At 41.6% G+C, this 72,089-nt stretch overlaps 1 protein-coding gene across 1 annotated transcript; it reads right to left on the bottom strand.

Annotated features, from left to right (window-relative positions):
* Positions 1-1,607: 1,607 nt before the first annotated feature.
* On the bottom strand, positions 1,608-52,014 carry MMP2 (matrix metallopeptidase 2). Its single transcript, XM_073307587.2, has 13 exons — positions 51,691-52,014; positions 47,089-47,315; positions 45,001-45,149; positions 42,732-42,860; positions 40,311-40,484; positions 26,690-26,863; positions 21,824-21,997; positions 20,257-20,412; positions 16,874-17,003; positions 10,689-10,825; positions 8,238-8,397; positions 4,219-4,328; positions 1,608-2,323 (listed from the first exon to the last, which is right to left on the bottom strand). The coding sequence occupies exons 1-13, from the start codon at positions 51,841-51,843 to the stop codon at positions 2,220-2,222; spliced, it is 1,977 nt and encodes a 658-aa protein (XP_073163688.1). The 5' UTR covers positions 51,844-52,014; the 3' UTR covers positions 1,608-2,219.
* Between the last annotated feature and the right edge of the window lie 20,075 nt (positions 52,015-72,089).

Raw genomic sequence — 72,089 nt, forward strand, 5'->3', positions numbered from 1 at the left:
GGATCAGCAAGGCCATCTATTGTAGAAGCAATGTGTTTTGTCTCTTGCTCAGATGCCATACCCAATCTTATTCAATCATGTCCTGACAGATGCCAGAATTACATCATCAGCCATAGGCTGCTTACACCTTTAACCAGAGAAGTAAGTTGTAGACCAATGGCAATAAGAGACAAGGTGATAGGAGGCTATTGAGGGAATAAGGGCATGGCTAATGGACAAATGGCACTGTCTGGAAAGGCTACTGCAGTGGAAAAACATGGAAGCTAAATGCTGAAGTACAATGCTCTCTTCTGCAGCTGTGGGCCAAATGTAAGGTGCTACACTTAAGGAAGAAAAACCAAATGCACAAATACAGAATAGGGGGAAACTGGCTTGGCAGCAGCATTACTGAGAAGAATCTGGGAGGAGTTGTGAATCACAACCTCAACAGGAGTCAGCAATGAGGTGCTGTTTCAGAAAAAGCAGATGCAATTTTAGGTTGCATTAACAGAGGCATAGCATGCAAGTCATAGGAGGTGATAGAACCGCTCTACTTGGCACTGGTTAGGCCTCAGCTGGAGTACTATGTCCAGTTTTGGTCACCAATGTATAGAAAGGATGTAGAGAAACTGGAAAGGATCCAGAGGCAAGAGACAAAGATGATCAAGAGGATGGAATGCAAACCATATGAGCAAAGGCTTAAAGAACTGGATATCTTTAGTTTGGAAAAGAGGAGATTAAGGGGGGATATGAGAGAGGACTTCAGATACTTGAAAGGCTGCCATAAAAAAGATAGAAATAAGTTGTTCTCTTTTGCCACAGAGGGCAGGACAAGAGGCAATGGGTTCAAACTACAGCATAGCGGATTTAGATCAAATCTCAGGAAACACTTCCTAATTGTTAAAACAGTAGGAAAATGGAACAGACTGCCTAGGGAGGTTGTAGAAGCTTCTTCACTGGAGGTTATTAAAAAGAGGCTGGATAGCCGTTTATCTTGGATGGTTTAGACACAACAAATCCCGCATCTTGGCAGGGGGTTAGACTAAATGACCCTTGCGGTCCCTTCTGACCATACGATTCTATGAAATATTTGGATTGGTGTAAATTGGTGCAGCTCTATTGAAGTCACCAACTGAGCATTTGAACCTGAGTTCCTAAACGCTTCCGATATGCATTTCTGTTGTGGGTTAATATTGTCTTTCCTTTGACAGACACTCAATTTAACATGCTACCAAAATGCTTTGTAAATTCAAACAATTCAAGGAAGCATGTCTATGAGAATCACTGACAGCGTCATTTGGTTTTATTTGTATCATTGGCATTTTGTGTGTGGGATTTTCTTTTTTTTTTATGAATAAAAACATTCCATCAGGCAGTAGATTGAAAATTTTCCATCGCCCAATGTATAAGCAAGCAGGTAAACAAATAAACAAACAAAGCCCGCAATGTTATAGAGAACAAACAAAACAAAATAAAATAAAACAAGTTAAACATTAGTACTTGGCTTTTTATGTATAATGCATCGACCTCAAAAATCCGAGTCATTCTGTCCATATACACAAGTGATAGTAGTAACAAAGTGCATGAAGCAAATTGCTAAATTTTAACTAAGATATTAAAATAAAAAGTACTTTAAAACAATACTTTTAATACAGTTTCTTGCCATGATTCCATCATGCATCAACACAAATCAAATCCTGAGGCAACCTGTGCCTTTGACAGTCTTTCTGTATTACTATGTAAATAAATGGAAACGATGACCAAAACCTGCAAGAAGGTGACAAGCGTTGAGACAAGTCCATCTATATTCAGAGTTGTATTAAAAAAAACCCTCAAAGTGCACTGCTGGTACATGTCACTGGGGCCTATTTGGGACTGGTACCTTACAGGAGACAGAACCAAGGTCCAAAGACGTCAGTTTCCATTGACTTCACTGGATTTTGATTCAGGCACCAGGGGAATAAAAGGTGATGGATGTTCTGCTACTAGCATCACTATGACGATCATGACAATTGGAAAGTTGTACCCTATTTTTGGGATACGTAAGTAAACATCTTTTGTATATTTAGGAGGTGCACGCTCTTAAATTATCTGATGAAAGAAAGTGTAGAGTACTGGTACTTAGTGTTTTGGTACCAGTACCAGACTGGTCCATTAATTAGCATTCAGGTCTATTTCTAGTTACAGAAAAGGCATATAACAAACAGAGTAAGTATTTGGTTATTAATATTTTATACAGTTCAGCAACCCAACCAATCGGATTTTACATTGCCGACTTTAACAATCTTCAAGCTAGTGTCTTCCAGTTTTAGATAATACCAGTCCTTGAAAAAGTAGCTGTACCCTGTGAAGAGAGGAAAAAAAGAAGGATATATATTACGGAAAACACAATTCTTGATAATAGTTTTTGTTTGTTTCTTTATTATTTCAGCTAAACCTATAGGAATAGAAGAAATTTTTCTAAGGATATTTAGAAGAAATTGTGTCTTGTTTTTAACAGGGTTTTTAAAATTACATTTGTATTAATAACTTATATATATATATATATATATGAAATCCAGAGTGGCTATCAAGAGAGGCCTTATTTTGAAGGAAGCCAATTTTGTGAGCCTATGTTTTATGCACACAAATATTTGCTGGCACAATTAATGTCATTTTAAAATTTAGCCACGTGGTATGAAGGTGCGAACAGGTAGGCACCTCCGTGACATCTCACAAACATTTGTGCCTGTGAAGTTGTCAGTGCAAAAATGGCAGGCCACTTCTGAAAACCATGAACTAGGTCCTTAGCTGCAGCTGAGATACATTCAAAGATGGAAGAAGCAAAGGCGGCTCCAAGCTACCTGTATATATTCCCCCAGTCCTGGAGCTTACCATGGTCTGATTCAGACCCTGGGAGAATTAGAGCAGTGCTGGAACATACTCTAACTGGCCACCCATGATTCCAAGGAGCCATGTGGGGAAATCTCCTGGGCACAAGGAGTTCCTGGTCACGCCCTTTCCTCTTGGAACACTTCTTATATCAGAGGCCATGCGGCATGATCTTATGCTGACCCTATCCTGGACTAGAAGGAGAATCCACAGGAAGGCAGCTAATCTGGTTTTCAGGCTTCACAACCACCAGAATAGTGCAAAGCCGAGAAAGTGGACCCAAACATCCAGTCCAAGCCTTAAGGATTATGTCGTACACATTTATAGTGCGTGTGTGTGACTGATTCTTTTTTTACATTCCTCCACATATAGAACAGGTTTGTAACCTCCTGGAGCATAGTGACAGAAAAAAAACTAAGGCCTTCAAGCTACCCATGGACAAGACATGGCTTATAAAACATAAAGCCAAAAAGAAGACCCAGTATACAAATTATATTGACAATGAGGTTAATGTTGGGTAAGTCCCCAACAGTTCATAATTTGGATTCAATTCAAAAGTTCAGGTGTTTAGACAAAATCTAACATTGCACCGACTTTCTCATGAGAAGTCTCTTTCCCCATGAGGTTTTTGGCATTCTGGTTCTGGTCAAGTATTCTGGAAGAAGACCCTTTCCTGAGGTATATTATTACTTCCACTTCCAGTCCACAATGGAAACCAAGTGGAGAAAACTCCTCCAAAGTAGAGATATGTTCCAGTTGACAAAATTTGGCTCTGGGCCTAAGTTTGGATTCTGACTCCCCTCAGGATTCCATATTCCACAATATGGTTCAAACCCATCTCTACTCCAACCAGTTCTCTAATGGGCTGTTTTAAATATGGTTTTGGAATGGGGAGGAACTTGTTATCTAATTTGGTTTGCCCATTTCTAAAAAGGGAAAATGAGAACTAAAAATCAAAGAATTCCTTTGCTACTAAATCCCTATTTCTAAGAGACTTCCTTTCCAAGGGACCAGTGTCAGGGGAGCTTAAATACTTTCAATATCAATGGTAGCAGACTTTTTAAATACATGTACTGCATGAAAGTGGTGCTGATCTGAAAGGATGATTGTTTTTTACAGGAACCAGAAACGTTCAGGAAATGTAATAATTCCTAAAGCTTTTGATAATTCCTAAAGAATAAATTGAGAGCAATGGGATATTTAACTGAAAAACTTATTTCAACTGGCAGCATGCCAAGCAGAATGACGGAGTGGCTGCATGTTCATTAACCACTAGAATTGAATGTCTCCAGGAAGTCTAGAAGTAGACAAGGGCAATACACTCTTGAAAGGAAGCTCTATAATGACTTATGACAGACTGCCGCTCACCACTTCCACTATGATCCAGCACCGCATCTAGGTTATCTGGAACTCCATTCCAAGCATCAGCAATTAATTTAGGGAACCCAGGGTCCATTTTCTTCTTTACTTCATTGTACCTGCAGAAGATAAAGCCCCATAATCACATGGCTTTATTTAATTGTAGCGTCTGACACTACCTTTCAGGAAGTCACCAGTAACTGTGGCTGTACAAAACATTCACATGTGAAATTCAGTAACTCTGTTTTCACACTGTTTCAGTTTCACTAAACTGGTCCAATTTTGTGAAAATCCTGTGAATTTTTTCAGCTTTTCTGTTTGAAAAGGCAATCAGTTCTGAACTGAACATGGACCTCGCTTTCACTCACAGATCGTCTTTTCTGAGCAATGACATCGAGTTCCCAAAATTCATATTTTAAACTTCAAAACGTAATTCCGATGAAGGAGCTCTGCAACCAGCAACTTTTCAAAATGGCACAGTTTGATGTATAATGGCCACTCAAAGCGACATTTCTGAGCCATAAAAATTACCCAGCATGAAATTATAAATAGTTTTGCATGAAATTTCACCCCAAATCTTCACTGTTTTCACACAGCCCTACCAGTGATGATAAAAAGGTTACAAGAGCTAAACTTCCTTATATGTGTTACTACCAGTAATACTTTAGCTTGGAAAAACAGAGAATTTAAACCATCCCAATTACTTTCATTCATTATACTTTTGGGGCCAAATCCTCAGCTAGTATAAATCAGTTTAGCTCCACTGAACTCATATCTACTTTCCAACATTCTTTTGAAGTGACTGGAGCTTTGCCGATTTCTACCAGTTGAGGATCTCATGCTTTGTTCACTTTGGGCACTTCGCTCTAGACTAGCCTGTGCACAGGGAGAGGAAAGATGTAAGAAGCCGTTCCCCCATTTTCATAGCCCACATACAGTTAATCCACAAGTGACTGTCCCTATGCACATAGGAGCACAGGGACAAATCCCATTCTGTGACCCTCGGGATGAAGGATATCTAGGGTGACCAGATAGCAACTATGAAAAAACGGGACAGGGGGTGGGGGGTAATAGGCACCTATGTAAGAAAAAGTCCTAAAAAACAGGTCTGTCCCTTTAAAAACGGGACATCTGGTCACCCTAAGGATATCCCCAAGGGGTCAGGGAGGCTATAGCCTGGCTCGCCACCTCACATGGACCTAGTAACTGAGACTGATTCCCAGAAGGAGGAGAGAGGAGAGTATGCAGGATTTACCAAGGGACAGTAGCAATGGATGTACCTATGCCCCCAGTACAGGATTGCATCAGTGAGCCTCATTTTAAACTGTGATAGTGGACTGATCTCTTTATGGTCATCCTCACTTCCTACACACAAATTGTCTACAGAAGTGTTTATATTCCTGTTCTATATAGAGCCTGATTCTCCTCTCCCTTACTAGTTTTACACACCTAAACTCCTCTCGATTTTGACTGTTACCCCTGGTTTATACTGATGTAACTTAGATCAAAATTAAGCCCATATATTCAGAGAGAGATTTAAAATCATGACTATTTTTTCGATTACTAGTTAAGCAAAACCTACTTTGGGGGGGGGGGGGGGGGGGGCTAAACCATCCTGGGATGAAGTTTTAAAAGTTTAGACACCAGCCCAGTAAACCTCCCTGGCTTAAAACCATCCTGTTCTGAAGACACTGAAAGGGAGGCAGTGGGCTTCCTTCTTATACCTCAGTTTAAAGCTTGTGATAATGGCATGAAAAGGACTTTGCCAAGTCCTATTTTCATTCTGTCTGGCAGAGTACTTGTATAAAATAAAGCAGCTGCATATTTACGGTTATAATGTCTGTGTTAAACACAGTTGCCTTTTACCAAATGTTTTTTGATTGCTTGCTATCTTCTTTATACAGATATAAATCAGTTAAGCTGTTTAGTTGCTTAACAATAAATTATACATTCTACAGTGACTGCAATTGATAAGGAAGGGGCTTTGATTGAAATAGTGTCTGAGATCAGAATGATAAATTTCTTGGAGACCCAAATGTACAGTTAATCAAAACAGCGAGTGCTCAGGAGCAAACTAGCGGCTTTGCTAACTCACGGTCTGTAATTTGAAGTATTACAAGTAGCTATATTGTAAATACTTGAAAACATGAAACATGATCAGCTGCATAGTTAATATTTTCAAAGTGAGTGATAAGCAATCTTTTGCTTTTTAAGATCAATGCCTGTATTTTCAGATAATGGGGAAAAGAAGAGTGCTATTCTCAAAGGTAATTAATCATACTTGTCTTTCAAATGGCAACCTTTCTAAAAGGATAGTTTATGTACTTATAGGAATTCATAGCTACTAGGATATAAAAAAGACACTTCATCTACTCTGTTCACAACATGAAATTATTGTTCATATAAAAAGGATTCACACACCCTAAATATACCTTCGATGTGTGATATAGCTTACATTTCACTGAAAGAATACTTGAAACTTTTGGAATATATTACATCTGTAGTAGGAGTTTCCTGATTTTTCCGTCTTTCTATATTATCAATTAATGACTGGCTCTTATTTCTACCTGGAATGTAAAGTGTGTGTTCTCAAAACCAAACCTTGCCCTAATTCCATGTGCGAGAAAGGTCTGTCTGGAGATTAAAGCAGGAGCCAGGATGTCAGGACCTCTGGATTCTGCTCCCAGCTCTACTCCTTTCTTGATGTGTATTCCTTAGGTAAGTCACCGCAGTTCAGTGAAGCACTCAGACCGGTAACTAATTTTAAGAACCTATTTTTGTGCCCAAACCTGCTGACAGTTATACTCCTGCAACTCCACTAAATCAAATAAAATGGGTCCAGTTTTCTTCAGATACAACGTAAGATATTTGATACTATTTTAATCACACTCATAGACCCACGGTTAAAAACGTTTCCTTCTAGCATGGGACTCAGTTAGACTTTCTAGTCAGGGATGGGTGTGAAGGAGCTGTCCTTTCCTTGTAGCACAAAGTTAGCCAAAACTTCCTGCTGTGCAACTCTTTGAGTATTACTTTGATTATTTGGGAAGGAAGAATAATTTTCAGGAAATCTGGTTTCAGTCCCCAGGTTTGCCACAGACTTTCTATGTGACTTTAGTCAAGTCTCTCTGTGCTTCAATTGCCTTTCTGTAAAATGGGGATAATCCTTAATTTCTCCCAGCCTTTGTCTGTCTTGTTTATTTAAAATATAAGCTCTTTGGTGCAGGAACTGTCATTTACTATATGTAACTACTATGCCTAGCATAAAAGGATCCCATCTTTGTTAGAACCTCTAGGCACCATCATAATATGTGATAAATAACAAAAATAATAATATGACATTTGAATTCTGCATTTGGTTACTTATGTTTCATAACATTATTTTAACTCCCTGACAGGCATTTCCAACATGACTCTTAGGGTACATTAATATACACGCTAGTATTTCTGGGTATCTGTGGACATCCTTACAAAAGGTGCTTGCCTCGCTGTGCATAGAAAACATATGAAAAGGATTGCAGATGCTGTCAAAATAAATTTCAAACTAAGATTTGACAAACGATTAACAGATATATTTTGGCAGGATGTGCCCAGCTCCCCTCAGCACCAGCTGGATAAGTAAAGCAAATATGTTAGCCCTTTGTTATTTCTGTTGTGACAAGAAAAGCAGTTATCCCAAAGTTTGCTAGCCTTATATCATCCCTTGTTTCCCCATTTTTATGTCCAATGTCCTTCAGGAATAGTGGTTTAAGGGGAGATTTTTCAAAGGCACAGATGGCAGTTAGATGCTTAACTGCCAGTGACTTTTACCTAGCTGCTGTATGTGCCTCTGAAAATCTCAGAGATTTATTCCAGGCCTTGTCACCTGACCACCTTGTTTCTCTGCTGCCAAGGGATATAATCTTTTTAGGCTCTTGTCTGGCAAAACATTTTGCAGCAAACACCTGAGCCTAAATGAGAACAAGGATCCACCGCAACAGCTGTGAGCTTAGTTAAGGGCTCACCACCTTAACTGTAATGTGTCTCACCTCCAAAACTTGTCTCCTGCAAAAATGTATGTCTTCTTGTTTTTGCTCCAGTTAAAAGCTGCATTGACGTTTTGTACCTCAGGAGGTAAACCCAGACTGGTGAGTTTCTTTGGATATCCTCTCTCCAGAGTACTGGCTGAATAAACCCAGTACTCATTTCCTAAGTGGGAAAAACACTTAGTTACATGGTAGTTAACTCTGTTACAAAGTGGATTAACCAAAAAAGCTATTTCTGTTTTGTGACACTTTATAAGATCTTTTATCATCCTGCTTATATTACTAGTAAATGGTGTGTTCCAGTAGGCAGAGAACTGGACTGAGGCTCAGGAATTATGGTTCTGTTCCTGGTTCTGGCATTGACCTGATGCTTGGCTTTGGACATATAGCTTCTCCTCTCTGTTTCCCCTCCTGCTTGTCATCTGGCTTGTCTATTTAGATTGTAAGCTTTCGGGGACAGGGAGTGCCTCTGACTATGAGCATGCATAGGCTTTGCTGTCAGTTGGGTTTACTGTAATACAAATAATTAACAATGATAATCTGGTTGGATGATGAAGTCTTAAAGCAGGGTAGTCTGAAGGCCAAATGCAGCCCATATCCCACACGTACCCTCTCCATGTATCTGTGGTTTGTTTAGTTCAGAAATTTCTATTCATCCATCGAGTTAGATACAAGAATATCATATATTAAGTGGTCGTCTATATCTCCATTTTAAAAGGCCCTGATTCTGTGGTCCTTGATTCAGGAAAACTTTCTAATATGACCCAAAATACATACAAATCAAAGGGCCAAATTCTGCAACCTTTACATTGATTGGTACCTTACTCAGTGAATATTCCCATTGACGCCAGTGAGATTACCCGCCGGTGACCATGGAAGCTTTCACCATGAGAGAATATTTCTATTGGCCATAATTATATTACAATAATTATGAATGTCAGAAAGCTTTCCATTGACTTCACTGGGAGTTGGATCCGGAAGTAAGTTATATAACATGAGAAAGGTGTAAGGTGCAACACTGAAGTTCCTAGCAAACTCATAGATTCACAGATTCCAGGGCCACAAGGGATCATTGTGATAATCTCGTCTGACCTCCTGTACAACACAGGCCATAGAACTAACTCAAAATAATTCCTAGAGCCGAGCTTTTCGAACAACATCCAATCTTGATTTTAAAATGGTCAGTGATGGAGAATCCACCTTGCCCAGCTTAGATTGTTCCAATGGTTACTTATTCTCACCATTGAAAATTTACTCCTGATTTCCAGTCTGAATGTGTCTAGCTTGAACTTGGATCGGGTTTTACCTTTCTTTTCTAGACTAGAGCCCATTATTAAATATTTGTTCCTCTTGTAGGTACTCATAGACTCTGCTCTACTTCAGATTCCCCTGTATAGGCATCTCAGAATTGCATTAGCTATCTTGGCCACAGAGGACAGTAGGAGCTCAAAGTTGAGTTGATTATCCACTACAACCCCCAAATCTTTTTATAGTCACAGCTTCCCAGGATAATCTTCTCCATCCTGTAAGTTACCAGCGTGGCCTTTCAGGAGCAAAATGTGGATGCTCCTGTACAAAGGATTTTAGGGTACTTGGGCTACAGGCAGTTTCCTACTGATCTTTTAGTGTTTGCTAGTCTTTCCTGTTTAGAATTCTTCTAAAGCAATTGCATTTCCCTGGAAAATGTAAAATCCAAAAGCAAAACAAAACAAAAAAACCAAACAAGCAAACAAAAAAACCCCCCACACCAAACCAAACAAAATAAATCTCCGAAGTCCCCAACAGCTAACAATAATATTTACTGGAGATGGCATATCAAAGCATTTTGACTGTGCTGAGTTTTTATTTTTTATCATGTAGCTTAATCCAATAGCCAATAAAACGTGGAATAAATTACCAATACTTTCCCCTCCTGTGCAGAAAATGTACAGCAGCATCAACCATGTGTTTTTTCCATGGTTGGAGATGTTTAGTCATGTTGCAATGGATTCTGGAGGTTAGTTTTTGCTGGCTCAGTTTTCCAAACATTGAAAACAACCTCCCAGCTGCACTAGTTTGGCTAGGCTAGCTGGAGCATATATATGACTCCAACCATGTTAAAATGGATAGTATACTGATTTGTATCTATTATTATCCTCTCCCATCAAGCTAGCTAGCATGCCCGCATGCATCCTCTCTGCCTCTCTGAGTAATCCAGGTTCTGCATGTTGCTGAGCTTTTCTTTCAAGATGCTAACAGCCTTTCAGCTCCCAGGGGGTTAATGGCAGTGGAGGGTGCTCAGCAACTTGCAGGTTCTGGACCTTTAGTCCTAGGAAAGGAATGGCTGAAATCTGACATTCATAACAGATCTGATATGGCCTCAGAGGTACATGTCCCTGATCCAGCTTAGCATTTAAAAGATCGAATTTGAATGCAGCGCTTATACAAGCTATGTTTACAACTTGAAACCAATACCTGAAAAAAACACTGTCTTCTCTTCCTGAGGGGCCTCATAGACAGCATCGATTTTTTCTGGCACCTCTGGCCAGAATGTAGCAACAAGCAAGGGACCTGTGGGTTTATTTCGGGGGTTTACAGTCCTCCACATGAATCTGAACAGAACAGAAAATGGCACAGGCTTTACAATGAATTGATTCATCAGCACATCTGTTTCTCATCATATCTGGCAAAGACCTATGTGCAAGCACACGCACATGCTCTCACATGGTCTAGCAACAGCAGCACAAACTTATAACTGCTTGGCTATACATTCAAAACGGTGCCTGAGAGGTTAAATGAATCCTCCTGCCGCATGCTAATGGAATGGCTGCATAATCTGCCGCACGCCGGAACCCCACTGAAATGGAGTAGATTGATGGCCAAAGGGCTCACGTGGCTTCTTGCGCCAGAGTAAAATGTATTCTGTGCTTCACTTGTACAAATAGAACCATTTACAAGGCAGTGACATGATTACAGTTATCCTGCTGTTGTGTATGGAGCAGATGGACAAGCATTTGACAAATGCAGACATTTGCATTCCATGAATTGCTCTTGCCATTATTATTGTAGTGACGAAAAGTTCAAATCGAAGAACTATCTATCAAGCAGCTGGGAAGGGAGCTTGGCTGTAAGAGAAACCTTAAACATTAAAAATGTTCATTAGAGAAATGCTTATTTTGTGTACAAGCGGTATCCTCAATTTGAGTTATGATTTTAAAACCTGTAATCGTCTTTCAGTGGCAGGGCATTCTGTAGAAGGCACTAGATAGTAACAAAGGCACTACTGTTTTCCTCCCCTGCTGAAGGAACAGCCTTTTCCCCGTCAACAGAACAAAAGCTTACAGCAGTTTGCCAATTTTTTAAGATGAAAAATCAACAAGCTAGCTGAATCCCTCTTGCAACGTACATTAGCTGGTAGCTTGTAAACAAATCATCAGGTCAAATCCAGCGTTCATCAGTCTGAAAAGTAGGAGCTGAAAAAATGGGCCCGTTCTGCTCACCCCTACCTGGAACCCTTTCCTCATGAAACTCTCAGAGTCTGAAATTGTATTTCAGGGTGGCCTAAACATTGGAGGATCAGGCCCTAACTGGCCTTTATAGATTGCTGTACCACCATCGGCTGAAATCTGACAATGAACAAATGGAGCTAGCAAGGACACACGTTGAGAGCATTTTAATATGTATTTATAAGTACGACAGGGTTTTGTCTCATTTCTAAAATTAAACAATTATGATAATCGGGTGTAGTAGCTGATATGAGCAAGACAGCAAATGGCTAAATGTGTATTACTTTTCCTCTTTTTTTACAAAAGTTTTGTTCGATATAACCTGAGATACAGTCTTAATAACTGGGATAATGATGTCTTAATGTGTTCTATTTTTCCACAGGTATAAACATCAATTTCATTTTTATTTTTAATGAAGTAATCAGAGTAGCTATAGCAGGACGACAAAAAAAAAAAGCAAATGTACTGATACACTGTATGAAAAGAGTCCTTTTCCTATTGCCTATTATATGTTTCTTTTCTTTCACAGAAAAGCAGATCACATGTGACATAAGGAACTCCATGTAACACATATCTGCCACTACATATATAGCTTTTAATAAATGATTAGCCTTAGAGAAGGGCCTAAACTGCAGAATTCTGATCCATGTTAGTGACTCTGCTCCCCTTTGCTAAGTTTGGATCAAATTTAGGTTCTAGTCAGAGAAAAGGGCCAGGGATCCATATCCACATTAGGATTCTAAACCTCCCAGAGCCCAGAAGGGTTTGAAAGCCCCTTTCTAATGAATGGAGTCCACATTTTTGACACAACAGTTTGCTGTTGGAAAATGCAATTTAGTCAAAATTGATACATTTTGTGGTTACGTGTTGATTCCAGCAAAAAAATTCAATGGCAAAAAAGGAGAAATGAACTTTCTTGTTTCATTTCAATAATGTTGAAACATTTTGTTTAGACTTTTACATGAAATATTAATTTAATAGTGTATATTACATATACATATAATGCATACAATATATTATGTTTTTACATTAGTGAAACAAAATGATTCAGTGGCTCTGAATTTAAATTTTTTGGACTTTTCATTTTGCAGGAAATTTTGAATATGTTTTTTTTGTTCCAATTGAATGAAAAAACATTTCTAAATGCTGGAATTTCTCACTGAACACAAATTCCAATTTCTTCCCAGCTCTACTGATTCATAAGATTGCTTCATACATCCTCACTGGAAGGGCTGGCAGGTCTTTTAATACCAGACCTCTTGCTTATGTAGAGTAGCACATATGCACAGTATTTCCCTTCCCTCATTTCTTGATTCTACATACATTTGTATGGAGAGGAAAAACAAAAACAAAACCCTTTGTTTTGAAGAGCTCATCTAGTCTTTCTCTTTAGTCCTCTCTCAGTCTTCTATCTGTGTGATATAAAAATTGGATTCTTTGGTAAATTTTATTATTAAGGTGGGTGAGTCATAAAAGTCACAGGCCCCATGATTCAGGGTTATTTCTTAATTCCAGAAATGGATCACAAGGTTGTTTTCTGCCTTCTCTCCCTAATGTTGGGAAATCCAGGAGACTGATAGGCAAATGAATTCCAAAGTAAAACAAATAAGTAGTCACACCCTGTCTTTGCTGAATGTTAGATAAAGTATGAATCAGTTTGAACAATTTGTTTTAGTCTTTTATATTGTTCTTGGAACAACTAAATTATACTGACTGCATGTTGAATTTCATATTTCCCTATGATTTTGTATCTTATAAAATGTTGACCTGGCACAGCTGATGCCTCATATATACACATTCATACTTGCCCGTGAGTTTCAAGTGTAAGAGACCTATGTGAATAATATAGTTGATTAAAGCTAGGCAATTGCTGATTACACTAATGCTATGACCTGCATTACCACTAGCAGCTGCCAAACAAAGGAAGGAGGGGAGAGAGTTGGAGAGGAACTGCAAGAGGCTGTTGCTGGGCTCAGCAGAGGTGCCCTACATTAGGAAACTAAGTATGGCGTATTTATACACCTGCCAGCCTCCTCTCTCTCTTTCCCAGGAGATTGAGTGGAGATTTCTTCAGGAATCTTGGATTTTAAAGGCTGGGAAACTGTTTTTAGTAGGATCTGTTTTCAGAGATGGCCTCTATTTGTGAACTCCATTTGTACCAGAAAATAATTATGGCTGTATTTTTGTGCAATGTTAATATCCAGTGCAGTACTAAGGTGCTTTCCTGAATCAGGATCTGAAAGTCAAAGGGGCTTAGAATCTAAATGCTTAAATCACTTTTGAAAATGGTACTTACACTGTTAAGTCAGTTAGGTGTTGCAATGCTGAACACATGAATACCTTGACAAATCTGGGCCTAAATGACTACCCATTTACACCAGCAATATTCCACTGGCAAAAATGGAGGCTGGCTTGGGGCCTGGCTGACAATTCAGTGCTAAAAATGATACGTGTGGCATTGGAGTACCAATTTTAATACCACAATTCAGAAATGGTGTGAGCTAGCCGCCAGTCAGGCAGGTTTTGCAAACGTCTCAAGTTACTTTTGTGCAATGAAACAAATTTGCCTCCACAGATTATTTCCCCCCTGCATTTAAAGTTTGTTGTTGTTTTGTTTAAAAGTGATCGACTTTATTGAAAGGCCATGTGTTTAGCTAAAAGGAAGCCTGAGCTGAGGGTTGCCCTCAAATATCGAGGCTAGCAGAAGTGTGTGCCATATGTATGGTAAACAGGAAGTGGTTCAGGTCCTGGGGTCCAGCCCTTTGCAGCATGGAATGGTCCAAAGGTGGCTTTCTGCAATGTTTGCCATCCATGGACTGCTTGTGCAACCGCCCACAGACCACAAGGGACCATTCTGGCAGCTGCACATCACCAGATTGTAGGGAAACCCTGCCCACACCTACTTTTTTGGGGGCTGAAAGGAATAGCACAGGAACTTCTATGTGCCCCAGTGCCAGCAGAGATTCCTTCCCAAGGGAAATCTTCTGAGGCCCCTTATACCGATAGCAACACAAAGGAGCTTCAGCAAGAGTTGTCTTCATAGTTTCTTTATTGTGTTCCTCTCTCCTCCATCTGTCACCCCAGTCTCTGTTACTCGACCAGAAACCCAGTAACAGAACAAAAGTTAAATCTTCCGAACCTTGGCCCTTGATTCTGATCTCACATGCATGTAAAGTGGGAGTAAATCCATTAAATTATTGGTGTTATACCAGTGGAGTTACATAGTGGTGAATCAGACCCCAAGAGCTTGCTTCTCCCTTCTGCTCTATCTTTTTCTCCGAAAGGATGATCAAAGAACATGGCTTAGGCACAATTATTTTGCAGAAAATCAAAAGTGTTCCAGCTGCAAATTAAACGTGGAGGAGATTTCTGGGCATACAACACCATCAGGCACAAATGATTATTGAATGGCCTGAGATCGGAAGCTCCACTGCAGATATTTTGTGAGGATGCCCAGTTGGTTATTTAATTCTGTTCAGTGCATCCAAGTCTCTTGTGTTTCAGCCGAGCACATAGCTGTTGTGGTTTCCAGTACTGCTGGAAAAATGGCCTTTGTGCCTGTTTATCTGGGACAATAATATAACCATTGACATTCGGATTCATGCCAATTTCATATTTTACAGCACTGCATAAGCAGTTTTAAACAAGGGAGTCTGCTTCTTTTAAACAAGTTAGATTCGTTTTTACATTTTTAGCTATTATTAAAAAGCATAATTTCTAAAATGAATTTACTCAAGCACAAATGAGTGTGAATGTGCATACATATATACTCCCCCACACATATCATGTACATAAACACATAAGCTGAGTTCATAGATTTAAAGCCAGAAAGAGCCTTTATGATTATTTAGTCTACTCTCCTGTATAACAGAGTTGTCTGTTTTTGTGGCAATAATAAAACATTGGATTATTGGAACAATGAATGTACTTTTCACTCTTTTATTTTGTGTTACTTTTTGCAACTCGCAGACACTAAATTGGATGGGTCAGTTCCATTGGATAGTTTGGCCAGGTTCAATTTATAGTCCTAAATCTGAGCTGTTGTGTTTGAGTTTCACACACACACACACACACACACACACACACACACACACACACACACACACACACACACACACACACACACACACTCTATATGCACATGGCCAGAACCTTAGCTATAGCCAGCAAATGCTTGGTGTAAATAAGCAATGTGGGGTGGGGAGCACAAAGGTGCTGTTTACACTCCCCCCAACTAGAGCTGGTTGGGAATTTTCTGACTAAATGTTTTTTCATGACTGATTCATCAAAACTGAACTATTTTGCAGAAACATATTTATTTCAATGAACTTCTGGCAAAACACAAGTGGGTTCCAATGGAACCCTGCCTGGTTTCCTGCCACCTTACCTGGCGTGCTGCTGGGAAGTCCAGGCTCCCAAGGCCAGTGGCTCTTGGAGCACCCCTGCCATTCAGACCGTCTCTGAGTTGGGGACCCCAGAGCTTCCAGGCTCCCTGTGGCAGATCCCAAGGTACTGCAGAGATGGGAGCCTGGAAGCCCTTGGCAGCTCCAGCTCTAGACAAACCTCCCAAACCTGCAGAGGAGAGCCTGGAAGCCCTGAAAATCTGAGGCTCCTAGGACTTCTAGGTTCCTGGCTCTCTGTCATTTAAACAAACAAACAAGATTATTTCTAAATCACCCCCTCCTCCCGATTTCCCTTCCACTGGAAATTTCACCATTTCCACTTTGTTCTGAAACAGAACATTCAGTTTGTTCAGAATTTTGAATTTTCTCTTGGATGGAAATTCCAGTTTTCGACCAGAATTTTACAGAATTGCTTTGACAGTATAGCACAAACTTTCCTTCTGCTCCAAGTAATCATAGAATCACAGGGTTCAAAGGGACCACAAGGGTCATCTAGTCTAAAGATCCACAGATGCTCCAGCCTTCTTTTGAAAACCTCCAGTAAAGGAGCTTCCACAACCTCCCTAGGCAGTCTGCTCCATTGTCCTACTGTTCTTCCAGTTAGGACTAGTGTCCTGAGATTTAATCTAAATCTTCTGTGCTGTAGTTTGAACCCGTTGCCTCTTGTCCTGCCCTCTGTGGCAAGAGAGAACAACTTTTCTCCATCTTTTTTATGGCAGCCTCTTATCACTAAGCAATTTCTCTCACTTACCTGTCTTTGAAGAAAAACGTTTCTCCTCTAATTTGGGAGATACCATCAAATACAATGTCTTGTTTGCATAACACTGGGGTGACTGGTCCAAGTGTTGGAGCTGGATCTGGCCCAAAATCAGTGGATCCTCCTACAATGAAGAACAGATTTATACTGTAATGTTTGAGTGTATTGTTGTTCTAGTAATGTGAAGACCCCCCAACTGCTATAAATCGTTTAAGGGAAGCAATCACTTCAGTTGTCTGGAGGGTATATTTGATAGAAATTAGAAAATGTTTCAGAGGCTGTGTACTTCAGTGGACAGCGCACTAGATTAGGACTCAGAAGGTCTTGGGGCAGAAGGAGTCTATTCCAAGCACTGCCACTAACCTGCTGTGTGACCTTTGTCAAGACACGTCACTTCTATGTGACTGTATTTCCCCTCCTACTCATAGTTGATCTTGTCTATTTAGTCTGGAAGATTTTCAGGGCTGACAATTTTTGGTAGCAATTTGCAATTATTAATTTTGAGAATTTTTTTCTCAGTGATGGCGTAGTTTAAAATATAACAAACTAAAGTTTATGCCGTGGTATCTGAGCTGATGTGCAGATAATTCTGAATAAGGAGTACTATACATACCAGCTTTTTGTACTGCAGTTTTTCCAGCCTGCTAATAGTTTGCAAGTCATAAATACCCATTTTGAGCCATTTATAGCCTTTCTCCCCTTATTAAGAATCAAAATGTTCTCTTCAAAACATGCACTTTGCCATCTGTTGGATTTTATTTTGTTTTGTTATTTGGCCGCAGCTGCATTGCCTGGTGTAGCATCTGGCTGCTCCTTAGCAATCAGGTGGTTTTACATCATTAAACAAAATGTGACTCCGGCTGATTTTATGTAGCTCTGAATAATGCTAGGAAATGTGTAATGAATATAATCCCAAAAGCAAAATACAAGTTTGTTTGCAGAAATGAAAAGTTCTTTGAGTTAAAGTATTACTTCAGTTACTTAAAGAGGCAGGAAGGATGGTCTTCTGGTTAAGGCTTAGACCTGTGACTTAAGAGAGTTGGGTTAAATTCTGAGCTCTTCCAGAGCCTTTTTTCTATGAACTTTGAATACCACTTAACCTTAGTGTGCCTCACTTCCCAATCTTTTGGTAGTATGCTGCATCCTTTTCTGCTTTCATCCCTTTGTCTTGTCTATTTAGATTGTAAAATATTCCAAGCAGGGATACTTTTTCTGTTTATGTGCAGCACCTTGCACAATGAGGTCCAATCTTGGTTGGGCTCTCCAGACTTTACACAAATGATTAAATAATTGTAATTAAAGAGCCCAGGAATTGGAAAGAATGAAGATCCAAGTCAGGTTTTTGAATAAAGAACTTATGTCTGGTGGTTATTTGGTATTATTATTAGCATTTCTAAGGTGTCCAGAACTACAGAATCAAGGCACCAGTAATTAAGAAGTGATGCAGGTAGAAAAGTGAGAAGCCTGGCTAGAGAAATGATATGATCCTTTCAAACTGATCAGCAGCCTTCTATTCAGAGGTATTTGCAACCCTACACAGTAGTTTACCAAGTGTACAGACTGAATGGATTTTAACTGATCAAAGTCATGAAACCACCACCATGAACTATAAGCTAAAATGATCTCTGGAGAAAAATAAATTAATATTAAAGATGAATGCAGAATACAAATATCTGATATCCCCTTCTTCCCCACAGAAACCACAAGAAACATCTTGTATATACAGATATCACCTTCCACACATTATCTACACATGTTGTTTTTCCTGTTGTACGACCTAAATCGTTGGCTGATTGATAGGGCTGTGATAGAGGTAACAGACTGCACATTATACAAGCAAATTCTGGTCCATCATCAATAAATCAATCAGGTGAGGAGGTTTATTATTCACATATCGTTCTGCAACTTATCAGGAAATAACAAGAAACATCTATCATGTGGAGAATAATCACTAAATTGAGCAGAGTAGAGACAAGAAACTCATGAAAAGCAACTTGTCCCTCCAGCACAATTTATTTTCATTTTAACCACCACCAACAATCACTAGTATCTAAGTCTAGGGAGTGACTCCTTAATGAACAAGGTAGAATTGCTCATCTTCTGAAGCATCCATCTTTGAAAACAATTGTATGAGGATGAAGATGACGTGTGTGTCTCCATCTGTGAAATAGCTTTACCCTCTTTGCATTGCTTTTCGACGAAAAAGGCCCTTGGAGTACAGACTTAAATGTCCTTTACAGGCTAAAAGAGTGACCTCCCTGGTTGGTGTCAGAAGAAGAAAAGTGTATACCCAGCCATTAACCTTTATCACCCCATTGCTTTAAGGAGACTAAATGAAGAGCTGAATATCTGGCATGAAGTTTTCTCTGGCTGATGGTAGGTAGTACACTGTCCTTGGGAAATGTCTACCCCCATGTTAGGCCCAGGTTCTGCCCGGAACTGTGCATGCACATCTCCCATAGAAACAGGGGTGTGGGCAGGAATTTAAATGTTACCTCTTGCTGGGGGGAGCACATTAAACACACACACATTATACACATTAAACCATATCAACACATGCATCATATGCAAAGAAATAAACAGCTGCGTATTCACTATTTCAATGAACTGTATCTTTAATCCACTTCTAATACGGGCTCCTTAACCATATGGGGGGAACATGTGCAAACCAAGTAGGTGTACGTACATCCATAACCTCACGTTATGGGGATACGTGTATGACTCACTGAGTTTGTGCACTGCATGTTAGGAGGAAATACCATAATAGAAAAAAAGGGGAGGGGGGGCAGAGAGCTTCTCCCCCCCCGGGGCTGCAGAGTGAGCTCCTCCTGCACTGGGGGTGGGGCATGGTGCAGGACGCAGAACTCCTCAGCAGGGAGAAAGAAAGAGCTCCTCTCCCCCAGGGCTGCGGCCCATGGGGAGAGTGGGGAGGGTCCATACCAGGACCCTTGTACTGCCCTCTGCCATTTAGTCAAGACAGACCACCCCATTTAGCAATATGTAGGGCAAGGAGATTATGATCCCCTGACACCTGGTCATGACTCCTGAGTTAAGGACTCCATGTTAGAGAACAAGTAGCCCACAATTCCCAGTATGGCGTTTCACAGCCAAAGAGAGAGAGGGCCTTTGAAAGTTCCACCTAAAGATTTGGGATTAACCTATGCAGCTCTGGGGCTTTCACAGCTCAGAAGCTTAAGTGGCCACTTGTTACTGAATTGTACCATTAATGGGAAGTAGGAACACTAACAATATCTTGAGTGAGGCAGGCAAGGAAATGGAAATTTGCATCCCTAATTGGTCAGAAGTGCACATTATTTACAATAGCATCTGAAAACAATAGAGCAGCCTGTACTTTTGATAGATGCTGAATACTTTACCATAAAGTTCCTGGATTCCTTTAATATCATCCTGAGATAGTCTGAAGTTCTTGGTAAATGTGTAGATTGGAGCCATTAGAGCTCCTGGGTCCTCGGAGTGCTCTAGTCCCATGGCATGGCCAAATTCATGAGCAGCAACCAAGAAAAGACTGTAACCTGAACAACACAATGAGTCAACACAGGTTGATTGTATCCAAATAAAGATATACTACCTCTATTATGCTAGTCCCATAAAATTGCCACCACTCCTCACTCCACTAAAAGATTCCCATAATAAATATTGCTTGATGTGGAATTTCATATAATAATAATAAACATGCCATGCATGTTGCCAAGTCTTAGGAAATTTCATTCTACAGAAAGATTTCTTTTAAATCCTATTGTACAGTTGACACGTGCATATACTTTCACTGTCTCCCATGTAAAGTGCCCTTGAACATTAACTTAGTACTTCTGAGAAGGAAGGAAGTAGTTTAAGTGAAACGTTTGATTTATTTAGCATGGAAGAATTAATCTGGACCTTGAATCTTGCTTTCAATCATTAAAAACCATCCAGGGGATATACAGATCTACTGTTTTTTTTTATTTTATTTTAACAAAATAGCTGTTTTCATTATTTGTCTTGCTTGAGTTGAAAATAAGATGAGGTGGGAGGAGGCCTAGGATTAGTGCAGTAGCCTTTCACCTGTGGATTTCTGAGTTTAAAACCTACCTTAGGTCACTAGTAATTTTGTTTGCCATCTTAGAGTCTAGTACATATTTGTCAACACCACGTTGTCACCTCCATAATCTTTATTAGTACAGAAGGGCATTGATTCAGTACTGTTAAAGTACTACCGATAGGTGAAAAATCATCCATATTGCAAAAGGGCAGCATTTTACCAACAGTTACCAAATCACAGTGTCTGAATATAGCAGTTATTTCCTGTTCTAAGAAAATGGAAAATGCTTCTGTATATCAGATACCCAAATTTAGCAATTGTTGGTAAAAGTTGCAAATACTGCATTTAAAAAGATCTCTAATTTATTTACAAATAACACCAAAGATTATTAAAATGAAAAGAATTTATTTAAAAAAATCTTTTCCCCACATTTTCAAGAGATGTGGGTTTTTGGGGGGCTTTGGGCGTTTTTTTCTACTAGCCTTTAGGGCAGTGGTGGGCAACCTGCGGCCCACGGGCCACAGGTTGCCCACCACTGCTTTAAGGGAACATTTATGATTAAAAAACCTGTTTCCTTTGTTGTCTTTTAAAAATATCATGCGAACATTTGTATGTATTTATTTTGACAAGCTTTTTCCAAAACCTAACTTTGGGTGCCTGATGTACTCAGAGAGTGTTCTTTTATTTTCAAAAGTAAAATATGCATTCCCAAATTTTTAGGGAAAGTCATGCAAGTGTACATGAATTATAAATATGGGCCCAAACTTATCCAGGATGTCATGCCAATTACATCCATTACTCACAGCATTTTGGTCAATGTTCTTCTATCTGTGGTTAGCCTGAGACAGAGGCGGGAGTAATACACATTGTTAAAGGGTTTCAAGTATTTCAAGAAACTGTGTTACCTTGATCTGGACAAAAGCCCCATTTGCGGTCATCATCATAGTTACCACTGGAAGCACACCACATTTTGCCATCACTACGTCCAGCACTTGTGCAGGATTCATACTTATTGCCAAGGAAAATGAAAGGAAATACACAAGGAGCTCCTTCTGAATTTCCACCAACCGTTGACATTGCTATGGGGAAATAATATTTAAATACAATAAGTAGAGAATCAACCAGCTTTTGTGACATAAAACTTCTCTTAAATCATACCTAAGCCCAGAAAGCAACTGGAAAATCTGAACTGTTGTAACAAACAGGGAAACTGTGACTGAAAATGACAGTTTGAAAAGGAAATTGCCTGCAACAGAGGAAAAGAGAGATAAAGTCTAACTGTTCCTGCTAAAGCCACTGAAGCTAAAGACAAAAACTGCAACTGGCAACCACTTAAAAGAAGCAGTTACTCTACGGCAGCTCAATGGCATGTGCAATTGGAGAGGGAACTGATTAACAAATGACCTGGTATCAGCCTAATTAATAAGATCTTTTCTGATAATGCTTTCACGTGTCTTCCACAAGTAGATGTATTGATAGAAACTTTATCATTTTGTTATATATCAGCAGATTGTGAAACTGAGGTTTAATTAGCTTCTAAGGACAAAAGAAGATCTTAGAGGAGTCAAAAAGTCAGATCTTGCACGCTGAGATAGTTGAGGTGTATTGATAGAAAGGATCAATTTAAAAGCTGTAGTTTTTAAACTAACTCTAATGAAAAGGATATAAGCTATAAGTGATACATGCTGTGGGGTAAAATTTCTACCTTTGGTACTCATGGAGACCACTTTTGTCTTCCTACTCTACCATATCCACCCACACTTACATATGGTACTCATGTGTAAACATACATACAGAGAGAGAGAGAGACATGTATATATGTTTATGTGTGCAAACATGTATGTCTATTTGAGCATAGTGCATCAGGAAGACCACAGTTGTACTTGTGTGTACCCAAAGTAGAAATTATACTCTAAAGCAAGTATCACAAACAGAGAATACACTCCCCCTACCCCCCCCCCATTAAAAAAATCATTTGCCTTTTTAACACATGTACAGTACTAGCTAGCTGTTGTAAAGTCACTTGTTCTTGTACAGGATTCAAATGATAGTTGGCAGCCGAACATTGCCTTAGAAATTTAAATACATAATTATTTAGTGGTGGAATGTATGTAATTCTCCTGCAGTCATGAAACTCCAGCTTGTAGTGTTCAATAATGCATACAATACACACAGCACAGTAACAAATATTTCTAAGTCCAGGTTTAATGCTAATTGGGACACATCCCGTCAGTTGTTTATGTGGTAATGGTTCCTGAACAGAAGCTAATGCAAGTAGTAACATTAATTTTATATCAACAATTTGTTTTATATGGACATAAGGAAAATATATAAGGCACTTAGGCAAATGAAGCAAAGTCCTAATGCTCAAATCCTCCACCTACAGCACTGAAGTGGGTGAAACAGGTTTACAGGGGCTACAGAGACCCAGTACAAAAAGACACCATATTCCCTTGCATGTCTTTGTGACCATCTCTACAGCTCTCTGCATTGGGAGAAGGCCAGAGAAATGGCCACTGCATCCAAAACTAGAACAGATCCACTGAACCATAAAACTGCTTAGTGGCTATCCATGGGCTGTTACGGCTATTCCAGCCTCTAGACCAGCAGTTCTCAAACTGTGGGTTGGGACCCCAAAGTGGATCACTGCCCAGGCCCAAAGCTGAAGCCTGAGCCCCACCGCCCAGGTCTGAAGACTGAGAGTTTCAGCCCTGAATGGCAGGGCTCAGGTTACAGGCCGCCCAACTGGGGCTGAAGCCCTTGGGCTTTGGCTCTGGTCACCCCACCCGGGACAGTGATGTCTTTGGCTTCCCTGCCCAGGACCGTGAGGTTCAGGCTTTTGCCCTCCTGCCTGGGGCAGTGGTCCTCAGGTGGGCTCAGGCTTCAATTCCCTCCTCCTGGGGTCATGTAGTAATTTTTATTGCTAGAAGGGGGTCATGGTGCAATGAAGTTTGAGAACCCCTGCTCTAGATTCTGATTATAGTGTGCTGCAGCCCAACTTTATAGGCCTGTAGGGCGGATGTTTCTTCCCCTTATTCCTCAGTGTTTAGTGGAATTTTCACTTGTGGATTCAAGACTTGGGCCTTAGGCTGTTATTAATTTTGCCATTCCTACATGGAACAAACAAATCCACCAAGCAAACCCCAAACTTGCCTTACATAACTCTCTTCTTTACACAGTGGGAAAGTCACTATCTCCTGCATGAAGCCAGCATCGCCGACTTGGAAGTTGGGTAGGCAGGGCAAGGTCTTGCTGTGAACTGTGGAAAGGGGCTGCATTACAACTCTGACCAGGTCAGTGCGGGCCACTAAGAGAGAGGAAGCTGGATCTGCTTTTAAATATGGCCAAGGGGTCAGAACCTTCATGGAAAGGATGCTGAAGAACAGTGCACCCTATTTGTTGCTCAAGGTTGGAATGAAGGGTATTGAGTAGCTACAGTGCAGGAGCCTGGCTTAGCCAGCTCGCATGTAGATTGTACAGGATTCATGTGGGACATACGGACTTTCATGCTGTGAAAATAGGATAGTTAAATATGGCAGGATTTGGGGTTTGCTTTGTGGATTTGCAGAATCTATGCCAAAGCCATAGGGTCATTCCACTTCCACACCCACTGTACCGAGGCATCACTGGGCTTAAATGGCATAGGGGGCTTTGTGCCATAATTTGGAAAGAGCTCCTATATTTGCTGTAAATCTATAGAGAGCTGGAATCAGGACTAACCAGGCCACTTAGAAGACTGGTATTTTGCACAAACCAGACATAAACAATAAACAAATGCAAAGCACAACAGTCTGATTATGTAGTAACTTCTGCCCAAAAGTTAGTAATTATTTGTATTACCAGAGCACATAGGAGCCCCAGTCTTGGAGCAGAACCCCACCGTGCTAGACACTGTCCAAAAAACAAAAAGAGGGTCCTTACAGGTAAGTGTTTGAACTACTTCTAGTTATTGTTAAGGTTTTGTGTAAGAATTTCAGTATATTAGTTCCAGTGTTCTCCTGCTCATTTAACTATCACTTAGATTTTTCTGTGTCCCCATTACCAGTTATGCAAAGTTTGATACTTTTACATTCTTTTTTACTGTTAAGAGGAATGGTGGCTCAGAGGGTCAGAAATAATCAGCAACCAATCAAAATGCTCCAAGTGCCTATTTTAAACAGAGATGGCTTTTTAAAAAGCCTGGAAATGGAGTCAATCTGTTTGTTCATCAGCCAGCCATTGCTCCAGAGTTAGGCTTACATTTAGTTTGGGTTTCATTACATTTGGTGGCTTCACCTTGGCTCCCTTAAGTGCCAAGAATTCTGAACCATCATAGGCAGTTTAAATGAGTAACTGTGCCGTTAGTCTGTATCTCAGAAAAACAATCCCTGCCAAGTTATACAATCCTCTAAACTAATTTTGTCCCTGTGACACGCTACGTAGTAACAACTGAAGTTAACAAGCATTAAAAATTGTCAAGAAAGCAGAAAGATCATTCTTCTGGAGTGAAGGGATAATTTTCAATTTGTTTCCTAGTATGTTGTAAATTCATAAAGGCATGTTTATTGAGTTAAATCTGACTGTGCTAAACACCCTTTTAAAAAAAGAAAAAAATTAAATGTTGAGCATTAGTCATTGGCTGTTTAAGTTTCACATTTCCTTTGTACTGCTTTTTTCATTTGCGGCTCATGTTTCAGGGATATTAAAAAGTAATCATCTACCCACATTTACCATGTAGTGGTAGACATTTATCCCTAAAATTTGAAGGCATGCTCCTACATACATGTGTGCTTATGCTCATTCCTGATTTAGCTGTGCAAATTCCTGATGTCCATGGGCAAGCTATCTAGGATTGTGTGTATGCATCCAAGATTTTTTCATCTGAATTGGGTATATGCAAAATTGCATGCAACCTTAGATGCATATGGGTTTACAAATTTGGGCCATCCTTTGGTTGGCCTGCAGTATACCTCAGATATATGACTGTTGTGGGTAATTCCATTTCCATCTGGAAGCTGAAAGAGCCAAGGAATCTGGGAAAGTTGCTATTTGTGACTTATGTTAGAAAAATGCAAGCAAACTCTTTCAAACCTCAGGAAAGCTTCAGCTCTGAGCTTTGGTCCAATGTTCCAAGTGTGGTTCTGATTACATCTGAATGGATATATTCACTGCTAGTCAGGTGACTAGAGTGGTGAAGGAAAAAGACATACCAAGGCCTCAATTCATTTTTGGGTGTAATTCAAGGGGTTAGTTCTGATCTGTACTGCACAGCTCTCCCTAGCTATTTTCCAGTACTTGGGCTGATAGTCCAGAGATTTATTTATCTGGGGCCTGCTGGAAGAGCATACACAGTAAAGGGGACAGAATTCTGGAATCCACTTCCCTTTTGGTCTGACAGAGCACTGCTCCCTACCTGCCAGGCATATTGAACAGCTATTTTATTTTCTCTGACTTTTCCTGAGATGCAGAAATGACTGGAGGATTTTTGTTCTTCCTGGGGGTTGGAGGGTCAGATGGGAATTCAGTAGTTCTTTATTCTTGTTAACTGACGTTGCCTTGGTTTAATATTATATTGCATATAAACTCATGTAGGTTTATGTATGGGCTTATTTATAGGTTATATTGTGCATGTACCTAGAAGCCACAATCAGCAGATTTTCAGTAAAGTGGAAATATCAGCACATATGCCCCCAACTCAACTACTTGTAACTCTTCAACTAAAGGATGGAGAATTACTTGTGCGACATACAGATCAATGACAAACTAGACCAGCATAACAAATATCTATTTACCAGTCTCTGGGCAGAAGCCATATTTCTTATCTCTGTCGTAGTCTTCTGTAGTTCCACACCACCGGTACCCATCTGTCCTTCCTTCTGTTGTACAGCTGTCATAGGATGTGCCTTGAAATTTGAAGGGGAACTTACATGGCTGCCCTTCACTATTTCCACCCATCGTGAAAAGAGCTGAAGTGAAAGTGAAGCAGAAAAAAAAATAGAATATTTTTAAGGAGTAACTGTATACATTATAACTAGAAATTGGTAAGAAAAAACATTATTGATTAATTATGTGTAGTATGGCAGCATGAAGAGGCCCCAAATAACATGAGGGGCCCATTGTGCTCGGTGCTGTACATACGCATGGTAAGAGACCAGAGAGTTCATAAGCTAAACAGACAAGGGTGGGAGAGAGGAAGTAATATCCCCATTTCACAGATGGAGGAACTGAGGCACAGAGAGATTAAGTGACTTGTTCACAATAATTATTAACATGGCTCAAGTGAAGTCCACTGGGCTACTCGAGTTTATGGCAATATATCTTTTATACCCTGCCTCATAATATATTACTGCCTATTTGTAGCTAATACTTCTGCTTCAAACAAGGCTTTGAGGGAGTGTTCCAGGAAGCCATCTATTTTCCTTAGTGTTTTGCTAATTAATTTACACTGTGCTACAGAGGTTGCTAAAATAGCATCTTAAACATGTAGACAGGTTTGTAGCCTGCCGCTGTCACTTTAGATGACAGTTTTCCTAATGAGCATGTTATGTGACATTCCTCTGTTTGTTTAGTCTGCAGACTGCAATAGAAGATACAAGCAGGGGAGACCATACCCTGGCATTTTTACTATCTCACTTTTCTTTCCTTTAACTTCTCAATAGCTCTGCTTTACTTTTCTGAATGCCCACACAACAGTCACTTGATGCTGCAGTGATTGACACTCTATAAACATCCAAGCTAGATAGACTGAACTTCACTCCTCTGACAAAGAGGGACAGATGGGCATGCCTCCTGAGTTCCCTCCCAGTTAATAGTTTTGGACATGAGATGCTCCTCTTCAAGAAGTTCAGGTTTGCATCCTCCCTCTCACCCACCCACACATAAACAAGCCTCATGACTTATGAACATTCCCAAGATTTCTATAGTCCCTGAGAATCATGACTCCTTCTATCACATAAATGGGGAAGAAGGGTCTTGAAGTGAAGCCACAGAACTAACTCTATGGCTGGAGATCTGGGTTATCTCCTTAGGTCTGCCACAGACATCCTGTGTGGCCCAGGAAAGGGCAATTAAATGGTCTTGGCCTGATTTTCAAAAATAGGTGTGAAAATGAGTAATGTATGTGTGTGATAATGACCTGGTATCCATCTAAAGGGAGCATCAAAATCTAGGGGGTAAGAAAGTTGCACCTAGGACACGGTATCTTTCCTTTAAGGTGTATGTTACTTTTAAGTCTATATTTCAGCCAGTTCTGACTACTGAAAAATTATCACAGGCACTTTGTATTTGTGGGATTAGTTTTTCCCTGGGCTTAATCTGTTATGTAAGCAGCAAGATGGCTGTATTTACAAATCCATTGTTTCTTGGCTTGATTTGCTTTTTTTTAGGGGGAAAACCACCTTCTAGCTCTATGGGCTAACAGAACTGAGTGGCATCACTGCTGAATAGGGAAATATTGTGACACAGATGACTGCCTTTCCAAGTTAAAGTATGTACTGACTAGGGCATTAAGGATCCAATCTTTCCAGTTAGCGTGCTTTGGTCCCATTGGGGGGAGGGTGTTCGGTACCTTCCAGGACTGGGTCAGAAATTATAAAAGAACAAGTTATTGCTTAAATGTAGCAAGCATGGTCTTCTGGTCTGGCCAAGCTATCCTCTGCACAGGATCCAGGAGAGTGAGGCTTAACGCCATATTTATGCTTCACTGATCCTGCGATCGGCCACAATAGGATCCTATCTCTAGGGGGCACTGCATCCTTCAGGGACCTCTGGATCTCGAGACGCTCTGGCAATGTCCAAACATATGGCCCCTATGCTGGGGGAGCAGGGCAAAAGTGACAGAGCTGGAGACAAGTGTCTGACTCAGTATTTATGTCTCAGATTCTGGTGGTGAGTTAGTCAGGACACATACATTAAACAGTGCTGTCTTTATTTTGATTGGTGAAAGATTTTTAAGAGAAAAGACACTTGGAAAGCAAAACAAAATTGAGTTGTTTGGATGACTCATTTGCTGCATATTCGGCTTCCAGGTACAGATCTGGCAGCCTCGGTCTATGAGTAGAATTTTTCATTGGTTTGAACAGGGAGGAATGGAGGGAGGGATAGCTCAGTGGTCTCATTGGCCTGCTAAACCCAGGGTTGTGAGTTCAATCCTTGAGGGGGCCATTTAGGGATCTGGGGCAAAAATTGGGGATTGGTCCTGCTTTGAGAAGGGGGTTGGAGTAGATGACCTCCTGAGGTCCCTTCTAACCCTGATATTCTATGATTCTAGGGATACATTGCAAAATCATTTCAGTACAATATTAAAACACAGTCAAAATAAGGTTCTTCAATTTACCCACAGGTAATGACATGTGATGCTAAAAGTCCCTCATTCCAACAAAGTTCTTACAGGGTTACAAGTTTTTTTAAACTTAAACCTCTTTGAGTTTTATTGTAAATGAAAAATAAAAGTATCACTTGCTCAGAGAACTGAAATAAAGGTGCAGTTACTTATCATCAAGCCATCATCCAGGGCCTGATTTTGATGTTAAAGCAGGGTAAATCAGGAGTAACGCTAACGCAAAGTTACACTAATGTCAGAGTACAATCAGGTCCAGTATTTCCAGCCCTCAATTAAGTATCGAACTTGTGAGGGGTGCAGCACCCTCAACTCTTTGAGGAAGGTCATTCAACCCTGAACATTTCTCAGCTGGCTGGTGTGTGTGGGACTGAGGCATGGCTTTCCCACGGTCCCTCTACTCCCCGGAGCACCAGGTCTGCGATGCAGTTCGGGCTTCACATGGGCCCCATAAAATGAGATAAAGGTTCTCTACTCCTATCCTGCCCACTGCACAAAACAAACCTTTGAGTTTGATTATCCTTTACACAGAGGGCCTTTTACACCACTTAGGCAGTATAAAGGGGCCTGCAAGTGGGTTATACCCTAGGCCCTGTTACACTACCAGAATGTTGTCGAAGGACTTCAGTGTAAATGAGAACCAAGGCCATATGTTCTCAGCAGTGAGCTGTAGCTCACGAAAGCTTATGCTCAAATACATTTGTTAGTCTCTAAGGTGCCACAAGTACTCCTTTTCTTTTTGCGGATACAGACTAACACGGCTGCTACTCTGAAACCTGACTTATATATGTTAGTTGATAGCTGGGTTGGCGTTCTGAAAGGTGCACGTATAGTGTTTAAAATACCTATACTTCTTCTGGGCAGAATAGCTTTAAAAAAGCCTTCAGTGCATATTCAGGGCTTAAACAGTTCTTTTAATCATTTCACATGTATTCTCTGGTTATATAATGTTACAGGAAAACTAAAGACACTGACTTCAGAAATAAAAGAGCAACCTACTGACAATTAGAAATCTTTCCTGACCCAACAGACTCCATGATGTAAATCCCCAATCCTGCCGTATTTGAATGTATTCCTAGGTTTTAGAAAATGGTGTCTTGGAATAATAAGTGCACAATACCATGTGTTTAACAAGAAACATCTGTGCATAGCTGTTCAAGGATCTTGCAAAACAATTACATCACAAACAAACAGCTCAAAACCACCAATTCAGTTTCAAAACATTGACACCAGCATTTTGGTCATTCAGAATCATAACTCCCCTTGACATTTGAAGAGACTGTTTAAATTCTCTAACCCATGTAATTTTAGGCCCAGAAATAGCCCAAGATACATGAATGTCTATCTGTCCACCTACCTACCTAACCATCGTCCCTGCAGTATCTAAGCACCTCTAGTATTTTAAAGAAGTAACAACCGTAAGTTCTCTCTACTCCTCCTTTCCAGCTTGAAGGAAAAGTAACTTGATGAGTTTATAAGGGAGTGATTTCGGGGAGGTGGGGAAGTTGGCGGAAAGACTGAGGGCTTGCTGACATGGGTGAAGCAAAGTGCCCCACAGCAGTGTGATTTCTAGAATGCTCTAATGAGCTGAGCTCGAACTGCCCAGTGTAACTGCTGACCTACTCCAAGAGTACCTAGTGCGCACTAAGATGATGTGAACTCGGTACCTCTCTGAGTGCACCAGCAGGGTTTACTTGGGGCAATTAGAACACAGCACCTCAGAGTGCTTTGCAATATTGACATGCCCTCAGAAATGAAGGACCCCCTTCTGTCACCTCAGGGTTGGAATAATGAAGTATGTGCCACTATACCTGAAACTACTGATGACTCTGAAAAACCCTGGTTCATTTTGCTAATAGTGAAAACCTCCTGTTCTGAAAAGGGAGCCCAAGAAACACCTCAGATGATGATTGCCTCTGATCACTCGTAGGACAAGAAGACAAGCAGGAAAGCATTGAAAAGGAGGGTATGAGAAAACCTTTTTCTACACAACAGCTATTATTGTCTCAAAAATTATGGCTGCTGGACTGATAAATATATAAATAGAAATATCCATGTGGGCAGTTGTTTTATGTGAGCCACTGCTGATCTCCGCAGTATATGTTACATGGTAGTTAGGGTTGTTAGACTGGGCTGGCATGGGCTTGATCCTGCAAGATACTGAGCATATCTGGTTTTATTAGCTTTATTTTAAAGCACTGGATAAGATGTTTATTAAGATGCACTCCCTTTCCCAATACAATCTACAGTCTAGATATACTCCAGCCTCAACCTTGCAAATAGGTGCACTTCAAGTGTTCCAGGGAGGAACAGCATAATTCCAACAATTTTTGGTTTCAAACAAAACCTCCAATATATTTCATTCAATCATTCCTTTCTGACTCATTATTATATAATTAACTATTGTATTACAGTAGAACCTGGAGACTTCCAATGGGATTGTGAGCCCATTGTTCTGGGCACAGTATAAAATACACCAGGGACACCCTCCAGAAATTTTTCATATGCTGTGCACAGCTGAACCACTCTCACTTTAACTTAAAAATCATGACAGAGGGGCTGATGGGCCAAATTTCAGTGAGCAGCGCTTGCGACCTGGAGCGTGGGGTCTCAGCACAACTCATTATCCCAGCAGACCCTCTGTCAAGGGGCTGCCGGGTGAAATCTGAGTGATGCCATGATCCTGTATGGCAGGTTGCAATGCCACTCAGTTTGGGGGCCCTCCCAAATAGGGCCCCTTTTTCCCCCTGTTCTGGGCAGCTCTGTCCCCCAATTGGTGCCCCTGCCAATGATACACAACATGCGTACAGCTGTGAGCAACATTGAGGGTATGTCAGTGGTGGGCAGCGATCGATCCAGCAGGGATTGATTTATCACATCTAGTCTAAACGTGATAAATCGACCCCCGAGCACTCTCCCGTCAACTACTGTACTCCACCGCCACGAGAGGAGCAGGCAGAGTTGACGGGGGAGCAGCAGCAGTCGACTCACTGCAGTGAAGACACCATGGTAAGTCAATCTAAGTACATTGACTTCAGCTACGTTATTCACGTAGCTGAAGTTGTGTAACTCAGATCGATTCCCCCCAACACATCAGTTCCTGACTCCAAGATCTTACAATCCAAGTAGAAAAAGAATGGAAGGGGGATGTAGAGGTAAAATGACTTGGTCAAGGTCACACAGTAGGTCAGTTGCAGAGTTGGAAATAGAACCCAGTTATCTTGAGCTGTAGGCCCCAGCCCTACTCACAGGGCCACACTTCCTCTCCAGAATATTTCCTGCAGTTTGACATCCATTACATCAAATTAAAGTTCACATAACATAAGAGTTTTCTGTAATCTTCTACTTTGCAGACTGACCCTCAAGTTTTAAACAATGGACATATTAAAACTGTATGAAGGGAAAAATGTTCACCAAATTAGTGTTACTTTAAAAACAATCACCACATTACGTATATGTGCAAAAATTGCTGAATGAATGAAATTGTTATACAAATTATTTCATCTGTATATGATCTTTCCTAAAAAAAGTTCCAAATTATCTGTGAGTCCTAGCGCTCTGTTCACAATTCAAAAAGCTTAATAAAAATACCCTACATATGATCTCAGTTTTTCAAAACCCACTAGAATTTTTCCATTAATATGGTTTCTAATATATGGTTTCTGAAATACTCAGTGTCATTCCTCTGTCTGCACTAGGAAATTGAAAGTACTTTTTAAATAAAAGACTCATTTGGCATTTGTTAACAATAAAAACCTAATTCTAAAAGCATGCTCACTTACCTGACTAGCATTTTGCAATATACCATTAACTATATAACTTCTGTGACAGGGTCGGGCCAGATGGCTATAGGAGAGTAATAGAAGGCAGATATATTAGCCCCAGGCTAAGTAGGTCCCTTTTCCCTGGGTAAGGTAACAGGAAAGGTTCCAGAACAATCAGGAACTTTCTGGAGACAATTAAGACAGGCTGATTAGAACACCTGCAGTCAATCAAGAAGCTGCTAGAATCAATTAAGGCAGGCTAATCAGGACACCTGGGTTTTAAAAAGGAGCTCACTTCAGTTTGTGGTGTGCATGTGAGGAGGTGGGAGCAAGAGGCACTAGGAGCTGAGAGTGAGAACGCGGACTGTTGAAAGACTGAGGAGTACAAGCATTATCAGACACCAAGAGGAAGGTCCTATTGTGAGGATAAAGAAGGTGTGGGGAGGAGGACATGGGGAAGTAGCCCAGGGAGTTGTAGCTGTCACACAGTTGTTCCAGGAGGCACTCTAGACAGCTGCATTCCATAGGGCCCTGGGCTGGAACCCGGAGTAGAGGGCGGGCCCGGGTTCCCCCCAAACCTCCCAACTCCTGGTTGGACACAGGAGGAGTCGACGTGGACTGTGAATTCAGAAAAACAGCCAAGCTGAGGGCTGCCGTGAAGCTCCAAGGTGAGCAAATCCACCAATAAGCACAAGACCCACCAAGGTAGAGCAGGAACTTTGTCACAACTGGTATCAGCAGTGGGATCTGGTGTCCACAGTGCGGCGGAAGAAGGAGGGTGTTTGGAAGGAAAAAAAAAAAAAGGGAAGAGGGTCTATTTTTATTATTTTTCACCACAATGGAGGAGGTAGTGCAGGCACTGATACAAGCCATGGCTGCCCAGCAGGAGGCTACTCGTGTCCAGGCAGCCGCCCAACAGGAGGCAGTGCAGCTGCAGCAAGAGACTAATCGCCTGCTGATGGACCAGGCTGCTCAAGACTGGGCTATGTTGCGGGAACTGGTAAACCAGGTAAAGGCCCTTACAGAGCTGAACCGCAGTCATGAGGGGACGCAGATCATGCGGGCTAGCAATTGGCTGCAGAAAACGACGCGGGAGGATGATGTAGAGGCATACCTCCTGGCCTGTGGGAGGCTTGGCCCCGAGAACAGTGGTCTGGCATCCTCGCTTCATTCCTGTGTGGGGAGGCCCAGAAGGCCTACTATGATTTGCCTGAAGAGGCTGTGGCAGACTACCCCCAGCTGAAAGCAGAGATCCTGGCCAGATCTGGGGTAACGACTGCAGTGCGGGCCCAGCAATATCATGAGTGGAGGTACCAGGAAAACAAAACCTCGCGGTCCCAATTATATGACCTCATCCATCTCGCACGAAAGTGGTTACAAACTGAGTCCCAGAGTCCGGAGGAGATACTAGAGGTTCTGGTCATCGACCAGTACATGAGAGGACTACCGCCACACCTTCGTGCCTGGGTAAGCCAGAATGAACCCTCCACCTACGACGAGGTTGTCGCGCTGGTAGAAAGGCAAAGGACGGTGAGGGAGCTGACCTGACCGGTTAAGGAAGAAGCACCCCAGGTTACACTAGCAGCACCAAGCCCTAGAGCTCGGGTGACTGGGCCACCAGGAGAACCCAGGTGGAAAAAGAGAGGGGCTGAAGGCCCACCAGAAGCCGCAAAGAGTCGGAGCACTGAGGGGGAAGAGGATTGTGATGTTAGACTACCCAAACCAAGAGACCAGGGAATGCCTAGGGCTCCAGACAGATGTTACGCCTGCGGGGAGTGGGGACACATAGCTGCACAGTGTCCAATGCCAAGGAGCCTATGCAGTGTAACCTGGGGAACTGGGCAGACCCATGCTCCCTAATCCACCTTGTGGGGGTGTCACTAACCCCACATATGTACACTAGACCAGTGAAGCTAAATGGGGTAGAGACCACAGCACTGGTTGATCAGGGAGTGCTATCACGCTTGTCTCGGGGAAGCTTGTGAAGCATAGTCAGCTGCCATGGGCTAAGCGTATGGGGATAACATGCGTCCCTGGGACAGTTGATTATTATCCCACCATCTCAGTAAAAATCGAGATTCAGGGGAACACTACTGAGGTAGCAGCAGGTGTAGTCCCTAAACTCCCATACCCAGTGCTCATAGGGAGGGACTTCCCAGGGTTTGGACACTTACTCCCGGTAGGGGAATTGGAGAAAGGGGGAAGCCCTGAAAGTAGTGAGGCATCCACAGTAGACTGTCAACCCCCAACCTTCTCTGAAATATCCCCAGATTTGTTCTCCACTCCCAGACAGCGTAGAAAGATGAAAAGGGAAAGAAGGGCACTACGGCCTTGGGAACCCGAATACTGGCCCAAAGCCAGAGGGTCGCTCTCGTAGGTAGGCAGACCTGAGCAGCTGAAAAGGAGGCCACCCAGGAGGGAGAAGCACCCGAGTCTAACCCACACCTTAATGCCTCTGAACCAGTAGAGGCAACAGAGACTAGCCCTCTAGATCTTGGGCAGATTAGCCCTGGGAGAGGAAATTTTGGACGGGACCAGGCTGAAGACCCAAGGTACGACAACATTAGGAAGGAGGTTACCGAAATAGATGGGGTCCCCGTGGAAGGGAAAATCCAGGGACCAGGACCTACTTCATAATGAAGAAGAATCTCTTATACCGGGTTGCACCAGTACAGGGGCAGAAGGTACAGCAGATCCTAGTACCTCAAAAACACCAGAATGCTGTATTAAGTCTGGCCCATAGTCATCTTTTTGGGGGGCATTTGGGGGTAGAGAAGACTCTGGCACGGATCCTGCAATGATTCTTCTGGCCCGGAGTATATGAAGAAGTGCGGAGGTACTGTGAGTCCTGCCCAGAGTGTCAGCTTCACAGTCCCCGTCCCCACTTGAGGGCACCTTTAGTACCCCTTCCCATCATAGAGGTCCCCTTCAAGCAAATAGCCATGGACCTAGTGGGACCCCTGGAGAAGACAGCCCGGGGCCACCAATATGTACTTGTCATTCTGGATTATGCTACTCGCTACTCAGAAGCCGTCCCCCTGCGGAACACGGCCTCTAAAACGATAGCTAAAGAGTTGGTGAGGATCTTTGCCCAAGTGGGGCTACCAAAGGAGATATTAACAGATCAAGGTACCCCATTTATGTCAAAGCTAATGAAGACCTCTGTACTCTGCTCCATATACATACCCTGAGAATTTCAGTCTATCATCCGCAGACCGATGGGCTGGTACAAAGGTTTAACCGAACCCTCCAGACAATGATAAGGAAAGTGGTAAGTCGAGACAGGAAGGATTGGGACACTCTACTACCCTACCTTATGTTTGCAATCTGGGAGGTACCTCAGGCCTCAACTGGGGTTTCCCCCCCTTTGAATTATTATACGGACGCCACCCCTGTGGCACACTAGATATTGCAAAAGAAATCTGGGAAGAGGAACCCAATGAGGGGAGAAATATAATTGACCATGTGTTGCAGATGCGAGAACAGATAGCCCGGGTCACCCCTATTGTGCGGGAACATTTGGACAAGGCGCAGGAGGCCCAGCGAACCCATTACAATTGCCAGGCAAAAGTCCAACAGTTCCAATCAGGGGATCAGGTGATGGTGTTGGTGCCCACGGCAGAAAGCAAGCTTTTGGCCCAATGGCAGGGGCCCTATGAGGTGGTTGAACCTGCGGGGGAAGTAACCTACAAGGTGCGGCAGCCAGGACGCCGGAAATTTATCACGTTAACCTCTTAAAGCCTTGGCACCAAATGAGAGGCGTGTGTAGTGGCCCAAGAGACCCCGATCCAGGGAAGTAATATGCAGGAGCAGATCAGGATATCCACTGATCTGACACCAAACCAGAAGAAGGAAGTAACTGAGATGATCAACCGATACCAGGACATGTTTTCAACCTAACCAGTCTGGACCACCAAAGCTTATCACCACATTATCACACACCCTGGGGCAAAGGTAACTTTAAGGCCCTATCGGGTCCCAGCGGCAAAAAGGGAGGAGATCAAGGCAGTGGTAAAAAGGATGTTGGAAGAGTCATCAAAGAGTCCCACAGTCAGTGGTCAAGCCCGATTGTGTTGGTGCCCAAACCCGATGACACCACTAGGTTTTTTAATGACTTTCGCTGGCTGAATGAGATATCCAAATTCAATGCATACCCCATACCCCATATCAATGAGTTAGTTGACTGCCTGGGCAATGCCTGATTTTTGACCACCCTTGATTTAACAAAGGGATACTGGCAGATTCCCCTTGCCAAAGATGCGAAAGAAAAAACAGCATTCTCTATACCAGAGGGTCTGTTTCAATATACTGTTCTTCCTTTTGGACTGCATGGGGCACCTACCACCTTCCAACATCTTATGGACAAGCTCCTACGGCCCCATACCAGTTATGCAGCGGCATACCTGGATGATGTGATTATTCAGACCCCCGACTGGGAAACCCACTTAGGAAAGGTGGAAGCGGTTCTGGACACGCTAAGATAGGCTGGCCTCACAGCCAACCCAGCCAAGCATGCTATAGGGCTAACCAAGGCTAAATACCTTGTCTACATTGTAGGAAGGGGCATGGTCAAGCCCCAACTAGAGGCTAAACAAACTAGAGGCTATCCAAAATTGGCCCTGGCCGAATCGGAAAAAGCAAGTCTGGGCACTCCTGGATGTGGTGGGGTACTACCAATGATTTATTCCCCATTTTGCTACCAGAGTGAGTCCCCTGACAGACCTGATAAAAGCCCGGGGTGCAGCCATGGTGAAGTGGACAGATGCTGCAGAGAAAGCATTCATGGATCTACAAACAGCTTACAAAATCCCGTGCTTATAGCCCAGACTTCAACAAATAATTCATTTTACAAACAGATGCATCTGAAGTAGGATTGGGAGCTGTCCTATCGCAGATGGTCAGAGATGAAGAACACCCAATCCTCTACCTCAGCAGGAAACTCCTCCCAAGAGAGCAGAAGTATGCCGTGGTTGAAAGAGAGTGCCTAGCTGTGAAATGGGCCATGGAAACACTACGTTATTACCTTCTGGGACGACGGTTTACCCTTGTGACCGACCATGCACCCCTCTAGTGGATGCAGCGAAATAAAGAGAAGAACACAAGGATGACCAGATGGTTCCTGTCCCTACAACCTTCCCAATTCACCATACAACACCGGGCTGGAAGCCACCATGGCAATGTAAATGGCTTGTCATGAGTACGCTGCCTGACGTCCTAAGTTGCCCATCCCCGCAGTGTTGAGCAGAGGGGGGGATATGTGACAGGGTCGGGCCAGATGGCTATAGGAGAGTAATAGAAGGCAGATACATTAGCCCCAGGCTAAGAAGGTCCCTTTTCCCTGGGTAAGGTAACAGGGAAGGTTCCAGAACAATCAGGAACTTTTTGGAGACAATTAAGACAGGCTGATTAGAACACCTGCAGTCAATCAAGAAACTGCTAGAATCAATTAAGGCAGGCTAATCAGGGCACCTGGGTTTTAAAAAGGAGCTCACTTCAGTTTGTGGTGTGCGTGTGAGGAGCTGGGAGCAAGAGGCACTAGGAGCTGAGAGTGAGAACGCGGACCATTGGAGGACAAGCATTATCAGACACCAAGAGGAAGGTCCTGTGGTGAGGATAAAGAAGGTGTGGGGAGGGGGCCATGGGGAAGTAGCCCAGGGAGTTGTAGCTGTTGCACAGCTGTTCCAGGAGGCATTCTAGACAGCTGCATTCCACAGGGCCCTGGGCTGGAATCTGGAGTAGAGGGCGGGCCCGGGTTCCCCCCCCAAATCCTCCCAACTTTTGGTCAGACACAGGAGGAGTCGACCTGGACTGTGAATTCAGAAAAACGGCCAAGCTGAGGGCTGCCGTGAAGTTCCAAGACGAGCAAATCTGCCAATAAGCGCACGACCTGCCAAGATAGAGCAGGAACTTTGTCACACTTCATAACATTTATTTCCAACCATCAGAATTCTGTAAAGGAGTCAGAGCATTTCAGTGTAATGTAATGTGATGTAACAATGTATTCCATTGCAGAGAAGGGGGGCTTGGATTGTAACAGAAGACAATGGGCTAGATCCTCAGCTGTATGAATTGACAGAGCTTCAGTGACGTCAATGGAGGTACAGAGGTTCTGGCCCTCTGACTCTTTCTGCCTTCACCTTGTGAGTTTCACAAACAGTGGTCTCAGTTGTTGCTTTTGTGGGAGCTACAATTCCTGCTGGAGCGGCATGGTGTTCAAGGGGAAAGATTTGCTGCCCCAATGCGTAGATAACTGCAGCACACTCCCCTCTCTGAATCTGGCCCCATCTTGCTAGGAGAAGCTGACCCTATGATTCAGGGAGCTTGGGGAGTGTGCTTGTACTTGGCTGCTGGGTGTCAAGGAACAAGCGCACAGAAGGCTTCTTGTGCTATCTCCTCCTGCTGAGCAGCAGGTTCAACCTGGTCCTATATTGGTGATATTTAATATCAAGCAAGTTAAAAATCTAGGCATGGTGAATCAAGTGAAAAAATCTTTCTTTTATCTGTTCTCATTCTCTTTGCAATTACACCACACCCTTAGTGGGACTGTTATCCAGTGGAAAAGCCTGTGATTTCCTCAGCTGACCTCGATGCGCCATAAGACATTTGGAAACTTAGGACCTGTATAAATCAAGATTAGTTCCTTGCAAGGCTCACTTGTGCTGTGTGGGGGAAAATGCTAATCTGCTCGTTAAAATGTGAGTGCTTACCCTTGCAATGGCTGCATGCCCAGTTTGGGCCAAATCCTGGTCCCACTGAAGTCAAAAACCAAATGCTAGTCCTTTCCATTGCTCCCCTGTTATGTGGACCTTTCTTTGGAGGGGGCCAACTGACAGGACTGAAAAAAGAGGAGGATTTCTTACTAAGCAGGCAGATCATTTACTTTATTCAGTTCACCTGACCTGAGCACAAATTTCCTCTGTGATGCCAAGAAGGAGATGGTGGGGAGTTGTTTAGCTAGTGTTTTCTGTTGACATCCTCCTCGTAATTCCTTTTTTTGATTTTTTTTTCATGTAGTTAATAAGGACTGACTGTGCTCCCGTTGAAGTCAATGCTATAATTAGATTCCAGGAGCTGAAGATAGTGGCCCAGATTCTCTGCTGGGTGCACTGAAAGGGGGAAGGGAAGGGACACAAAGGAGCTGATATTGCTACTTGTTCCTGGGACTGAAGTCTCGATATCTGTTTCAACATACTTTAGAGCATTCAAAGTAGAAAGGTACAGTGATATCCTTACATGCAGAATAACTACAGCTGACACCTCTCGGCTAAAATCAGTCATGAGACAATCCTCCAACCCAAGTGTTCAACTTACATTCATGGGGACAGAATCCGTATTTGCCATCAGAATCAAAGTTGTATGTGGTTGAGCACCAAAGGAATCCATCATTGCGCCCTGCATCAGTACAGCTGTTATATTCCTTATCATTGAACAGGAAGGGAAATTTACAGTATTCGCCATCTGCATTCCCATACTTCACCTTAACAACTGTAAAGGGAGAAAACACAACAGTGCATCCCGTCACCAATTGTTTTCATTCACTATGGTGTCTGCATACAGGTTTGTTTCTTTTCTGCAGTGAAACTTTAGTTATAAGGGACATTGGTGTAGAAATTTCAGGTGCATTTACACTTTGAACTAATAAATTCTTCTGGTTTCCCAATTGGCATGATGACCAAAGCTGAAACTGTAACAAGTAATTTTGAAAAAAAAGCATGGATATTATTTGTGTTGAAGGGCCCAGAAAGATAATTATAGTAGTTGCTATAACAATGCAAATTTATACCCAAGCTGTTAATTTGTTTAGTAATTTAGATCCTTTAATAGCATAATCTAAAATGTGCACGATAATTCAAAAGGTTCCAGGGAGTAGTTTCAGCGTAATCTTAACATGCCTCTTAATCCATTTTGGCATTTTCAGTCAGAATTTAATCTGATCTACTGCTGTGCTAGTGGATACATTCATGCATACATCCCCAAACCTGGTTTTTATTTCAGGAGATTGTAATATATAGAAACTTTCCTTAAGAATACAACACTGACATGGTAACTTATTTTAAAGTGCATTTGACCTAGTTTCCCTTAGTGATTTCTCAATATGAAGAACTAATTAAGAAAATAAGAATAGCCCTACTGGGTCAGACTCAGGGGCCATCTAGCCCAGTATCCTCTCTTCCGACAGTGGCCAGGTTCCCCAGAAGGAATGAACAGAACACGTAATTATCAAATGATCCATCCCCTGTCACTCATTCCCAGCTTCTGGCAAACAGAGGCTAGGGACACCATTCCTGCCCATCCTGGCTAATAGCCATTAATGGACCTATCCTCTGTGAATGTATCTAGTTCTTTTTTTGAGCTCTGTTATGGTCTTGGCCTTCACAACATCCTCTGGCAAGGAGTTCCACAGGTTGAATGTGCATTGTGTGAAGAAATACTTCCTTTTGTTTGTTTTAAACCTGCTGTCTATTATTTTCATTTGGTGACCCCTAGTTCTTGTGTTATGAGAAGTAGTAAACAACACTTCCTTATCTACTTTCTCTATACCAGTCATAATTTTATAGACCTCAATCACAAATTGACCATTTGTAGAATAAATCCAAATACAGTTTCCTGTTCATTGTTTCCTGTTCATTGTTACTCTTAGGCAAATATTCAGTCAAATAATGACAGCCACAAATCTATTGCTTCTGCTAAAGTTTGAAGAAAGCCAAAAGAGATGGAACTTGACTACCAGGATATAAGGATTCAATTATTTTTCCAATGAACAAATTACTTCAGAAATTTTGAATTTGAAGTGAAATAAAGAAATAAGTATGCATTTTAAATTCTGCTTTTGTGAGCTTCCATTCCTGTTAAATTTCTGGCACAAAGAATTATAATCAGTAGACTATTATTTTTGTCAAATTAAAGTGAAAAAATGACAATAAACATCAGTAATATTTACTTCTAAAAGGTGAAAGAAATGGCCAAATCATGCATGCCTCAGGTGAGTATTTTATTGAGATCAGAGTTTGGTTCACAAGGTATAAGGCAAACAGTATTTGGTCAATAGTTTGCATAAAGAAAACATCCCCTAATTCTCCAAAAGACAAACTTGCAGACATCTCTAAGTCCCGTTTTTTCTCAGCCCTGATATGGATCTATATTTCAATTCAAGTCATAAACCTGCAGAGCTCAGAACTCAGAAGCTTTTGACAGATTACATGAACCGACAAATCCTTACTCATCTGAATGGTCCCACTGAAGATAATGGGGCAACATTTTCAAAAGTGATCACTAATTTGTGGTGTCCAACTTAGAGAGGCCCAGTTTTCAGAAAGCACTGAGCTCTCTTCCTCTAAAAAGGAAGCCCCTTTAAAGGTATCTCAGTGGTTGGGACCCAAAAATGGAAGCACTCAAAATCCCTAGTCACTCTTGAAAATCATGGCCTGGCCCTTCTGCTTTGAGGGCTCTTTACTCACTTCTCTCTGCTCACATGAGTAAAGCTTTGCAGGATCAGGTCCATAATTAATTCTAATTTTGGGGAGAAATATTCAACTTTTTCTAAAAAATTATATAAACTTTCAATAAAAGCAGAATTTCAAATTATTAAAATGCATAACCATCAGCTTCCAGAGTCATAGTTCTGTTCTAGCATTTACTGCTTAAGTCATTTCAGTAACAGATCTCTGGCCACCATTTAAGACACTGCAGTCTATATTGCAAATGCTTTGAAACATTAAAATGTTTGGGTACCTTGTCCCTCTCCCAGAGTCCACTGTTCATCATCATCAAAATGGGAGTCACCTCCAACACCTGGCCCAGGTGCAAAAGCATGAGCTAGGAGGCCATCCTTGCCATCAAATGGATATCCATCACCATGCTCTGCACAAGAAAGAACACAGAAGAGTAGCACTTACAAGTTATAATGGGCCCAACCCTGCAAACACAGTCATGAGTAAAGATAGTCACATGGGTATTCCCAATGAAGACATCACTGGGAATACATCACATGCAGAAAGTTTGCAGGATTGGACCCTAGGAGAGGAAACTGTTTCATATAAAAAAGAAAGCACACAAGATTAGTGTGTGTATTACAGCATGTTTCTTTATATGCACTAAGGATATTTGGAAGGTACTCCGGAGTTAGTGAAGCTCTGTGAGATACTTACACATTACACTGTGCTATACACATCCATGATATGTTCTTGATTTTGACTGGTGAGAACAGTAAAATATACATTGTAGTTAAGTGATATTTTCAGAGGAATATAACTGTCCTTGTCAGTCTGCAACTGACAGCATCAGACATGAGGACCTATTTGTCTTTGCAGGCTCCTTTAGTCAGTTACACAGCAAGCTATTAATTTGCAATGTACTCTGCTATCTTCCCCTGTATGTCCCCTTCTCTTTGCACAGGCTACCAGTGCTGCTCACAGGAAGGCAAATTAGCTTCATTTTTCTCAGTAGCGAATCCCTGAAAAGCTGACTCCTATTCAGTGTCCCGATGTCTGTGGTTCAGTCCATCCTACTTCCACATCAACCATGTCTAGCCTCAGCCCGCTTGCCGGGCAACTGCCTTTTCAGTAGTTCTCCTGTTACTACACTGAAGGCTTTTCTTGGAAGCTCACCACCTTGGGTAACGCAAGCTGGCAAGGGCATAACCCTGTTATTCACAGCTCTCTCACCACAGTGACCTGACCACCGAAGCTGCCAGTGTCTCCAGTTACATCACTAAAAGCCTTTTGGTCTGATGTGTTGCCATTTGACAGAAGCCCTAAATACGCAGGCTGGAGTCTCTATTCCATTGTACCTATTTTGTGCTGGCCTCACTCCATTGACATTAATGGAGTTTCTTCTCCCCAATATTCCCAAGTATCAGGCATTAGTCTTCATCAGTAAAGACTTGGTTTAAGAAAACTTGTGAACAACAACAACAAAACGCTGTATAGGGTCCCCACCAGTTTGACTCTGACACACAGGGGCGTGAACAGTGATTACAAAGAACTGAAACATGTCTATATTGTATACTTAAGTATAAAATACTATAGGGGAAGCAATTCTTGTGCTATTTCTGGGCTGCTGTAATCAAGAGGTACTAAAATCAGCATGAGCACTCTGGATTTTGTGAGACTTCAGTTTTGTGGACCAAACAGGCCTGATAAGAATCAGAAATTTTGGGTGCTTATCCATCTCTGAGCCTTCTGAGGTTAACCCATCACTAACTTAAGCAAAGAAAACAAGCTTGAAACACAGACCTCCTCAGAGAGTTTAGCTTTTCCATGAGCTGTTCCCTTTGGTTCCAAATGCCGTCTCCCAAAATACTGAACATGTGAATATATTTATTAAAAAGTATATGGCTCTCTACAGCTTGTTGGTTAAAATGCCAGAGGTCCCTTATGAAACCCAGGCTCTTTCTGTGTGAAGTAAAATTAACAAATCAAACTGGAGCAAGTCTGGATCAACTTGCTGTTCAGATCTAGATTTCGGAACTCCCCAAAGCTAACTATGTTTGGATTAAGGGCCTCAGTTCAGCCCATAAAAGTAAATAGAGGCTAAGTGTGAAGTTCAGATGCCATGTCCCAATTCATCTGTAGTGTCTAGGAGTATTAGAATAGTCTACCCTCTGCAAATAACCTTTGAAGACGTTTGAAAACCTAGCAGAGATCTATAAATTAACAGTATAATATCATTCCATTCACTTCAGTGGACCTATGCCAATTCACATCCGCTAAGGATCTGGCCCAATATTTCCCAGTTTCTATTACTGATAGTTTAAATTAAGAAATACTTTTTGTCCCCTAGCAATTCTCTTGTAACAGCTAAATCAAAGGTGTATGTGTATGCACACACACACGCACACCCCTTTGTGAAATCTGACATAGTCTGTACAAACCAAGTGGAAACTAGGTCATGGTTTGCCAGAAAAGCTCATTGGAGTGCTCACTTGAAGGTAGGTCATTCCAATACTGAGGATTAATGGAAGGAAGAAAACCAAAGGCATATGTAAAAATAGAAAATATACCCCATCGTCCAAAATTAATCATAATGTCCGCTTCTCCATCATTAATTCGGGAAAATGACAGTGGTGTGACATCGCTCCAGACTTTAAAGGCTCGGGCAAAGGCATCGTCTACTGTTTCAGAGTCCAAATCCGGTGTATACCCTAAAATCCTTAAAGGTAAAAGGAAAAAAAATCACCGTCTCAGAAATTAAACGACACATAAATGTGTTGATCTTTACAGCTTGCTGTCTAAAGTATTGAAAGTACCAGTGAAATTAAGTCCTTTGGTAAAGGGAGGTGCCAACTGTGCAAAAAAGATGGGGACATTCCCCACGCTCAGGGGTATTGAGAATTTGTTGGGAACAATCTCTAATAATCTGCCAGAGAGTTACTGATATTTCCTTTAAGAATGAGGACACTGCAGGAAACAGCATCATACATAAGCGGTGATTTGACCTGTGTCTGCAGTACTTACATTTTTAATGCACTCTGAACTAAGAATATGAATTGTATGTCAGAGCTGGCATACTGGAAGAGCCATAGCTGACAATATTTTGCGTCACTAGAATTAAAGGTCCTTCCAGTCATATCATCCTATTAGACATATGTGTACACAAGCACGCACTGAGTCATCAGAATTTTGGGAGCCTCCTAACTACCAGAAGCAATTTGGAGCTCCAAAAATGGGTACTTTGCCCCTTAAGCTTAAAAATCACCTTATTGTTTTTAGTCATGTTCTGGGTCGACTAAATGATAGTTAATTCCTTGCCGGTATGCCCAGCAACCCTGCCATCAGGGATGCGGTACAGACCGAGAAGACTGAGAAGGGGAGACACAAGCACATAAAATAGAGGGACAGCTCACAAGTGCACCTCTTTCTTCATCTTGATTTATGCTGACCGGGACTTATTCATGCATCTCATTTCAGACAATGATCTTCCTGCTAAAGAAAAGCTTCCAACACTGTGCGGCTTCTTGTGGTTACTGGATTGGCTTTGTGTCTGGGATTACTGCAGTGGGATGATATCATCTGGAGCACAACAGCAAAAGAAGGCCTGCAAATCTACCACAATGTTCTCCAGAGTTCGCTGGGCTACTCACACTATGAAGGATGCTCTGACACCCACCCACCCCGCCCCCAGCCAAAGAAGGATGAACACAGAAAAGCAGCTAGGAGGAATCTGTGAGGATTTCTGATCCCCTCATTAAGAGCCTCATCTTGGACAACTGAAGTCAGTGGGAGTTTGGCCATTGATTTAAACAGGAGCAGGATCGGACCGTAATTCTTTGTGGTTTTATCATCCATGAAATACGTTTGCTGCTTCTTAGACAGAATGCCTCACAGTCATAAATAAAGCTGGTCAAATTGTTGTGAGGAATATTAATCCTTTCTCCCTCTTTCCCTCACCTTTGCAAGTTTTTCATGAACCAGTCTGGATCTGTAAGGGCCTTGTCATTCATAAGTATTCACACTTGGGTGAAAAATGTTCAGCCTCCATGTTGTTTGAAAACTGTTTACTTCCACTATTGACTACTCATTATTCCTTATTTACGATGAGTTACTAAAGTCACATGGTATTCCTTCAGGTCCCTGACTGGATGAAAAATCTTAAGATTAAACACTAAAGAGCAGTAAAAAGGAAATAATTTTAATGCCTTTGTTTTAGTAGCTTCTGGTCTTCATTGCCATAGTTTCTGAACACTGTTGGGTTTATCCCCATAATTATCCAGTGCAGTCAGGAATACTATTATGCCTATTGTACAGACAGAGGTGAGATTAAATGACTTGCCCAAAATTTCAGAGGAAGTTTGCAGCAGAACAAAATAAAACTCAGATTTCCTCCACTTTAACAACAAGACAATCCTTTCTCTCCTTGAATTTATGGCACACATTTTGGATGAATGTTCATTAAACTTTAAGTTCTGGGGATTCACAGACATTTTCCAGTGGTTGTCCACACACAAAGGGATTATAATTTGGAGATCCCTGGTTCAAAGTCTGGAGCTCAGGCCACCAGAAAATTCTTCCATTTCTAAATGCCACATTGCAGCACTTCAATTCTCAAGGCATCCTAAGTTTGTGAAAAAGCAATATTGCTAAGGCATTACCTGTACGTTATCTGATTTTTTTCCCATTTTGGCTTTCTTGGAAAAAAGTTATAATTAGCCACATCTGGATTACCACAGCGGGGCTTCTTCATCGTCTCAATAGTGTTTTGATCCAGATCTCCTGTTTCAGGCAGCCCAAAGAATTTCTGCATTTTCTTCAAAGTATCTTTCAGCACGAATAAATTGCAGTTGTCTTTTGGGCACCCATAGTATGTATTCAGGTATTGCTTTAAAAAAGGAAAAGGAAAAAAAACACACAGAGTAACAAAGATTTCAAAACTCTGCAACCGGAGAGACATCCCTACAATTATTGACACTGCATGTTAACTTTTCTGTCTATACTTTGTAAGGTTTTTTTTAAAATTACTATGTTAACAACCAACATCAGATAATCTTCTTAGTTGACACAGACCTCCTGGGACACAAAATACTGCTAAATTAAGCAGTCGTTCCAGTTATTAGAAATATATTGGAACACTTTGTTGTCTTTATTTCATGAATTGCTTTATAAAAAGCAGAGCACAAAGCATTAAAAATGAACTACAAAGGAAATGATGGGTTCATCTTTTATGGGTTTCTTTACTGTGTATAAACCTGCTTGTTTTATACTTTAGAGTTTCAGGTTTAGTCTATCCTTTTTTTCCTGGAAGAGTCTATGGATGATTGAAGAACTCTGAGGTCATGATATCAATGGGAACCAATGGAACCATATTAATTAAGAGGGAAAGTGCTTTTTATTCAGACTGTTAGAACTGACTGGGGTTTTAGATTTGTTTTTTGTTTCTCTGTTTAACTCAAATGCTTGAGAAACAGTTGGAAGAAAAGAAGTCTGCTAAAGCTTCACTTACTGTTCCCCCCATACAATCAAATATGAGAAGCGCACAATCCACATCTCTGAAACCTCCTCTAACAGAACAAGGAAAGACTAACCTTGACCTTCCCGATAGGTCCATGGTAACAAACAGGCCACAAAGTAGTCTTTCTTTAAGAAACAACATTCAGGCTTCATGATGAATTGTAAAGAAACACAAAGGGCAGCACTTACCCATTTTTCCTTCTCACTGTGTTTCCTCTACATTGTTCTATAGAAACAACTCTATTTTCATAAATTTGATTCATTCATCAGCCCTTGTACGGTTAAAACACATGAAGAGAACAAAAAGGCATGTAAGGTACTGGTTTGCTTCGCTTATCACTTGGAAATAACTTTCCATTTAAAATGGATGAGGGCATGCCTTTTGTGGCCTGTTGTGTCTAATCACTGACGTGTATTACACTCAGTCTGTTTCCTAGCAATCATCCCAGTTAAGAAGTCCTACCATTCATCTGTATGCTGATTAACTGGATACTTCTGTTTAACACAAGAATTAGGCATACCATCGTTGTTATGATTATCCTTTTAAGGTATGTGTTTTCCTCCCCCAAATGTGTATACGCATAGAATTAACTAACCAACCTACCAACCAAAAAAGCAAATCCCTATTTTATGCTTCCCTTACCCTAACCCATAATTTCCTGGTCTGTCTCACTGTGAGCTTCTTGGGGCAGAGACCATCCCTGTTTGAATGTCTGGAAATCACCTACCATATTGTGGAAGCTGCCATAAAATAATACATAAAACATTGTGTAGCAGTCCTATTCTGAGTTTCAAAACTTGATCCTTCATTTCCCCTTTCAAAATACTCTCCTTTCCCCCCCTGGAGCTTTTAGAAGACTTTAAACTATTTCTAATACATACAGTGCACGCTATTATAGGATGCAAAGCAAACAGAAGTGGGTACACAAAAGGCTGTTAATTTAAATTATAATTAGAGGGCTTAGCTTCAAAATTTGGATCCAGAGATCGATTTCAAAAGCCCTACCTAATCTTCACAGCTCAAGGTGTTCAGACCTGGGGGACTGGTTTGGCTTATAACAGAAACTGGACCAACTATGAGATTTGGATTAGGTACTATGTTCCAATTTGGGAATGGATATCCCTATTAAAGTTTGATGGTGTTCAGATACATATTGAGGATATTGGTTTGGGTACATCTGTAATAATAATAATGACTAATTGATATTTAGACCATAACTTTCATCCAAAGATCCCAAATGCCTTGACAAACTAGCTACAAACTAATCGCCCTGATCTCACAAAGTGATCCTTGGGGAACCTTTACTTTTGTGTAGAAACAGACTCATTGACTTCAGTGGAACTCCATGTTGAAGTCTGTTGTCTGCAAATCCCTGTGCAGGTTCTGTGTGCGTGTATAAAAGGATCATTTCAGCCATTCCTGACACACATTGTAGAATGGAAGGCAGGGTATGTGCTGTATTCAAAAAGTGAAGAACCATCCTAAACCAACAGAAAACATGGCAGCTAGAATACAGTTATTCTAATTGAGTTTAAACAAGATACCAGGGCAAACATCCCTACAACAGTAAAAAGTAGCAAGGGATTTTTTAATGACTAAAAGTGGTCAGGGCCTGGACCTCATCAGAAAGCTGGCACGTCCACCAACTCAGCACCCCATATCACCGTGCCAAGGAAATAGTTCACTGTTGACTCAGAAGGAAGGTTGCAATATACTAACTTTGTGCAACAACTTGGGTTCCTCTGAAGATGCTTCATTCAAGTACTGACCAGGTTTGACCCTGCTTAGCTATAAGATTTGATGAGACACAAGTCTGAGGTGGCATTTTTGCTCTGGAGACCATTGCATCAGCATATAAATTAACAAACAAATCTTATGCAAATTCTTCATGCTGTTCTGCCACCATGAGGTTCCTTCCACCAGAGCATAGTTAATGGGGCCTATTAGCTTCATGTGAAATGGTTCAACACCACATTTTACCCATATCAGCACTTGGGATAGGTTATCCTGATTTTCATATTGGCATGTAAATATCCTGATCATGCCTCTGTCCTTAACTCTCAAATATGTGCCATGGTCTCAAAACTAGGGTGTATGGGGCAAAAGTTTATAGGCAGTCTGAAGGGGCAGGGTGCTTCTGTTCCCATATACTATAGTTTGGGACATAGCTGAACAATAAGACCAAAGAGGCACAATAAAAATATTTACTAGCTAAAATATAAATCAGGATAACCCATATCAATCTTCCCTACAATGGAGTTAGGGTTGAAGAGAAATGAACACAGCCAGCTTCTCTATGAGAACAGGCTTTTAGTAATGTAAATTATATCTTGGCCTGAGCTACAAAATTCACCTCTCTCAAAGTCAGGAGGGAAGTGTGGTTCTCTGGGGTTTTGATTCAGGCCATCATAGAAACAGAGTCCAGCTGCAAAATATTGATCTAGGTTCTGATTCTGAGCTGTAAGTTTACTCAGATCCAAGGCCCAAGGAAAACCTAGTCATGTAGCATTATCTAGGAATACTACAAGAGAAACCAAGAAGAACTCACACATTCAAGCAGCCGGTGATTTTCCTTGGAATATACACAATAAATCAGTTTGCTGAATGAAATGCAGATGAGATGATTACCGTTATTCAATAAAAGCCTGACTGTGTCTAACAAAATGGAGAGAGTATTTAAGAACAGTTGAGGTACCGTTAGAAATATATGACCCATTGTCATGCTGCCAAGGTCAGTAAAACCTTTGGTGATTTGTCCTGTGAGAGCCAAGACTGGAAATTGCTATTTTGGGTCAGTTAGCTTGCTTTTGCTAACATCTCCACCCCCTTTTGGAAATTCTCCACCCCTTGTCCCCAAACCTCCCTTCTGCCTGGCAAGTTTCCCTGAGATGCACATCAACTCCTAAAGAAAGAGGGACCAACTTTCTATCATTTACATGCTAAAATAAGGATAATCTATCTCAATCTTCCTTAAAATGGATTTACTGTTGAAGAAGAGAAATGTCTATAATTTATATGCTAAAATAAGGATAATCTATCTCAGTCTCCCCGAAAATGGATTTCCCCATTATATCATTTTAAGAAGGTCCACAGGGTTACAATAAGGTTAGGATAAAATCCTACATATCCATAACTTGCTAGTGTCAAATTCAGAAATCCCAAACTCTTTCCTTTGTTCTGGATTGAATTTGGCTTAGGAAAGTATATTGCAAAGTTAGAACTAGTCATTATCTTCTTTGAAGCTCAGAACAGCTTTTAGCTATAATTGTCCCTTAAAGCTGTGCTTATGCAACGCATAGTAAACAACAGGGAAAACAAACTTTTGAAAAGCTGTGGAAACTGCAAACAATAAGTTCAGGTTTATGTAAGTGTTTTCCTATATTTTTCTATTCCATTTTATTTACTTTGAATTTAAATTTATCTATTTCCCTCCCCCCTCCCCTCCTTTTACCACTTTAGTGAAAGTCACAGCAATTAATGAAAGTATTCTTCTGACATATTCAGACTTCAGAGTGGGGGAAAAAAAGACTCTCCATTCTGGCTTTAAAAATTTTAAGAGAGGAAACATTATTTGGCTCTAGCTTTTGCATATGAAAGCTGATATCCTTGTTAACCAGCTCTCCCTTCCAGAGACTCTAGAGAGAAAAGGCTACAGTCAGTCACTCCCTAGTCTCAGCTGAAACCAGAAAGAAACATCTGCTATGGAGAACAACAATATCAATCTGAAGCAAAAACCAAAACTTACCACTGCTAGTTCTTTGTCTGTTTTGGGGGAGCTGTCTCCAGGAAACTTAATGATTGGGGAAGGTGCAGCTAAAATTTGGTGAAAAAAATATAACTGGAGCACGAGTACTTTAAAAATGAAGGCAAAAAGGCTAAAAACAATGTGAGTCTTCATTTTGCCTGAACTCGAGTTACCCTCTTTGCAAAGAGATTTCTCCTCACGGACTGTCGGTCACTTTAGCTGCACAGTCCACCAGTTGCTTATCGGCACATCTTAACTCTCTGCACCGTTTCCCCTTTTGCTTGCTCTAGCAATTCCTTTGTATGTTTAAAACATCCAGATGCGCAGTCTCAAGCTACCACAAGAGGAAGTCTGAAAACCAGTGGAAACATGAGAAAAAGGGCAGTTACCAGATGTGATTTGCTGTGATTTTAAGGTAGCCACAGGCAGATATAGTGATTTAGGCTGAAAGAGACAAAAGGCCAAATTCTGCCCTCATTTAATTACATTCAAGCCCTAGGTTTGCCCAAGTGCAACTGGGAACAAAATCTGACTGAAGATTAATTGCTGATGAGGTATCATATGCATGGTTAGTAAATTTTAAAAATAAAAGCCTAAGGATTTTTTTTAAAGTTTGGTATTTGCATCATTTTGTTCAAACTATTTTCTTGCCCCAAACATGCTTCAGTCCTGTGTGTCTCAATACATTAGGGTGCATTTTAGTAAACATTTTGGGCTACATTTGGAGTTAGATTGTACACCAACACAGGAGAGAGAAGTCTTGTTACACTCCTGGTCAGGCTACATGAACCATGGATCTATGCACACAGGACTCATTGGGACTCCCTCTCTGGCATGTACAGAACACATAGTATGTGATATAAAATTTTGATCAACACTCCTTTGGGATAACCTGTATAACCGACATGTGGCTTTGTCCGCTGAAAGCAAAGTACATTCTCTCCTCCTCTCAGTACAGTTACACTCAGGCTGATTTTGCAGATACAATAGCAATCTCATGTGGATGCAGTGGGATCCAGACCTTGTCTATGCTAGGGATTTTATCCATCGGTGTAACTCTACCAGTGCAACCTCACTTGGCCACACTCCTGGGTACTTTTCATTTTTATCTCATGCACAGTGCGGCCAACTCTCATGGTTTTATCACAAGTCTCATGATATTCAACGATTTTCTTAAAGACCCAGCTCCTGGAGTGACAGGCTTAGGTGTGAATCTCAGCTTTTATTTAAAATAAAAATAAATTTCTAGGCCTTATGCTTGCAGAGAAAAACTTGAAGATGTGACCCAAGTGTCCTCTAAAGGCTCGGAATAAAAAAACCTAAAAGAACCCATAATTTGGTTTAAAAATCGTGAGTTTTTTTTAATCTCATGGCTTCTGGGGCCTGACTCATGATGCTGAATGCCTGGGTTTGGTAATACTGCATACTGTGTGCACTCTAATCAACAGAAAACCGCAAAATATGTTCTGTTCAATGTGAAACAGCCCGCAAAGTGTTCACCAGTGCTCCTGTGATCCAAATGGCACCACAGAGATTGCATTGGCATCATACTAATTACGACTGAATGCAATTTTTGCAGGATGTCCTGGAACTTGTGTTTTTTGCCAAGTGCAGCTGTTTGAAAAATGGGAATTTGTTCACAAAAAGTTTTTGTATTGGACATTTTGTATCTGCTCTATTGCCAAGCCATTGTGCTAACTGCATGCCAACAGAAAGAATAAGGGGCTTTTACCATGTCTCTGAACACAACCCTCTTATAATCGGGCCACAGTTTCAGGGCAACTGCACCTATACTTGCCCTCTGTGGTTCACCAATGGCACCCACTCTCAGGCTTCCTGTGGCCAGCTGCCACCTCTCTTGGGCCAAGACTTGCAACTCTCTCCCTACGATACAGGGGTTTTCCAGGCTGCAGAGTTTCCTGCTTTACATTGTGATATTCCCAGCTGTGCACTTTCTCTTCTCTCCAGAGTTTATGCCCAGTGTATTGCCTGCAGGCACAGGTCACCACATAGCTCTTCCTAAGCAAGCACATTTATTCTTAAGGTGAAAGCATTACAGAGAAAACATATTAAAACAATAAAATAACCTGTAGACACAATAATAAGCTTGCCAGAGGTCATCCCAACTCCAACCTCAGGTTCTGGCAGATGCCAGTCCTCCAAAACCCACGTGGTTTGCTTGTAGTTACAAGTTCATAACGATCTTATATTCAGAGCCAAAACAAAGGCTGGACGAAGCAGCTGTTTCTTTATACAGCTCAGGCCTTTGATCTTGGCCATTGATCAGCAGACAATGACCCACTCTTCAGGGTGTAGCTTCGAAAGGCTGAGTTTTTGTATAACCACAGGTGGGGAATTTGCATTAATCTCTCCCTGGGTAGTCCTCAGGTAATCCACTTCACATTTAGTGTCTCAAAAGTCCATTCTGCTCTGGCATATTTTTAGTATAGTCTTTGAACTCACAGACCTCACATCACATCTCCCCCTAGAAAAGTTATGTGAAATCCTGGCCCACAATAATACATAACTTTTGCATTGAATACAATGGACCCCAAATATACTTAAACTTAATTCAATAAGGTCTCCCAAGGATATGCAGGAAATTGCCATGTGTATCTCACTGTGGTCATGGGGTTCCATGTGAAATCCATAGAAGGAGCTTCTGTCTCAGTGAGTGCTACTGTCATGAAATGAGCTTAGTTTCCCTCAGGAAAAACCAAACTTCAGGAGCTGAGCAGCCATTGGAGGAATAGGAGCATAGGAGGAAGTGCTGAACCACCACAAGGGGAAGGGCAGTCCAGGAGCTGCTGCCATGAGGTCTTTGTGGAGCAGGGCTGAGGGGAGGAGATCCCTGCATAGCCTGCTAATATCTGAGAGTGGGTACTGGAGCTCCCCTTTCTATACAGAGCTCTTCTGAATCTTGATTTGCCCTAATTCTCCTTTGCACAGGGCTTCTCTGACTGTCCAACAATTTACCCAATTCAGGAGATGTCCTCCAGCCATGCTGAGAGGGCCACTTGCCTCTCTACATCCTCCACACCCTCTTCATTTCATTTCCTCTCATGCTTCTGTATGCCTTGCAGTTGGTCTGCCACACAGGAGTTACAATGAACGGTTCCCTCCACTGGTCCAGTTTGGAACTACACCTCCCAGTTTAACTTTTCCTTGAATGCCCACATTCTCCAAGGACATGTCACTAAACTCTGCACAAACACCAATACAAAAAATATGGACCCATTTTCCACAGCCCTATGCTAAATTGAGGAGGGCAGCTTTTGTCTTCTGTTTGTAATGGCAGGTCCTATTTATATCTGGCCTCATGCAGTTATAAAAGAACAACAACTAAGAAATCCCAAGTTACATTTGCTAATTTGTCCCTAATTAAGTTGGTAGAAATTTTAGGATCCGTGATTCAGGATTCTGAGATCCTCCATCTACAGATACATTTTGCAATAGGTCGGGTGTTATGATAGTCTTATTACATAAGGATTTTCTGACTTTCATGGAACCCTTAACATTAATTTAATATAGCTTAGTGTATTTCATTTTCTAAGGGTATTGTAACGCCAGCCATTTAAAACTGAATATTTCCTGGCACATTCTAGTTGCCCTCATAACCCTTATTGAAACATGAGTGCTCAGGCATTCTCATTGCATTTTGATTAATATAGCATCAGAAAGGAATGAGGAAACTCATGAGTGTAATGTGAGATCCCTTGCAGTTTGAAAAATCCCTTTTGTTTCCCAACAGCACTGACAACAGGTGTTGCTGAAGGTTCCCACTGAAATGAATTCCCCTATATAATCCCTCTTTGAATTAACATGGCAACAAAGATGTCACAGACTTTGTTCTGAAATGTTGCTTCTAACCTTTGACATTAGTTGAACAGATACATTCCACCACTTCAGCTGGTGAGCTGTTCAGCAACTTATGTTAAATTAGGAACCTTAATAAACAGAAGAATACTGGGTATTTGGAGATGATGCTAATGTTTCAGTGAATGACATTCTTCCTTCTAAGTCAGTATGAAATCAGTAGTGATCCAGAATAGTGTGAAAGGGCACTCGCTATGTTGTAAGAACTGCTGTAAGACAAAAGCCACTTTTGTTGTTAAAAATCCTATGGCAATGCTTTTCAACAAGTGTTTGCCATATTCTGGCCAAATTCCAACTTGTTTGTTTATTTCTGGCCTCCTTAAATTCCAATCTAACTTCCTTAGCAAGTGGTCAGACTGGATGATCACAATTGTCCCTTCTGGCCTTGGAACCTAGGAATGTGTTGTGGTTTTTAAAAGTTTGTGTTTTATGGGCCCACATAATTCAAAAATCAGAATGTTAAAATGGTTGCATTTATAGTAAATAGTTATTTATGGCAGCACCCTTCTCTTTTGTAGAGTGGGCCAAATCCATCCCTTTCTTAAAACCACTGGAATCAGTGGGGTAACACCAGAGATGAACTTGGTGGAACCTCAGTATTGCCTGAACTGAATATGGTGAAACTTGCTGAGAAGAACAAGGAAACACGATGTTTAGGTGGATGCTCCTGTCTCAGCTCATCCCATTGTGCCTCATTATAAATCACAAGTAGGGTTCACCTCACCCCACTTCTGTGGTTCCTATCCTCTCACCATATTTTTTAAAATATGGGAGGCTCCTGGGAAGCAAAGTAACAAAACACTAGCCGCAATATCCTTTCAAGTAAATCATACATTTAGGGTAGTGGGGAGAGTAAATCCTGTATTTCCCTTTCCCTCCTCTCCCCCTGCACCAGGTGGCTCCACTTCTCAGATCCAGGATTCTGGGGCCGATCCTATTCCTCCAGGAAGAAATAGCTCTGAGTGGGGCGAAATCCAAGTCACAGTGAGGCAGGCAATGCTGGGAACAGGGTAGATATGTGTGCGGGAGGCTTCTGACAGTGGCAGGCCCTCTTCTTTTAAGGGGCTGGACTGGGAAAGCTGCCTAGATTGGACTGGGACTAGGAGGAGAAGCTGTAGGAAGAGGAGCAACATTTGAGACTTTATTTGTAATTGTTACATTGTAATTAGTTGAGAGATGCTCATTTATAACAGAAATGAGGGCTGCTTAAGTTCCCAGGTAGATAGGGGAAGGAGAGGGGAATGCCCTGGAACACAGGGTAAGCCGGTTAGTAGGACAGAGGCTCCCGAACAGTTAGGGAAACAATCGCAGGAAGGCTAGAAAAGCAGGACTAGCAATTCTTGGGCAGCAGAGGAACCTCTAGGGTCCTGTCCAGCTACACTAGTGAACTGCCTCCTGCCCTGCCAACTTAATCTCCCCCCATGCTTGCATCGCTCAACTGTGTTCTCGAACACTTCCCAGCTACCAGCTTCCCTGCTCCTGAGCTCTTTCCCTGTTCCCTGTGGCTGCTACATGGCTCCTTCTGCTGCATGTTGATCATGTTCTATAACTTCTTCTGGTCCTGCTCCTCAGTTCTTTCTCCTTCCCCTGTCCAGGGAGAAGGAGCTCAGAAGGACCAGGGAAGTCAAGGAGCCAGAGGAAAAGGCCAGGCATGGATGCTGACAGAGGCAGAGAAGAGAAGCCGACACTCTGTACACCACCTCTTTTTCCACTGCCTAGCACAAAGCGCAGCCAGAATCTAGCACTGAGAGGGCCACTAGAGAACTGCCAGCCCAGTGCTCCACCCTCTCCAAGCTGCATATGATCCATCTATCTACCCACTGCCGCTGTCTCTATGATGCCTAATATATGTCTGAAGTCCGCTTTATCCTGAGTGTAACAGGAACAATGCAAGTTCATTGTGGCTGACAAGTGCTGACACAGGAATATTCAACAGAGGAAAACTTAATACTAACAGTTTATCTGTTAGGGGAGAACTGCCTCCAGGAGACAGTGATTAGCGACAGCAGCTCTAATGTGAGTTTAAAAAAAATAACTGGAGCAAAACCAGTATACACGGAAGCCAAGTGAGCTCATCTAAATACAGAATGTGTATTGCTTGCTGTGTGATAGATCCTTTCCAACACATAATAAGCCTTAACTTCTCAATCCCTTCATTTTCCCTCTTATTTGCAACTCTTTTCTCCCTGCACTGTTACTGGCTCAAGCCATTGCTTTTGTACTGAATATGCCAACATGCAAATGTGCAGCTTCCGACTACCACACAAGGTAGTCTTTTTTAAACTATTGGAAACCGGAGGGAAAAGACAATGGTTGTCACCGGATCTGGCTTACAGCATTTAAAGTAGCAACAGCAGTTGTTGTTTTTCTTTTCCTTTAGTTTCTGGAATTTAGGTCCAAACGACAAGAATGGAATCAGTTTGTCAGCTTGTCCTTGAATTAGAAATGAATTTTTGGCAATTCAATTAATCAAAGGTTAAGGCCTTTTCTATTATGACTGAAATCCTGGCCCCCCCAAAGTCAATGGGAGTTTTGCTGTTGACTTCAGCAATGACAAGGTGTCACCCTATGTTTTGATTTATTATCCATTTTGCATTCTGTCTAGATTGCTCACCAAGATGTGACAGCAATGAACGCATAAGAAATCACTAAATAGATAGAATAAAGCTTGGGTGGCCAGAAAGCTAAAAAAGGGGGTCCAGCCAGGGAGGGGCAAAAGATTTACTGTTTGGGTTTGGAGGTGAGCCCAGGATGGGAGAATGACTGTGTGTGTGTGAAGCCAAGCCCAGGAGGGGCAAAGGAAGTTCTGGTTTAGGACCAAACCCCAGAAGGGGGCTTAATTGTGTCTGATTTGGTCAGAGGCTGAGCCTCAGCAGACCGAGCAAGGGAGTCCAGAGAAGGGATTGACTGGGCCTTATCCTCGAAACTGGGTAAGCAGCTGCCAGAACAGGAAATACATTTACACGTGGTACCAGAAATGGTGTCTGAATGGCACCTGGAATAAGGGGAAAGAAGGGATGGACCGTGAACGAAGAAAAGAGAGAGAAAATCAGAATACAAGGAGGAAGTTTTTTGGTGCTGCTGCCCTTCTTCCTTGGTGTGTAGAGGGACAGATACGGACACTGAATTTCATACACCCATTTCTGGGGAGGACTGAGACTGTAAAGCAGCTTTAGCAGCTCAGTGAGGCTCACAGATCGTCTGGGAAAGAGACAGCAATGGCTACCACACCGAGTAGACAGGCGGGACCCAAAGGACTGGAGACTCAGCCAAGGAGATGTTATGGAATGGACAGATGGGACATCTAAGAAGAGCTTCCCTTGGGTGAAGTAGGGGGAAAAGTTGCTGGGGTGAGTTGCCGAGGTGAATCAGGGGAAGAGCCAAAGAAACTCTGCCAGTGGCTGGAAGATAGACAAGGCTTAATTGCTTTTGTTGTGGAGACGTGGGCCCCATAAAAAGATTTTGCCCTTTGAAGAGGTGGAGATGCTGAAAAGAAGAAATGTAGGGGAAGCAGAGGGCATGAATGCCTAGAAGGCAGGTTGCAGCACAGCTGTTACTGGAGACAATGACAAGTGCTCAGCAAACCCATCTGGGCAAGGATAAAGGAGAGTGGAATGAAATAATTATGTCCACTGATGCAAATCTCCCTGAGGCGTCAGTGCCCAGGGAAATGACCCCTGGGCGCCTAGAGCTGACAGTGAAGAGCCCATGAGAGGATCCAGGTGATGTTAGGCGGACTCTATTGGCAATCCTAAGTGAACAGGAGTTGGTGGTGGAGGCCTTTTCTGAAACTTGGGAGGAGAACAAAGCTGTGGGTGGGGCACAAATGCAGCCTTCAGAGGAGAGGACATGGGAAGCCTCCTTCCCTTCCCCACAGAGGAGTAGTGAAGAGAACTTGATGCTATGAAAGACACCAAATGGAAAGCCCAGGAGGAAAAGGAGCAATTGCTTGTGGAAGTGGACCAGATGAAGAAGGAGCTTGTGAGAATGCAGAACAGTCTGAAATATGGATGTTAATGTGGCCCAGTGAGGACTGAGTAAGGAGAAGAAGGGGAGGTATGTGACAGGGCTTAATCCCCATCACTTGCAAGGCCAGAGAGAACCTACTTAGGGATGCTCCACACTGGGAGGTGATTAACTGATTGCCTCCTGGACTAAGGAGGTGGGCCTAGGAGGTATAAGTACCTGAAAGAGCTCAGTTTGGCAGGAGAGTGCTCCCTCTCACTGGGAAAGGGCCTGGGGGAAGGTCTGACAGTTTAGGATCGACTATGGTCAGAGGTAGAGCTATAGAAGCAGGGTTAATCCTGGATGGGAAGGAGTCTTGAGCTAGGGTTTGCAAAATCCAGGGAAGGAGGTAGAAATCCATAACGGGTAGAAAATCAGGTCAAACCCCTAATTATGAAGCATAGGGCATGCCTCCTCCATAGGGATCTATTGGTGGGTGGAGTTACGTTTAAGTCTCTGTTTTACAGGATATGTAGTTCCTGTGCCATCATATGGACAAGTGTGATAAAGCAACAGGGAGTTCAAAGGGCATGGAGCTTTTTGTTGATAATTTAGATGTTATGCACAGTAGGTCATTAATTTATTAACAGAAGCAACAGCAATCATGTCTCTTCGATGATGCGTACTTACCATAAGCTGACAGGCCCTACTTACAAATGGCCCAGAAGTCCAGTAAGTGCAAAAGCCTATTAAAAATATTAAATCATGAGGTCTGTGAGGTGGAAACTTTCCAAAAACCCCATGAAGGGGACACAACGCAAGGGTGAGTCTATGAAATTACCCAGAACAATCGTTTTTCTATAAGAACAATTAATTAAAGAAATAATAAATTGAACAGCTACTGCGCAGCACTGTGAGATTGAATATTGATATGTACATCATCGTCATCTCAGAATCCAGCCAGGGTAGCAATTGAATCCTTTTTACCATACAGGTGCACCCTCATTTAAAGAAAAGCAGCCTGACTTTGCTGCTAGATAAGCTGCTATGTGAAACAAAGGGTATGTTTACACTACAGTGGGAAGGGTGGATGTAGCTCAGGTGGGCATACCCAGGTGAGCTTAAATCTAGCATGCAGAAATAGCAGTAAAAGTAAAGACCTGACAGCACAGGCTTCAACATGGGCCTGAGCCCACTGTGTCCTCGCTCCTTCCCCTCCCCCCAGAGCCTCCTGCATGCCACGAAACAGCTGATTGAGAGGTGTGGGGAGGGACGGGGAGATGCTGATCGGCGGGGCTGCAAGTGGGCAGGGGGCGCTAGGAGTGGGGGGTGGGGAGGAGCTGATGGGGGGCTGCTGATGTAGTATTGTGGCTCTTTGGCAATGCACATTGGTAAATTCTGGCTCCTTCTCAGGCTCAGCTTGGCCACCCCTGCCTTAGTTTTTAGGTATTCTCGAGTGCAGCTGGAGCTGTGACTGCAGCTCAGGTAGGTATACCTATAAGCTACCTAGGACAGTATGGACCCAGGTATGGGCTAGCAATGAGAATACGTACCCAGGGTGCAGGGTAGGCTTGAAAATTAACACGGCTGTTACTCTGAAACCTATATTCAAATAAGTTTATCATGGGAATTAGTGCCTGCAATTTATACTACCGTTTTCTGCTGTAATCTAGCCCTATTTCTTTTAAAGACCTGATCAGGCAAACCCTTACCACTGAGATTACTGCTTACTAGTGCACAAAGCCTCATTGGCGTCAACATAAGAAAACAATATCTAGAAACCTGAACGCCAGATTCTGTGTCCTGTACTCACATTAAGCAACACTTTGTGAAGAGTCCCGCTTCTTAACCTGGGCAAAGAAAGAAGCTTCTGGCTGATTGCAGCTGTCTTTAAAATCAAATTCTATGTTAAGACAAATTCAGTTGCCTTAAAAAGAAATACATCACCCCCTAAGGCCTGACAGAAGAATGTAGTCCTGACGTTACTAGATTTACCTAAGCCTGCGTAACACAGCATAATCATAAATAATATTAGGGGCAGATTCTACCACCTTTATTGATGTTGAATCGTGTCTTTTTCTGTGAGTAATCCCCTTGATCTTATTGGAGCTACTAACAGAGTAAGGTACTACTCAATGTGAGTAGGCTTGGAAATATTAGGGTTTTTTTTTTTATCAGTAAATGTTGATTTCACCATACACACACAAACTGATGAAAAAGTACTGATGAAAGCTACAGCTAGGCAAAGTAAGAAAAACGCTGCTTGAGAACTTATTGGCGTTTGATGTCAGGATATTTACTTTGTGCACTTTGACATGGGATGTTACAATTTGTGTGTTAATGGTTATAAAGTTTTAATTTTTTGAATCCCAACGTCTACCATCGTTAAACATGAATTGTCTGACCTCCCCATTGTTGGACCCCTTCCAAAATTTCCCACAACTTTGAAAATTAAATAAATAAAATTTAAAAATGCTTCAGACCCAGTGTGAGCATTTAAATGAATAAAAATAGGAAAAAAATGCTTACAAATAAACACTGCTATTACCTGTTAAAATGATTAAAAATGAATCTAATTCAGTCAAGCCTAAATGTGAGTAAGCATGGAAGAATCTAGCCCTTAGCCAGCAAGCCACATTGCAATTGTACTCCTATTAAAATGATGGCTACTTACAGTAGTGAGCATTAGACTTAGCAACCAGTGCTTGCAGGATCAGATACACAACCACATAATGTGGGCCTTTGTTACTTTGCTTTTTCTAATTTCTTAGGTTCACCCTGAGGAGTAGATCACTGAGTGACCTATTTATTTAGTCTGAAGATGTGCATGGTACTTCCCGCCATGTGCCATTCCAAAGTGTCGCTATTCCCCGTTGTGGGTGTGTTTATATTCTTGGGAGATGTCTTTTCAGTCACAATTGGAAAGCGCAGTCCCGAGCATGTCACAATAATAGTTCTGCTTGCTTTGCTGTCGCTGCTGTAGAGCCGCTTGCTGATAGGCACTGTCCATCTCACTCGTCATTATAATGTTAGTCTGCAGACACCAAGGGGCTTTAATTAATGACTGTGGAGATCTGGTCTTTTATAATTCATGGCAGAACTTTAATTAAAATCAAATGCATAGTGGTTGAAATAGCAAAGGATTTGAAGTGCACAATCTTTGATGGGGAAAGTGATTCCCTCTGACCACTAGCATATACCCTGAATGCAAATGACTTTTAATTAGGCTAGATTCAGAGACGAGAATGTGCTTTTCTTAAAGCAAAGAGGTCCCTGTTGTCATGCTCTTTGTGAAAGGGGAAAGACTGAGAGCCTGTAGTCATTGGATTCTATTATTTTCTTTACAGAGTTCACATACAGGTGAAAAGTCTGCTTGTTCTAAAAGAAATTTGCACAGGTTTGCTTAGCGCTTATATATTAATATTGGGGTGGCAAATGCTATGAAAGCGCACTAAATAATCATCTCAAGAATCCTGTGCAAGATATCAGCAAGATAATGCTCCTTTTACAGATGCTAAAACTGAGGCACACAAGAGTGAGGTCACTTGCTGAAGACAATGAAGCCAGGTTTACTTAGAACTCCAATCCAAAGCAAATTAAAATCAGCAGGAGTTTTTGCCTCTCTCTCATGAGCACAAACTTACTTTCCATGCTGGATCCTTAAATAGACACAGATTTTGAACACGACCACAAACAGTCATTCAGGAATTAATGTTAACAACATTTCTAAACAGGTCACACCTGCAACAGTTCAGCCCTTCTAAGGACAAATGACAATATGTGGCCTTGCTCTGATTGAGACTCAGATGTTTGCAGCAACGTTCTGCTGAGGCAAAGCTGAGAATGCCTCAACTGCTACCATTCTCATCCAGAAGATGGAGTGGAAGTTGGTGAGTAACTTAAAGACTGCAATCTGACTGCTAATCAATTATATTTATTGATGGCTATGTTATAACCAAGCTTAGCAAACATTGTAACATTAAGGTTCCATTGCTCTGTTTCAAATACAGTAGTTTGTGCTGGGGAACGTGTTTGTTTGAAGGCATTTAATTTGTTGCCACTCATTTTCTTCTTTCTTATTCAAAATAAAACTCCCATTTAACCAGAAATTCTTAATTTAAGAAACTTCTTATCTAAGGGATTTGTACTGCTGCTCAATTACTTCAGTATCTGAGCACCTTCCACATAAAATCAATAGCAATAGTGAAGACCCAGTGGGCTGCACAGACTCTCTGCCACTTCCCTTTTATGGGCCGAAAACTCTGCTTGGCGTAGGATTTGTGGGTTTGATTTTTAAAATTTCAGATTATTTTAAAGGTGTTTTGGTGTTGCTGGTTTTTATTAATTGGCTGGTTGTGTCTTACTTGATGTACAGTCATTTATTTTTGCTAAATTCTCCCCACTACATAGAGAAACCTATTTCTGTTATTTCTCCCTCAAACAAACAAACATACTCAAACCCGTAAACTTACAAAAGCTAGCAAGTTAAACACGTTACAATTTACCAGAGCTCAGGAAAATTGGATAATAAGTCAAAATAAGGCAGAGATGGTCTTTAACAGTGTAGGCCAGCTTTTACAGGTGATTGAATAGTGAGGGGAAATTACTTTATGTTGGCAAATTCAGGAAGAGTTTATTTACTAGCCACAGAAATGGGAAAATTTTATTTGCAAATCATTTATTCAATAGCTGACGGAAAGTGTATTTATTAAACTATTTTTGAATAACATTCAACCAGCCGTAGTTGCCATCTTTACCTATATCCAAGTAGTAAATTCTAGCTTATTTCATATAAAAAATAACTTCCCTGGAAAAGAGAGAATAGCAAGAGTGGGTATTCAAGATATTAATAAATCTTGGAGAGAGTTACAAAGTGTGCCTGCTTTATATTACCAACTTTTCACATAGTAATTCAACCAGCTGTTAAAACTAAAAATTGAGAAGTGTCTTAACAAGTGGGCATGATCTTGGGGTGAGAGGCTTTTCTAGAGTTTTTCCACTTTTTTTTTTATCAGCTGGGTAAAGTAAACTGTTACATCAGTTTGATTATTTAAGGCTGCTTGCCTGACAGACTTAATGTATTTGTGTATTAGTATTAACAAGGCTAGTTATTATCAGGGCATTTAGAGTTCTGCATGGATTTTTTTAAAAATTAAATTTAAATAAAATAAATTTTTATGGGGTCTTCCTGTCTGATTAGCAGTCCTTACATTTCAGGCAATTTGGGTTACTTTCAAAATTAGCCATGTGCAATTGCAGGTCCAATTTGTGTGCAGAAGTACCAAGATTTTGCAAGCAATTGAAGTAACTGTATACACACAAGAAACTCCCTGTTTGAACATATGCAGTCCTGCCTCAGTTCAGGGGATTGGACTAGTAGGACTAGAAAAGACTGGAATAGGTCATCATTTCTATGATTCTATGCAATTACCCAATTTGTGAATGCAATTGAAAAATTGGTCTCTTAATTTTATTTAGTGACTTTCTTTTCTGTATTATTATCTGTAACATTCAGCATGTTTCCTTTTAACTAGACCAATAAGGCAGCATGAGCAAGACCTGTATCATTATAGGTCTTAGTTCTAGGAGGCAGACGTGATAGAACTATGACCTTTGGAAGCCAGTAGAGGGGAAAACTATAGGGAAGCAATGGGAATCCCAAAGGGGAGTAGCTGGTTAAAGCCTAACAGCCTTCAGAGGTATTGAGTTCAAAAGAAACCATCCATTAGAAGGAAAATGTGAACCAGTGGCACCACCTGCATTTCTTCAGATGCCTTGTGTTAGTTGTTAACAGGAACAGTTGAATAAAGGCAGCATTTAAATGGCCAATGAGAATGTGTCTGTAAAAAGATTAAATTCCAGTGTTTTGTCTATCAACATTTTTATTGCCCTTCCTATGCTTTTTATGAGCTGTTAATTTCTTTCATACTTGACTATTATTAATACAGGACCAATAAATGGCTAAACTGCTTCCAAAGGCAACTTGATCAGCCTTACACTACTTCTATGTTTTCCAGTTAGTGGGCCTGAGTCTAGTCTCCCGGGCACCAGTTTTACATTGGCTTAACTCCACTGATTCAAACTGAATTGTTTTCTGATTTTAAGCCTGTGGCAGCTCTGGATCACACCAATTTTTCTGTTCCAAAGAATAAAATGTCTAAGGGTTTAGCTAGGAATCTAAATGAAGATTTACTTTGCCTAGATGTCTGTCTTTCATCTCGCCCTTTCTTGATGGTGTAGAGAAATTGAATAGCTGGGCAAAAGGAGTTGGTTGGGCAAGTGTGATCATGACCAGATCAATCCATGTTTTCTGTTAAGAGTAAAACAAGTAATGGGTACTCTTCTCCGTGCACATATGTGCCCTATGATAGATAAAAAAGCAGAGTGAAAACATCCAGCCTGTTCTGTTGATACAGCAACATTGGTTTGTCTAAGTACAGTAAGTTTCCTTTTCTGTTTCTTAACTTTGCCTCCTGTACTGTGTACGTGGGGAGTAACTACTGTTTAGTGTGTTGGTTGGTGTGCTACATATTAAAAGTTGTCTTTGAAGAAACCAGATTCTCTTTGTCTTGGTAGTATCCATCATAGTATCCATATGGGGAAAGGGTGGGGATGAAAGATGTGTTTGAAGGGCAGAAAAAGGAAAGCGCTGGATGTATGAATTAACCCGATGACCAGACAAAAATAAGACTGTGCACTGTTAGGGTTCTACTTGATTGCACACTAAAGTCAATGTCAAGCCTCCTATTGACTTCCCTGGGTGTCGATTCAGGCCATCAATATGAGACAGACACCCAGCTTGTCTTAAATACCCAGTGCCAAAAAGGGAGCTAATCTGCCATGATTTCAGCCAATAACCCCCAGGGGAAAAAATAATCCCTGCTCCCCAATTTGAAAATACCCTTTTTTTAGAAAAAATTACATTTGGATACAGGACACTGAAATCCTGATGTTTCTTTTTATGTGACAATCTACTAGAGTTGCACAAGACAACAGAGGGTACACTATGTGATTTCAGCACGGCATCATGTTAACCTATTCATCTGACAATGGTTGCTATGAGAATGGCAGTGCCAGAGCCACGACAAGCTGATTATACACACCCCACCTGTCAAGGTTCCTTCCCCACTCTGAACTCTAGGGTACAGATGTGGGGACCTGCATGAAAGACCGCCTAAGCTTATTCCTACCAGCTTAGGTTAAAACTTCCTCAAGGTACAAACTTTTACCTTTTGTCCTTGGACCTTATGCTGCCACCACCAAGCGTGTTAAACAAAGAACAGGGAAAGAGCCCACTTGGAGATGTCTTCCCTGCAAAATATCCCCCCAAGCCCTACACCCCCTTTCCTGGGGGAGGCTTGATAAAAATCCTCACCAATTTGCATAGGTGAACACAGACCCAAACCCTTGGATCTTAAGAACAATGAAAAAGCAATCAGGTTCTTAAAAGAAGAATTTTAATTAAAGAAAAAGTAAAAGAATCACCTCTGTAATCAGGATGGTAAATACCTTACAGGATAATTAGATTCAAAACATAGAGATTCCCTCTAGGCAAAACCTTAAGTTACAAAACCAGGAATATACATTCCATTCAGCACAGCTATTTTACCAGCCATTTAAACAAAACAGAAATCTAATGCATATCTACCTAGATTACTCACTAAGTTCTAAGACTCCATTCCTTTTCTGTTCCCGACAAAAGCATCACGCAGACAAACAGACCCTTTGTTTCACCCCTGCCCCACCCCCAGCTTTGAAAGTAACTTGTCTCCTCATTGGTCATTTTGGTCAGGTGCCAGCAAGGTTATCCTAGCTTCTTAACCCTTTACAGGTGAAAGGGGTTTGCCTCTGGCCAAGAGGGATTTTATAGTTCTGTATACAGAAAGGTGGTTACCCTTTGAGAATGGCAGTGACAGAGCCACGACAAGCTGATTGTACACACCCAACCCCACCCCACCCCTGTTTCTGGACAATGCTATGTAATGGTAAACTGCTCGTGCACAGTTTCTCCAACGAAGCCGGGTTAAACATTCTTTCAAACTCCAGTGTTCCTCTGCCATGGGAATGAGTTTACTTTATTTTGGCAAGTGTGCAGGAACTACCAGATGGGCCTAAACGGTGATTGGCTGAACCAAAAGGGGAACCTCCTATACATCTGCTCCCGTTGTGTGGGGAGAGGGAGAAGCCAGTGGCTGAAAGCAGGCCTGGCTTCTGCATACCTTCAGCATGTGCTACACTTTAAACACATGAATAGTCCTATTCAAGCCAAGAGGACTACTTATATACATACAAGCTTTACTGGACTGGGGTCTATTGCTTGAGGAAAAGAAAATATATTTGTCATAGCTGAAAGAGTAAATTCCACTCCCTATGATGAGCTTTAATAGGTGAAGTTCAGTCACGTAAATAGCCCTGCGTGTAAGTAGCATGAAGCGGGAAGAAGACACCTCTTAGGCCACATGAGTAAGAAAAACAACATTTTATACTTGTGATACTCCCCAGGAGTACTTGGGTTGTGAGAGACCTTGCCACTACTTGCCCTTAGTGTGAAAAGGCTCTGCCTGCATTCAGCTCCCCACAACCAACAGCCTTTGTCCCCCAAGGACTAACTTCCAACTCTCCGCAGACAACCTCACCCTTTTTGTGCAGCCTAGTGCTAAGTACACACCAACCCCTGAGTCCTTGAAACACTCCCTGTGGTAGCTAGCCACTGCCACTGGACACAGTAATTACTAAGTAAGCTGTCCCCAGAGAGACAGTGTACACACAGCCTGAGTGGTACAATTCAGGATCAGGTCCTTTCTAACAGCACATCACCAAATATATTTATAGTGAGAACAATTTATTTATATGATACATTTATTATAAATTTATTAACAAAGATTAAGATTTAAGAGAAACTTAGAACGGATAATGAGTGAAAACAGAGCTGGTTACAGATATAAAACAAAATATAAAATACAATCCCAGGTCTACACTTATTAATGGTTATCTTTTCTATTTTATAAAGTAGTTTTTCTCCCCAGGATTCAGTCTTTGACACAGCTATTGGTTATTGGTCCAAGTTTTCATGAGTACCCCACACCCTACAAGGGGTTTCTTCAGTAAATAGATACCAAATGGCTTTTTGCTTTTCCTTATGTTTCCCAAACCTCATTGTTATGATGCCAAAGTGAGGATGGCCCCTTGTTGTTTGTTCTCCACTATGATGGCTCTAAATTGTCTTCACATCCTTCTGTTGACTTGAAATGTAAATGTAGCTCCCATTGTGTTTGCCTTGCAATGCTAAATCTACATGTGAACTGGGGCAGACATGAATATACATCCCTTTGTCTGGCAAAACCAGTTCTTTGCCTCTGCTGGGGAGTAACCCCTTGATACAAACGATAAAGACATATTTTCACAATGTAGATTATATAAACACAACTTTTAAAATATAATCAGTACATACATTTACAATGATAATAATCCCACGATCCTGACTTTCATTGAAAATCTCACATGACAGTCTTTATAAATAAATGCTAGACAGAAAAGTTTTAGGTGTAGTGAGTTTGTCAGGCCTGATAGGCGCTTCTGTTACAGAGCAGTGAAGCCTTTGCCAGTTGGCATCAAGGGGGTCTTAGGGTCACAAGACTAACATAACACCTTTCATCCCAGGAGCACAAAATTCTGTACACATGTAAATGATTAACCCTTACAACACCCCTGTGAGTTAAATTAAATATTATTCTCAGATGAGGAAACTGAGGCATGGAACCATTAAGTGACTTATCCAAATGACTCAGTGGCCTAGGAACTGAATCTTGACTTGACGGTCATGCGACTAGTGCTCACCCCAACTGTTAAATTATTTACACAGCATATAATTTACAGGCTTTGTCATTCTATTGGAGGTGGAGGGGGGAGTCATTTTTAAAAAGCTATTCCATGTAGTGATGGTTACACTTGTTTCCCTCTTTCAGAGCTTCTTTTGATACAGAGTTTTTGTTTTTCTCTTTTGTGATACTGCCTCTGGATGTAATGTTTATTGCCTTCATTCTGCATTTGACTTCTAATGTACAGTAAAAGCCAGGCTGGCCAAGTCAGCTTGTTCGATATCAATACGTTTCTGTAATAAAACTCTGGATAATGGGAAGACGTGAAAAGGGGAGAAAAGTGGGTGTAATATGCCTCATGACCCCCATAATAGGGTTCAATAGGAATTGTGAGGTAGGTTACTGGATCCTGTCCTCAGTTAGTTATGTGGCACCATATTTTTAGAAGAGACACCACACTCTGAAATATCTGCAGTAGCTCCCTCCATACCACTAGTGACACAGCTATCTTTACAATCTCCTTCAGGCCAAAACTATTACCTGTTTGCTTTCTCTCTTTTGTAACAAGATCCAGACAGTGGATGTTTGCTAAGTTTTCTCTATAGGATTACCTGTGTGGCTCCCCCTGCCAAAAAATGTTTGCATTCATTATTGTCAGCTCTATAGAATCTGCCTTTCCTGCCTCGTTATTGCCCATTGACGACTAAGAACCTCAGAATTATTAGTACTCCAGGATGGACAAACAACCCACTTTTGTTCTGACCAGGAATTGGTGATAAAGTGTTAAACTGTGGTGAAATAACTGGGTGGAATTTTGCTCCCAGTAGTTTGGGTGGGTACGGTCTTGTTGTCATTGAGCAGGGGGTTGGACTAGATGACCTCCTGAGGTCCCTCCCAACCCTGATATTCTATTATTCTATTGGTCTCAAGTTGCAGTGGGGGAGGTTTAGGTTGGATATTACGAAAAACTTTTTCACTAGGAGGGTGGGGAAACACTGGAATGCGTTACCTAGGGAGGTGGTAGAATCTCCTTCCTTTGAGGTTTTTAAGGTCAGGCTTGACAAAGCCCTGGCTGGGAGATATAGTTGGGGATTGGTCCTGCTCTGAGCAGGGGGTTGGACTAGATGACCTCGTGAGGTCCCTTCCAACCCTGATATTCTATGAGTTTTACCATTTGCTTCATTGGGGACCAGGAGAAAACTCTTGTACTGAAGCCTTTCAATTTCTTCCAATTATGATGCCACCATACTCCTAGTTTGCAGGGTGCAAGTGACTTATTTGAAAATGCCATTGTGGTCGGGAAAGGGGCTAATACCCTACAGTCCTGCGATCCACACACCTGAGTCACATCTGCTTATTTAACCAACTGAAATGATGCAGAGATGACACAGTTATGGGCAAGTGAAGTGAGCTGCCTTTCTGTTCCGCCTGGCACTTAATCAACATCATTGTTAGCTAAATTTCACGTGCCAGATCTTTATTACTGGTAGTGATGCATGAGCCATAAGGATCACACTTTGACTTTCAGATCCCAGTATGAGTCCGCAGAACTAGCTGCTTGAAAAAAAATCATCCTTTGACTTGTAATCTGAGTAGACTTGATCTGGAAGACATTGAGATACTGTATACTAAAGGCTAAATGGTGCCTTAAAGCACATTAGCCAGGCTAGGGACCCTGAAGAGCTGTAACAGACAAGAGGTGGCTTGAGGTACTGGTTTAGTGCCACTGTCAACAGAATATCTCAGCAACAAGAGGGGTAGTGTGATGGATAGAGTTAATTTCTTTTAAAGGAGTGCCCCCCAAACCAGCATGCTCCTCCTGGATACAAGTAGATCTGCAGGGGATTAGAGGCCCCCCACCCTGTTATCCTACCTTAATGGGACATACCCTCTTGGGATTTAGAACACCATTGGCCATGCTAGTTGTTCCTTCCACTCTCTGTACACAAGCGAAGTCACAAGTTGGTCATAAAAACCCATAAATCACTTTTGCAGTCACTTTTCAGAGTATTATCACAGTGTAAATGCATCCTGTTTCGACTGTTGTTCATTTTAGCACCTGGGATCTCCTTCTCCATCCCTCCATTTTATACAGTATTTTAAATTGTTGCCATTGTCACAATATAAAAGAATTCTGCCAGCAATTTATTTTTTTCTTAGAAATTGATGAGTTAAACCCAGCACCAGGGATCCAGCTTTGGAGATCTACTATATTGAAACCCAGGACATGGAGTAAAGTCATTGGTGGATTAAATCAAAGGCAGTCAATTGATGATTGCTGATGGACTGGCAAACCAAGACCTCCCCCCAACAACACCACCACCTTATTCAGAATACTAACCAAACCCAGGCTGTTTCCATCTTGCAAATTATCTGGCAATTTCTGCTTCCAGGAAAGGTATCCTTCCCAGTTTTCAAAACCTAGGTTCAAATGAGCTTCAGATAAGCATCTGGATACCTGGATGCTGAATCTTCTCCAAGCTTGGAGGCTCATGCCATACTAATGGCTGTCAACAGTGACTTTGATCTTCAGTATGACTTTTTATATACAGATTAAGGCCCAGAAGCACTGGTACATTTTGTCAGCTTTATTCTGCCCAGTGATGGAAAACAATTGTAAACTCATCTTACCTGGCCAATTGAATTGCGTTTATGGCTGCTTTGCATTGCTGCCGTGGTGCAAAGCAGCCTGAGTGTGCTGGTAATATTGAACCCTGGTGTTACACTTACCTCCTTCTCCATGTATATAATGTTTACAAT

This window comes from Lepidochelys kempii, chromosome 12 (assembly GCF_965140285.1).
Source record: "Lepidochelys kempii isolate rLepKem1 chromosome 12, rLepKem1.hap1, whole genome shotgun sequence".
Classification (NCBI taxonomy): Eukaryota; Metazoa; Chordata; order Testudines; family Cheloniidae; genus Lepidochelys; species Lepidochelys kempii.

What these genes read in the sequence shown, in the direction of transcription:
- MMP2 (XM_073307587.2), bottom strand. Translation starts at nt 51,843, where the DNA reads ATGAAGACTCACATTGTTTTTAGCCTTTTTGCCTTCATTTTTAAAGTA. An exon ending in GGGCTTTTGTCCAGATCAAG is followed by an intron (nt 20,413 to 21,823) that starts GTAACACAGTTT and finishes TGTGTTGTTCAG; the next exon opens with GTTACAGTCTTTTCTTGGTT. An exon ending in GCTGGATCATAGTGGAAGTG is followed by an intron (nt 2,324 to 4,218) that starts GTGAGCGGCAGT and finishes CTCTCTTCACAG; the next exon opens with GGTACAGCTACTTTTTCAAG.